This window comes from Homalodisca vitripennis, chromosome 5 (assembly GCF_021130785.1).
Source record: "Homalodisca vitripennis isolate AUS2020 chromosome 5, UT_GWSS_2.1, whole genome shotgun sequence".
Classification (NCBI taxonomy): domain Eukaryota; kingdom Metazoa; phylum Arthropoda; class Insecta; order Hemiptera; family Cicadellidae; genus Homalodisca; species Homalodisca vitripennis.
The window spans coordinates 16,129,840-16,201,928 of NC_060211.1; positions in this window are offsets into that span (position 1 = coordinate 16,129,840).

Genomic DNA, 72,089 nt, shown 5'->3' on the forward strand with positions numbered 1-72,089 from the left:
TCTGAAATATGCCTAATTAAAACCGTAGTATGTAATTTGGAAAGGGCAACTTTTTATAAAGTAGTACGAAAATTCGTAATTAATTACTACTGATTACCCAGCGGAATATATCGATAGATACGAAACAGCATTTAGACGGATAGTATAATAAAGGGAATGGTTGAAACAAACCAGAAAAATTATTCATCAACAATAAATCCCGGATTTAAGTTTTTATCTAGTCCAATAATGTTATAATACTACTTTAAATATTATAAAACCTAAAATTATTTTTAATTGATTCATAAAAATAATCTTAATTAAGTTTCCCTCTTAAGTATTTTTTTAAACATAAAACGTGTTCTTGTAATATATAAGTATAAGTATATCATGTATTAAGCCCTTGTACAGATATGGATGTAAGATAATTTCGGTGTTCAATTTATGTATCCTGCCTCACTGGTATAATAATAACATTATCCCTCATCACAAATAATACAGTATTAAAGATTACCTCCTAATTATTGATGGGTGCAACTCACTGACTAGAATCTTTATCAGTGGATTTACTGAAGTCTGAACAATTTATGAAATGCTATACGTGTTAGAAAATAATCTAACGCAAAATAACGCTTTGAAATGAAAGATAGTCTTTATTCTTCTATATTTATATTTTTCTAAATAGTAAGTATTAAATAACTACAACAATTGAAAATATATTTATCCAGTTTAAAATATTTAAAGAGAATTACATTTTAATGCTTTCGTGAATTAAAAAGAGAATAGAATTTAAATGTTTGTATATTTGTGTTTATATAAGCTACCATTTTTTTCAAACATTGAAGTGTGTTGCACTTGTTACTTTCGTTCATAATCGTATTGTAACTTTCGTTTGTATCGTACATTTTTATTAGAGATAATGTGTCGAAATAACAGGTTTTTTCAGTTCTTCCATATTTTGTACGTGCAAATGGTCTTTCAATCGTTGTTTGGCTAATATACAATTTACCACAGACGTTAGATTTAATTTAATAAATTTATAATTTGTTTTCGAATAAGAATTTGTCTTTAAGAATTCCTAATATTTGTCATAATCTATTAATTCCTTTGTGAATGACATTTTGTAAGATCTTTAAAAATATACTGTAACTGATTCTAAATATTTCTGTATTCTTTATAAATGAATATTTGTTTGTTGTTTCTGATGGGCAGTAATGCTGTCCTATACTTTCTTGGATTTCTTAAGTATTTTATCAAAAAGTTGTGTAACCATTAAAAAAGTAATATCGTTTATTTAGTTTACTTCTATTTTTCAGCTGTCCAATAGTGTGTGGTGAATTTAAAATTCCGTAAATCATGGAATTAAAAATAGCTATTTTTGTTAAGGTGGGTGGCTAGATTCGTTTTCAATAAATCTATTTATAGGCATAGTCTTCTGTAAATATATAATTCAACCCGCATTATGGTATAACCTGTACTGAAAAGAATATTCGCTGTTCTTAAGTCATAAAATAATATTGTTCACGGCTTATTATGACTGAAAAAAGTATTTTTTTAACGTTGTAATTTACTCAATACCCTGTTTATATCCTTATTCATAATTTTAGTCCCAGGCGCCGGTCGTAGTCTACAGTACGTGTAAACATCATTATCCCTACCCTTAACATGAGGCAGAGAGTGTTAATGGCTTCATTGTTTTATATACTATATTTGATCAATGTGACACATTGTAATACTTAATACATTAATCATAACAGTCAATATAATTTGAGACTGACCGACCATCAATCTCGATACATTTTCAACTTACTCTCATTTTAAAAAGTAATTAAATCCATTATATACAGCTGTTACAATCCACTTAAAGTTGCCTTTATTGAGGTTAATTGGTGCATTGTCTACAAACAAATCCATCCACATATTCTAATATTCTAGTATAAGTGGAGGACTTTGTATTACAACAATTCATGAAAATGTCCCTTCGCACTTTGTACAAAATTTAAAGTTAATGATATTAAACAAGAAATAAGTATGGAAATATTAAATAAAGTATTTACTGTATTCATGGTTTAAACGGGATTTTTTAACAAAATAAAAACTTAAACTGTAAATTTATATACTAGTAACTTTAATCCATATCATCTAGATAGTATAATTCAAAATTCACACTCTGACTACTGCACATAGAGTCCTACTGCGATTACATGGTTACTTTAGCCTATTACGGTTTAATTAAGAGGTATATTTCTGTAAGTATTTTACATAAAAAAATGTTTAAACGAAGCAGTTCATTTATTTTGAATCGGTCTATATATTTCTTCTTTATAAATACTTTCACCAAAGTTAAATATATACTACACAGGCGTGTAAAAAGCAAAGGTCTTGGTTTTGGAAACCCTCTAAGGTCGACAGAAGGAGGGAGTGCTGACAGATGAATGTTACCAAGCGTATGCGCTTTATCTCCATGTAACTGTCGTCAGACTCAATTAAACTGTTGCCAACTGTTAACTAGACAGACTATTGTCGCCCTGCCATCTTCCGCGTGACTGCCAAATTCTCTGCCTTTGTGCATTTGGCACTGAGATCATATCAATAAAGTATTGCACTTGGAAATTACTGGTTTTATCATTAGCTTAACTATATTTAAAAGCAGTAACAAGCCCATGGAGTGGACCTATGGTACTAAACTTTAAAATTGTATTGTTATTTTTCACTTGTTTGAGCTGTTCCGTTGGATAAACGTATCCTTCTTTTTCACATTTGAGAGAAAGTACTGAAGTTTGCTTGTTCAAAAGTTGGGCTGCCACCTGTTTGCAGCTGACAACATAATAACTTTGTTCACGCATATTCTTACATGGAACCATAACAGAAGAACAGAAACATTTAAATACATAATCCAGAGTTTCTGACCAAATTTACAGCAGTAGATTTTTCCATATTGCGTATAGATTGGCTCTGAATATTATCTACATTGCCTCGAGCTATCAGTTGCATAACATGGGAGTTTGAACGAGTTTTATGTTCCCTGTCCAAAGTAGGTCATACTTTAATATTGCTACCACATAAATATCTTAAAATATTTTGGCTATACTTCGTTGCACTGCATTTGGAAAAAACCACTGTTGATAATATGGAATGTTTCCTCACAAAGTAAATCCATAAGTCTAGGCCAAAATATTTCAAGGTGGTAAATGTTACCACAAGTTTTTGAAATGATGAAAATTGGTCATTAAGAAAATAAAGATGACGATGACCACTAGTCTTGGGTTGAACCACTAACGAGATTAAAAATTTTTTCATAATGGAGAATGGAACACTATCGTTGGCGATTTTATGTGAAATCTGACACGTCGTTTGTTTATATAACAAACTCTGGTTTCGGGAGGTGTATATTACAATATAATGGTTTTATATATTTAATATACTTTACTGTATATTAATGCTAATGTCTAATCCTTATCAACTCATACAGTTCTCCAACCCATCATTCTTTCCCCTTCAAGATAATTGAGATTTTCAAAATGTAATTCTCGTTTTCTTGCTACGACACAATTATTCATCATGCAATGTACATCTGTTCCTCATAAACTGCCGTATAATATATTTCTAAAATTCCTCTTTCCCTCAACCAACAATCACGAATATGTAGTTCTCGTATATGTATATAATCTTTTATTCTCCATCCGATCGATTTATAGATCATACCAACAGATTTATACCATCAAAAGGTGATTATGTCGATGTCAGTGACAAAAATGGCAAAAAATCGCTTCACAATTTTTGTCATAAATACATGTCAATTCATAGCGCTCTGTTAAAGTTTTAAGTACAAGGCTATTGTTTCCCTATTTACTATTGTACGAGAAATATCAACGGAGGCCTGGGTTAAAGCGCAGTGTTGCCAGCTATAACGAAAGAATAACTAGTTATGTATGTAAGTGAGTGTATCATAATTTAAATTGCTTGTAACAACGCTCAATGGTTTTCAATATTTGAATGCACTATTATTATTGTCTTTGAAAACAAAAACTCTCTTATCTCTATCAGTCCTTTAATATTATATGCGTTTTATCTTAGTTTCAATAATAACTCTACTAAAGTATTGCATTCTATTTAAAATGTAAATATAAATATATTGAAATGTAATCAGAATATTTTTACAAAACGCGTATAGCTTAGGAAGCAATTTAATGGTTACAGTAAAGCCCAGAATAAAAGGTAACAGTTGTAGTACAGTATTTATCACAATTTAAAAGAGACCATGGAGTGGTATATGTATAGATCATTATACAATGTAAATAAACTATTATAAACCTTGAAATTTAAATAACAATAAATTATGCTTTTCTTCTCAAAAAACGATAAAACCAATATCTTTGAAGTAATATTTTACGAACTATGAAATATTTACTTGGTTTGGTTTATTACTAAATATGAAGAATTCAAAACCATAAAAAGAGTAAAACATTGGTAAAAACGTGGAAAAAAAACACCGAATTAAAAATTTTATTTTATTTTCCAATCTTGAATATGTTAAATATTTTCTTATTTTCTGCCGTTTTGAGAATATAATAGATTGGATGGAGGTTTTCACTGAGAATGAGATATTTGGAACTTACCATTGTCACCTTTAAATGTTAGCAGCGGAAATCTCCACCTCCTCCCTCGACACCGACAATATCAGAATCTCCCCAGATTCATTGACCTGTTTTTGTTTTTCATTGGAGATTGTTAAAGTTTCGGCCACTTTTTAACATTTATACACGTGACCCGTCATTTAATTCACATACTTCGTTTCTATTCACGGTAGTTCTATCTGGAATAAAATTAAGTAAGCATAAAAAAATTTGCTCTAAATATGTTTATTTCATTATTCATTTTAACATTATTAGGTTTCTAAGGAGAAAATAAGTAGAAGATATTTTTTTTTTCAAAGAGTAATAATAATTATAACCGTAAAAATAGAATAAAAATCTTATTTATCCATTAAATTTAAAATATTAAATTTTGTATGATACACGTATTTAATTACAATATTCACTTTTAGCTTGATATAATGTAACTGGAATACATATATTTAAAAAACCTAAAAGATTAAATGCTGATTGCCCATATTTTTTATGATACCCTTCTATTATTTTAGAAACCAAATTAGGGGTTAACGTATCAAATTATTAAAAAATTTCTGAATTTCTAATTCCATAATTATTTTGTTTAAGGAAACTTAAGGATGTATAATTCGTACATGTTTTCAAAAATGTTTTATATTACACATGTTCTAAATTATTAATACATTAAAAGTAGTTCATGTATTTATTTCTATTGATGTTTAAATTTCGAATTTAAATAGAGACCTTATCTAATGTTTCCTTTAGATTGGTTTTATCAACAATAAACGTCATTAACCATTGCTATAAATTCTCCAAGGAAATTAGTCGTGCAGTAATCTCCCAGTTATGGTCGCGTTTGTCCAACAAGAAATTTTAAATTTCAAAAATGGTGCTTAATATTCAATAGTGAAGAAAAAAACAAATGTCAATGCCGACTCTTAACGAGATTCCATTATATATACCGGCATAGTTACCGATGGGTGTGTACAAAACGACAGGAACTATGTTGGTCATGAAAGGCTCATTTAGCTACTGCAAGAATCTCTTATTGCATTAAAATTCCTCCTAGAATTATTCTAGTATTATACACAATAGGTTTTGTTTGTAGCATAACAGATTTGTATACTTAATACTCAAAACTTGCTAAAATTATCAAATTTCGCTTAACTAAGAATTACTCAAGAGTAATATTACTAAATACACTTGTCAGTGTTCATTACGGACCTGACGATGCCGAATTGAAAACTCTCTTGTCCTTCCATCTCCGTATTTATGGAATATTCATAGATGCTTGAGAATTTTTGCATGGAATTCCCCTACTTCAAAAAAAGATTTTTGCTGTTAGGGTCAACAATTAAAAGGGGAAACCATGTATATGTCTGTTTATCTGTGCGCTACCTGTTTCGTTATGGTTATTATATAAAAAACCATGAGATATAATTAAAAATCCATAAACCACACGTGTTAAAATTAATGCCAGATATTAATTTTAATTAAAGATAGTGGTTACGGCGTTGTACTTTACGTGTCATAATAAATTCTGAACGTGACACAGCATTAGTTGTTCTTTTATTTTGGATGACGCTTTAAAAAATGTTAATTTTCTTAGAGAATAATTAATACCTCTCTCATGACTTGAATTCGTTAAAAAAAACTATCACTTGTATATATTTTAAATAAATAAATATGTGTGTGTGTGTGTGTGTGTGTTACTCAAAACAATAGCCTGTTTTTGACTAATTTCAACATTATTTGAAGTATAAAATTTTAATGAAACACTATGAATTATATATAATAACATGTATGATAAAATAATGCATTAGGATTGTGACATAAGAATATAATTAAAAACATAATTACGTGGAAAGTAAGAAACAGTGAAACGATGCGTAGAGTGACCAGTAACAACTATGGATACTGGGGAGCGAGTATACTTACTTGGCTTCTCAGAAGCAAGTTTATAATAAATTAGGGAAAATTATTTACGACCATTCTTATTGAAATAAGATCATTGAATCAAAATAAAGAGTATAATTAGAACTGAAACAAAAACCACCTATTTAGTTATTTTTCTATGATAATTCTTATACATTATTTTAAAGTTGCTAAGTTTCTTATATTTCGTTTAGTACAATTACGCATATTAGGCTAAGCGTTAGCGAAAGCTGCTACTTGAAAGATTTTAAATATTTATATTATATATGTCTATCAGCAAGATATCTCAAAATTGAACTGAACTATGGAGTTATTTAGCAGTAAGTACCAATCATATATAACCAACACTGGATTTCATGATGGTACATGTCCAAATGGTACCTATATTGGTTATGTTAAAATTTTATTATGGGTAAACCATTACATCATAATAAGTTGGCAGAATATATTCATTTTAAAAATATTAGTATAATAGTCTGTGGAAAATATATTCATATACCGTAAAAGGTAACACAATAAGGTGGATTATCCACGTTGGAATTCGACTTGACTTGCGTCGTGGGTGGATAAAGATGGATGTGGAGGTGGATGTTGATGGAAATCAATGAATTTGGCGAACAGTTATTGAAGCCTATGCTATTATTCCGACACTAGTTATCTTTCTTCTGCCGGGGGATGTAAAAACTCTTGTCTTTATAATGATTTTTTGTCTATTTTTCAGCAAGAAATCTCGAGATTAAAATGTGATTTCCTACCCATTATAGTACTAAAGGGAAATAATATTTATAAAACACGTGAAATAAAAAAATGTGTTACCTTTACAACCCAATTTTAAGTGGAGTATCATGAGCAGGGAACTTTGTTTTTTAATTTTGTCATGGGATTAAGTTTTATAAAGAATGAAAGGCAGTTCTAAAATTTCATCACAAATATTACTTTACTACTATCACGCATAGTTTAATAAAAAACGTATTATTTTTTCGTGATTTTTATTCTTTTCGTTGTATAATAAATTTCTTAGGAGGAATTAAGGACAAGCTAACGTTTATTTGGATAGATTGAACCTTAATCAATAAAGTCATAAATTACACCTAAATATTCGTAGTTTTCTGGATCCGGGTGAAAAAAAAACGCTAAATATTGACGAGAGTGAAACCTATAATCATCAACAATGTTTATTTCAATATCTATGAGCTGCCTCGGAAGATCTTAATTAGAAGAATCAAAGCATTTTCTATTAATTATTACAAATTATGAGAGAAATTTCATATCCTTCACCAGAACGTGAACAGTACTGTTGGATAGTATTAATCGGAACTGCAATATTCACTAACTACTTTTTGGCAACATAAATGTTCAAATAACAGTGTTGGTATAAACCTGTGGGTAGAGAGTTGTTTTCATTAAAAATCTTTTCAACTTTTCAGATCAAATTTGTATACATTTGTAGAAAAATGATCGATAAATTTCAGGACTTTTAAATAAATTACACAAACCGATCAGGGATGGCGGTTGCAAGGTGTTGAAGTTAAAATGTTTATTTTCATGGCAAGAGGGATATTGTTAAAAAGTTTTCGTTATCACTTTAACCATTACTAATTAGGTTTCTAATAATGAAACTGCCAAAAATTTGTGACTTAAACTTGAGTAGAGATTTATATGTAGGTTATGATACAGCTATATGCTCTAGTACATATTATGGGCTGCTATTTTAAACCAGTCTACAACAAAGAGACAAAGAGACATCCATCCTTAATAAACAGAGAGCGATAAGAAAATACCCTCTGCAAAATGGATTATATTGATTTTAGCATCTCTAGCCATCCATATATTTACTCTTTTTGCATGCATTGTCCATTGTTCCTAATTTTTTGTTAAATTTACAGTTAACAAACTCAGTCAATATATTCTGACGTTTGTTTCATTGTTTTTAATACCTTGTTTCCCACTACTAAGTTATTTACTAAACCTATTTATGGAAAATAATGCCTAAACACTTCATTATAATACATGTAAAAGTTTTTTTTTATTTTTGAGTTCAAAAGTACTTTTTAAATACTTTGGTAACGATTATTTCTTTTTAATTCCATTAACAAAAACCAAGCTGCATATCTTGACATTTTAAGTTGCATTCAATTTACTTTATCCAAAACACTCATTACAAGAGATTTTTACTAAGCCAAAATTGCACGTACAAGTGCCATATATTAAGTAAAAGATTCTGTCAAGATGTTTAACAATTATTCTTGTTACTTTACAGAGGTACTAGAAAGTATTAATTAATGATGGAAACTACTGAAATATAAGTAAGTACTAAAATAATCAAGGTACTACAAAAACTTGATTGCTATCCTAGGGAATTTAAAACATCGCTGATCCTCTTACATTCGTTATTCCAACCCACATTGAAATATATCTCGCGCTGTAAAAGTATAAGGGACTATGAGTAGAACCAGATATTGGGAGTTATTGATTCTATGAATTGCTAGAAATTTACCTAATATCATATCTTGCTCTTTACACCGAACAGCGTTATATATCAAACTCGCCTTCGGCTCGCTGGGGGCTACGCCCCCAGGCCCCCATAGTAAACGCTTGCAAATTCGGGGATAAGCGGAATTCGGTGACTGGTTAAGTCCGGACATTAAGTAAATGACAAGGGATTTAAAAATTGACCTTTTTCATAGATTTTTTTCCGGATTCGTAAAAACTTTTGACTTTGAGGGCATTATTTTGCGGTTAAACCGTTAGAGATACGACAAAAAGTGACTGGACCTTTCTTGTTGGAAATTTAATTTTGTCTTTCGATTGTGCCCTCAGATCTGATCTACGACCTATGGTTTAGCCAGAAATGAGCTCGGGAGAAAAGTCTGCACGGGTCAGCTATCTTGAATTGTTTAGTATAAACATAATAAAAAACCGACCTCAAGGCAGTATTTTAAGTCGAACAGGGGGTTTAATATCACCAGGAGACTATCTAGTCAAGGCGAGAAATTCCCTGGGTGGGTGATTAATGTTAAGGAGGTTAAAGACAAGAGGGGGTTTAATTTCGTCAGGATATTGTCTGGTCATATGAACAAATTCCCAGGGGGGGGTTAACGTTACCGGGGGATAAGTCTCCAGGGGGTTATCTGGTCATACCAGGATCTTCCCAGGGGGGGGGGTTAAGAGATTTGGTGACTGGTAAAATTCGGACATGAGGTCATGGCAGGAAATTCCCTGGGGGGTTTAATGTTACCAGGGGGGTTAACACATCAGGGGGTTGAATGTACAGGAGGTTATCAGGTCATACCAGGAAATCCCCGGGGGGGGGTTAATATTACCGGGGGTTAATGACACACTTGGGCCTTTTTTAGAGGGTATTGTGTCTGTGAACATAATAAATATTCCTCTGTCCCTATCTACTATTGACGCTTAGCTAACGCTCAGCCAACTCCCGAAGTCACTGAACCTTTTCTGTAGATCACGTGATTTCCTAAATCCCGTTTAAAATTTGTTTTGAGTTACGACCAACCGTTTAGCCGCTATCAAGCCCGGAATGTAAATTTTTTAGGCGAAAATGTCCAATATTTTCACTTAATCGCGTTTTGCGGTCAAACTAAGGGAAATATAGTAAAAAGTCACTAGACCTTTTTTGTAGGTCATCTTATTTCCTAAATAAAACGTTAGTCTTATTTTGACCTCCGACCAATGGTTTCGCCGCTATCGACCCCAAAAACAAAAGTTTCGCGTAAAAGTTACAACAAAATTGTACATAATCACGTTTTTTCGGCCAAACCAATCGAGATAGGGCAAAAGATTACTGGACCTTTTCTGTAGATCGCGCAATTTGCTAATTTGGTGGGTCAATCAGATTTGAGCTACGACCAACGGTTCGGCCGCTATCGGGCTTGAAACATTATTTTTATCGAAAAAATCTCTGGAATTTCAAATGTTCGAGCGTTTTTGTCGCTTAACCATGGAAGATAGAGCAAAATGTCATTAGACCTTTTTTGTAGTTCACTTCATTCCTGACCATGAATTTTCCGTCAGATCCGAGCTAGCTCCAACGGTTTCGCCCGCTATCGGGCTTACAAAAAATGCCTGCAGGGGTGAAGAATGCGCGATTTTTTGTGAATTTTTTTGAGGGGTTGAAAATGAAAAATTCTCACTTTTCGGGATTTTCCTGGTGGTTACACGTGGAAAGCTATCTGTGTACCAAATTTCAAGTCTCTAACTCATCTGGAAGTAGGTTAGAATTAGTATACGTGAGTGAGTGAGTCAGTCAGTTACACATGCGGTTGTATATATATTAGACTCGCCTTCGGCTCGCTGGGGGCTACGCCCCCAGGCCCCCAAAGTAAACGCTTGCAAATTCGGGGATAAGCGGAATTCGGTGACTGGTTAAGTCCGGACATTAAGTAAATGACAAGGGATTTAAAAATTGACCTTTTTCATAGATTTTTTTCCGGATTCGTAAAAACTTTTGACTTTGAGGGCATTTTGCGGTTAAACCGTTAGAGATACGACAAAAAGTGACTGGACCTTTCTTGTTGGAAATTTAATTTTGTCTTTCGATTGTGCCCTCAGATCTGATCTACGACCTATGGTTTAGCCAGAAATGAGCTCGGGAGAAAAGTCTGCACGGGTCAGCTATCTTGAATTGTTTAGTATAAACATAATAAAAACCGACCTCAAGGCAGTATTTTAAGTCGAACAGGGGGTTTAATATCACCAGGAGACTATCTAGTCAAGGCGAGAAATTCCCTGGGTGGGTGATTAATGTTAAGGAGGTTAAGACAAGAGGGGGTTTAATTTCGTCAGGATATTGTCTGGTCATATGAACAAATTCCCAGGGGGGGTTAACGTTACCGGGGGATAAGTCTCCAGGGGGTTATCTGGTCATACCAGGATCTTCCCAGGGGGGGGGGGGGGTTAAGAGATTTGGTGACTGGTAAAATTCGGACATGAGGTCATGGCAGGAAATTCCCTGGGGGGGTTTAATGTTACCAGGGGGGTTAACACATCAGGGGGTTGAATGTACAGGAGGTTATCAGGTCATACCAGGAAATCCCCGGGGGGGGGGTTAATATTACCGGGGGTTAATGACACACTTGGGCCTTTTTTAGAGGGTATTGTGTCTGTGAACATAATAAATATTCCTCTGTCCCTATCTACTATTGACGCTTAGCTAACGCTCAGCCAACTCCCGAAGTCACTGAACCTTTTCTGTAGATCACGTGATTTCCTAAATCCCGTTTAAAATTTGTTTTGAGTTACGACCAACCGTTTAGCCGCTATCAAGCCCGGAATGTAAATTTTTAGGCGAAAATGTCCAATATTTTCACTTAATCGCGTTTTGCGGTCAAACTAAGGGAAATATAGTAAAAAGTCACTGGACCTTTTTTGTAGGTCATCTTATTTCCTAAATAAAACGTTAGTCTTATTTTGACCTCCGACCAATGGTTTCGCCGCTATCGACCCCAAAAACAAAAGTTTCGCGTAAAAGTTACAACAAAATTGTACATAATCACGTTTTTCGGCCAAACCAATCGAGATAGGGCAAAAGATTACTGGACCTTTTCTGTAGATCGCGCAATTTGCTAATTTGATGGGTCAATCAGATTTGAGCTACGACCAACGGTTCGGCCGCTATCGGGCTTGAAACATTATTTTTATCGAAAAAATCTCTGGAATTTCAAATGTTCGAGCGTTTTGTCGCTTAACCATGGAAGATAGAGCAAAAAGTCATAAGACCTTTTTTGTAGTTCACTTCATTCCTGACCATGAATTTTCCGTCAGATCCGAGCTAGCTCCAACGGTTCGCCCGCTATCGGGCTTACAAGGCAAACCCATGCCTGCAGGGGTGAAGAATGCGCGATTTTTTGGGAATTTTTTTTGAGGGGTTGAAAATGAAAAATTTCTCACTTTTCGGGATTTTCTGGTGGTTACACGTGGAAAGCTATCTGTGTAACCAAATTTCAAGTCTCTAAACTCATCTGGAAGTAGGTTAGAATTAGTATACGTGAGTCAGTCAGTCAGTTACACATGCGGTTGTATATATATTAGACTCGCCTTCGGCTCGCTGGGGGCTACGCCCCCAGGCCCCCATTTGGGTGTTGGCCAATTTCGGGGATAAGAGGGATTTGATGATTGGTTAAAATTCGTACATGATGTAATGCCAGGAAATTCCATGGAGGGGGTTTTAATGTTACCAGGGGTTAAGACATCAGGGGGTTTAATTTACTCAGAAGGTTATCTGGTCATACCAGATACTTCCGGGGAGGGGTTAATGTTACCAGGGGTTAAGACATCAGTTAGTTTAATTTACTCAGGATGTTATCTGGTCATGCAAGAAAATTCCAGGGGGGTTAATGTTACCGGGGTTAAGACATTAGTTTGTTTAATTTACTCAGGATGTTATCTGGTCATGCAAGAAAATTCCAGGGGGGTTAATGTTACTGGGGGTTAAAACATCAGGGGGTTTAATTTACTCAGGATGTTATCTGGTCATACCAGATACTTCCCGGGGGGGGTTAATGTTACCGGGGGTTAAGACATCAGGGGGTTTAATTCACTCAGGATGTTATCTGGGCACGCAAGAAAATTCCAGGGGGGTTAATGTTACCGGGGGTTAAGACATCAGGGGGTTTAATGTACTTAGGAGGTTATCTGGTCAAACAAGAAAACTCCAGGGGGGGGTTAGTGTTACCGGGGGTTAAGACAACAGAGGGTTTAATTTACTCAGGAGGGTTTCTGGTCAGACCAGAAAATTCCAGGGGGGGTTAAGACATCAGGGGTTTAGTTTATCCTGGAGGTTATATGGTCATACCAGGAAATTTCCGGGGGGGGGGAATAATGTTATCTGGGTTAATAACACATGGGCCTATTTTAGAAGATGTTGTGTCTGTGAACATAGTAAAAATTCACTTTATCCCTATCTACTATTGACGCTTAGCTAACGTTCAGCCAATTTGTAATGTGGGGTATATTCACTCGTTAACTGGATTAGCGGTATTCAGGGAAAGTTTATGTCCGAGCATTAGATAAGGGATCTTGGAGTTAAAAGAATAAATATTTTATCGAATTATCCAGATTTAACCAAAGTTTTGAATTTAATGGCATTTTGCGGCTAAACCGTTAGAGATACAAGAAAAAGTGACTGGACCTTTCTTGTCGAAAATTTAATTTTCTCTTTGGATTATGCCATCAGATTTATGCTACGACCTATAATTTAGGCAGTACAGAGCTTAGGACAAAAGGCTGCACTGGGCAGTTTAAAAATATTACGCAACACTTAAATAATCAATACTTTTTAAAAACGCGTTATGCAGCCAAACCGTTGAGGATAGGGCAAAATGTTACTGAACATTTTTTGTAGATCACGCAATTTCTTAAATCCTTTTAAAAATTTGTTTTGAGCTACGACCAACCGTTTAGCCGCTATCGAGCCCGAAAGGTAAATTATTAGGCGAAAATTTCCAAATATTTTCACTTAACCACGTTTTGCGGCCAAACCAATGGAGATAGAGTAAAGAGTTACTGGCACATTTTTGTAGATTACCTCATTTCCTAACTCCAACGTCTGTCTTATTTCGACCTCCGTCCAATGGTTTCGCCGCTATCGAGCCCGAAAACAAAAGTTTCACGTAAAAATTACAAAACAATTGCACATAATCACGTTTTTTTCGGCCGAACCACTGGAGATACAGCAAAAAGTTACTGGACCTTTTCTGTAGATCGCGCAATTTGCTAATTTGATGGGTCAATCAGATTTGAGCTACGACCTACCGTTCGGCCACTATCAGGCTCGAAACTTTATTTTAAGCAAAAAAATCTCTGGAATGTCAAACATTCCCGCGTTTTGTCGCTTAAACCACACGAGATAGGACAAAAAGTCACTAGACCTTTCTTGTAGGTCACTTCATTCCTGACTAACGATTTTTTCATCAGATCGAAGCTAGCTCCAACGGTTTCACCCGCTATCAGGCTTACAAGAAATGCCTGCAGGGGTGAAGAATGCGCGATTTTTGAGGAATTTTTTTGAGGGGTTTAAAAGTAAAAAAGTCCGGTTTTCAGACTTTTCCTCCGGGTCATATTGTGAAAGGTACCTGCGTGCCAAATTTCAAGTTTCCAGCACTTCTAGAACTATGTTAGAATTTGTATCTATATGTCAGTCAGTCAGTTACACATGCGGCTGTATAAGTATTTAGATAACCGTTAGAGATACAAGAAAAAGTGACTGGACCTTTCTTGTTGAAAATTTAATTTTCTCTTTCGATTATGCCATCAGATTTAAGCTACGACCTATAATTTAGGCAGTACAGAGCTTAGGACAAAAGGCTGCACTGGGCAGTTTAAAAATATTACGTAACACTTAAATAATCAATACTTTAAAACGCGTTATGCAGCCAAACCGTTGAGGATAGGGCAAAATGTTACTGAACATTTTTTGTAGATCACGCAATTTCTTAAATCCTTTTAAAAAATTTGTTTTGAGCTACGACCAACCGTTTCTTAGCCGCTATCGAGCCCCGAAAGGTAAATTATTAGGCGAAAATTTCCAAATATTTTCACTTAACCACGTTTTGGCGGCCAAACCAATGGAGATAGAGTAAAGAGTTACTGGCACATTTTTGTAGATTACCTCATTTCCTAACTCCAACGTCTGTCTTATTTCGACCTCCGTCCAATGGTTTCGCCGCTATCGAGCCCGAAAACAAAAGTTTCACGTAAAAATTACAAAACAATTGCACATAATCACGTTTTTCGGCCGAACCACTGGAGATACAGCAAGAAGTTACTGGACCTTTTCTGTAGATCGCGCAATTTGCTAATTTGATGGGTCAATCAGATTTGAGCTACGACCTACCGTTCGGCCACTATCAGGCTCGAAACTTTATTTTAAGCAAAAAAAATCTCTGGAATGTCAAACATTCCCGCGTTTTGTCGCTTAACCACACGAGATAGGACAAAAAGTCACTAGACCTTTCTTGTAGGTCACTTCATTCCTGACTAACGATTTTTTCATCAGATCGAAGCTAGCTCCAACGGTTCACCCGCTATCAGGCTTACAAGAAATGCCTGCAGGGGTGAAGAATGCGCGATTTTTGAGGAATTTTTTTGAGGGGTTTAAAAGTAAAAAAGTCCGGTTTTCAGACTTTTCCTCCGGGTCATATTGTGAAAGGTACCTGCGTGTGCCAAATTTCAAGTTTCCAGCACTTCTAGAACTATGTTTAGAATTTGTATCTATATGTCAGTCAGTCAGTTACACATGCGGCTGTATAAGTATTTAGATTTTCCCATCATGTGAATTTTGTAACAACCTATTAGGCGAAAAGACAAATTTAAATGTGAATTTTGACTGAAATCATCAATAAACATTTATGAATAGTACATGGATTTCATAATACCGTGGTCCAAACCTTTCCTTTTTTTAAGTTTTTTGTTAAGTAAAAATAGTTTATATATTTTACAATAACATAAATAATAGAGTATTGATATCGTGAATATAGTTAAACAAATGGATATAAAAGTGTTATAAGAAAAATTTAAAGCTTTACATAGTAGATCTTCATATATACATATACAATTGGTAGCATATTCTGAGGATTGTCTTATAAATTGGTTAAATGTAATAGGTAAATTAATTGTTTTAAAATCATTACATAAAAATGAATAACGTTTTGAAAATCTTGTAAAGGTTGTAATTTATTCTATACAAAGTAAATTCAATTTAGTATCACTCAAAGATGAATTAGGGCGGGCTCTTAGAGGGGCTAAACCAATCAATGATACAAAGCCTTGTGGCAAAGAATTAATTTCCCTCCAGAACAAGTATTTTAAACAGATTTATTTCGTCTTATATTTAACCATTGATTTCTTTATCAAAAAAGGACTTGGTATGGTATTGAAATGAAGAAATGTGTTTTTATAAGGTCGTCATAAACAAGAGCTGATAGACAAAACATATTAGTTTGTGCATAACAAATAAGTCATATAACTATTTTCCGATTTACGAGTTTATATGATCCGCACATTTAAAATAGTTTACTTACAATAAGTTTTGTAACACATGTATTATAAATAAATTACATATACTAAGTATTATAAATTTTTAAGTGTAAACAAATGTTTAAATAGTTAGTGACATAGAATAAACCAAAACAATGAGCATGCAAAAATGTTTAATTGATTAAGTAAGAATAGATTTCTAAACATTAAGTTCATAATGCACTTTGGCACAACAATCGTCAATTTAATATCGTATGATCAACTTTCACACTGTACTTAATTAATTTATCCATCGATTGTTCTGCCGTCATTACTCTAGCAGTTACTCTTGTATTCGCATGCAATTTCTTTCTGAAAAACAGCATACATTCTGATAGTTTTACAATTAAGATTAAGGGACATTGTTTTAGAATACTGAAGTCGGAATTTGACGTGAAATTTGATTGAATAGTTCGATAGATTCAGTAAAAATTGAAATATTTTATAACAGAGCGAAGGAATCCTATATTTTTTCATTAGATTTTAGTAACAGATGATAGTGCTCAATGTATTCCAGGAACGGAATTCGGTATATTTTAGGTTCAAATTGAGTTCATGGTTAACAGCTTCAGATGTTCAGAGAAATTTAAATTGGATTTTATTTTTAGGCTTTTGCAAGTTTTTAAGCACTTCTGGTTCATGTTAATTATATTTCCGACGCCAAGGTTAAGTTTACTGAAGTTATAAAAACTATATATTTATAGCCTTTGTAATTTACTCCGGCAAAAATTAGCATACCTAGCTCGTTGAAATTCATTAATTTTGTGATGGTTTTCAATAGCTTGCACACTGAAACAGGGGTATCATGACTATCAGTGGGAAGCTATCACCTGATCTTCAGAGAACAACTCAAATTATTTTATTAGAATCAATTTAAAAAATAAACACATCACTATATATAAATAATATATAATTTTTACGCTGTTATTAAAAAACATATAGTAAGTATATCAAGTTATTGTAAAGACAAGGCAATACAATTCACATATAAAAATTACAATATAAATTCAAATATATTCATTTGTAAAATCAGCTTCAGTCATAGTATGGTGTTTGCTGATACAGACTTATTTAATGAATAAAGTAAATCTGTCCAAAAATTCAATAGAAAGATTACTTTTCAAGTATCGCATACCATTTAGTTACAAAACGTTTTATTTCTTTGTGATTGTATCGATGATCCTTCTGACAAGGAAGTAACTACAAGCTTACGTGTACTAAGTAAGTCATGAAATTTAACTACATATTCCAAGGTTTTGGGTAGAGGTGAAGCAAAACTGTAGTTGTGAGTAATTATGTTTTTAAAAGAACAAATCTCTAAGTAGTGGAGGGAGTAAAACCTGTTTACGGTTGAGCGATTTGTTGTAATTATCAAAAATGTATGTTTCAATTCCTATGAGCTTACTGGGAACATCTTAATTCGAATAATCAATGCTTTTTTCATTTAGGTACTAAAGTTTAGGAGAGGAGAGGGCAAGATTATCATATCCTCCATCAGAACGTGGAGAGTGCAGTTGGAAAAACCTTTATCGGCACTGCAAATATTCATTAACTAGCTCTTGGAAGCGCGAATGAATAAGATTTATCTTAGTATAAACCTGTAAATATAAAGTAGTTTTAATTTACAACTATTTCAACTTTTCAGTTCCAACTGCAGTTTTAAAGATTTTTTTAATATGCTCGATTAATTTAAAGACTTTTAAATAAATAAGATCAACCTATTGAGTGTTGTGGGTTTATGGTGTTGATCATGGCAAAGGGGAATATATTTTATAAAATTTTCATTATCTATTTAATCTTTATTATTTAGGTTTGTAATGTGGACACTGCCTAAAATTAGTGAGTTGATACTTGAGTAGAGGTTAATAAATGGATTATGATACAGACATATGCGATAATTCATATGGGCTGCAGGCTTTAACCAAAGTCAATAACAAATAGACATCTATACACAATAAAACGTGAGCCGTAAAACATATTCCTGGAAAATGGATTATATTGATTTGATCATCTCTAGCCATCCATATATTTACTCTATGTGCATTGTTTGTCGAATCCTGACTTTTTTATTTACAGTTACCAAACTCAGTCACTGTATTCGTATATTTGTTTCATTCTTTATAATACCATTTCCCACTACTGAGCTTTGATTTGTGGAATATATTACCTAAATACTTTAATTTATTAAATGTATAACTTTGAATTTTTATTTTGCGTAAGGCTGTCATTTTAAAATACATTGGTACAGTTTATTATATTCTTAATTCAATCTCTATAATCCATGCTTCAGCTAAAACCAGATCTTACAATTTTATGTTACAGTCGATTGATTCACTTTGTCTAACAAAATAATTGCAAATTAAAATTTAATATACAAGTGCAATTTGGTGTGGCAATAAAATACTGCAAATATTTTGAACAATTATTCCTTTTACGTTTCAGGGTAGTGTTTACTTAGAAACGTTATAATTTACGGAGGTATCATTAAGTAATAAAATATGCGTGACAATACATAAACGTTATTGCTACCCAATGATGAAACTGGGAAATTGCTGAGTCACTGACATACATTATTTTTTACCCCCATATATCTGTGAAAATGAACCATCTGCTGTAAAACATTAGGAAATTACGAATTTAAACTTATTCGGAATTCAGCGGAATTTTACCTAATATGATTTCCCTGGTTTTATTTGAATCCAAACCGTGTTACTTAGAAGACAATTCCACATTTACATTAAATTTTATCACTTAATATTTTACGTCACACCTCTTATACTGAGTGTATGCCATATAACTTGTAATTTTTACTTACTCATTGATTTGGTGATATTTAAAACTATTAGTTATTGAACTATACAAGAAAATATTACTAGTGCTTACACTCTTTAATACTCTTTTGATAACATTCTAAATTGTACTGCTAATGTAATTACTTTGGGAGAATTAATAAATAAATATTAGAATTATAGGATAAATATTTTTTGTATAACTTTTTTTGTATGAGAACTCTACTGGCTGATGTTCAGTAATATCTCTCCTACCTAGTAGTAGATTATGAGCAAAGTCCGGTTTGCCTACTTGTAGAGTCTTAAAATTTACGGTAAATTTCATAGTATAAAATTGGAAATGTAATTCTTTTAAATATATTATGTCAACGTAATTATATAACAATATTTTGCTGCTTGAGAGTCTTATTACGTGCGTAGTATAATCAATACAAATATTCAATTTAGTGTCACTCAAAGATGAATTAGGACGGGCTCTTAAAGAGACTAAACTAATCAATGAAACAAAGCCTTGTGGAAATCATTTCATTTTCCTCCAGAACAGACATTATAAACAGGTTTAGATTGTCTTTTATTTATCTAGTGCTTTGTTTAACATAAAGAATAGAATATTCTGAAATGTTTCAAAACTTTGTTATGAGGTCATCATTTATCAAGTATGAGCTATTCAATAAACAATTGAACGTCATCATTGAGCAACATATTATTGTTTGTATAGTTGATTATTGTAATTTTCCAATTGAACATTTTTATATTTCCACACATTAAAAATTGATTTATTGTTGTACATTCTTTAAGATACCAAACAGACATCTTACATGTTCTTAGCAACTTTAGAAATATCTGTGGTGTGAATCAATGTGAAGAAGAGAAATTCTGATAGTACGTAAAAAGATAAAACCATTTTTTTTTCTTTTTTTTTGTGGTAATATTTCATATTCGGTCTAATATTTTTGGAGGAGTTATCCATCGTTAGAACAATTCTACAAAATTGATAAATGCTTCTTTAGACACTCAATTAATGTTACGTGTTTCTAGTAGAGTGCTGTATATTTGGACCATGATTTTATTTGTATAATAACAATGTGTATAACAAAAATAATAGAACGTCTCATATTGTTTCACATAATAGGAGGGTTCACTCAGGCTGAGGGCGAAATATTAAGTCTAAAGCTTACTTCATTCATAAACTTTTCTGCGGAGGTATATATCACAAAAAAGAATTTTAGGTATACCCCTGGATTACAAAAGAAAATTAATGACAGCCACTGAGTAATAGGTTACTATCCTATCTTATAAAATTTCCTGTACATATGATGATCAGAATTTGAGCCCAAATACTTCTTTGAAGCAGTCGCAAGAACTATACTATATAGATGAAATTTCTCTGGAAAATTTAAACTAATGTAATAATTTCACCTCTAAATTGCCTAGAGGTAGAAACAACTGATGTATATTGTTCGTTAATATATGAATTTAACATGCCAGTACTGGTGTCACTGCAACTCGTGTGTGCCTATGTTTCCCATATTGTGGTTTTAGGGAGCTCCGACTGTAAGCGGTGGCTTATAAAGGCCTCTGGTCCTTGGGTTCATATGAGTTAAAACAATAGTTTCTCCATTTAACTCCAAGTAACTTTATAATAATATACACATATTTTTTTACTTTTACCTATCCGGTTATATTTAAAGACGTTGCACGTTTTTAAGTTGGGATTAATCATTTTAAATTGTAGGTTCTAACATTTTAATTCCCAATTTCAAGCAGAACACGCTATTCTCGTATTGATTTATTTTATTCATTATATTAATAATATTCCTAAACTTGCACTACACGTGTTATGTGGCTTGCTCGGAACCTGTGAGGATGATGTAAAACCGTCATTATTGCACCGGAGTTGGTGATATCCACAACTTCCGTGTACTAAAAAGAAACCAAAAAGTGTTTATATATCTAGCTATTACATGCAGTAACTTCTACATGGTTAAAACCGGATTCTCCAAACGGAAGTTTTAATACCAAACTAAACACTCATACTACTTAGTGAGAGCGGTGGAATTCAATTTTGATCATCGCCATCACTAACCACTTAACGGTGTCTCATAGTGGTTTAACTGAGAGTCTACATATGTCTGAAGATACTAAAATACGTCAAAACAACAGGTAAAATCTGCATCCTGAAATACAAAATGATTGTGACTCATCAAAACAGACTCAATCCAATATTAAAGGTCAGACCATGTCATAATTATGAGTTGGCTCATGAAACGTTACTTGCAATAAATTAAATGCTGGGAGAAAAGAAATTGAGGCTTTCGTTGTGAAGTTTAGATAAATAATTAAAAATTTGTAAAGGGTCTCAAGTATTCCTTCCGACTCAGTCGAAACAAGTAGGTATATTTTATAGCATCCAAAACATTAATAATTAAGCTGTTATAAAACTTAAATTCAATAAATATCTTGAAAATTGTTCAAGATGTTAAGAAAACGCTATAAACATTCTAGAAACACGTTTTATTTTATCTTGGTCTATGATTCACTGAGTTTTAAGTAGTTTTACTTAAGCAATCTTTATCATTGTAGCGAAATATTCTAATATACAATTATTCTTTTATATTCCGCAAAATAACTTTTAATGAGCGATTTTATTGGAACAACATGAAATAAGAACAGCTTATTTATTAATTATAAAACTAACATAGTTTATTTTCCTGAAAACATTTATTCTAATATATTTTGTAACATTACGTTGTAAATTGTAACAGTCTCTACTGGGTAAAACCGATTTACATATAAAGATATAAATATTTAAGATATAAAGCAGATTAGTTTAATTATATAAATGCAGTGAAATACATAGTAAAACACAAGCCGGTAAGGGATGAAGCAGACGAATTACGCTATTTTATAGCATTACAGCTCCGAAGTGTTACGGTTCATAAATGAGTTTCACAGTGGCTGTAAGGGTTGTTCCCGGGGTACCAAAGTATAAACCAGAACTAATAAGTTACTGTTGCTGTAAAGTAATCTTCAGTGACATTTCATGTTCTCTCTCAGATTTCAGTTACTATTACTGGAGTAACTCATGTTAAAGGCTGAGCGTTAACGAAGTCTGTATATCTGTCTGCTAGAAATTGTAGGTGACGTCTCATTCCTATAAACAATATCGTGTTCCATGTTGGTACCTATGACTCAATGTAATTTGACTGAGCATTATTATAAATTAAAATAAATCGTATCATAAACTGTATTTTTTCTATATCACATAAATAGGTAGGCATGGTTATAAGTACCGAAAATATCAACAATAAAACTTTTAATTTTATAGGCCATAAGGTTTCTTTAAAAATTTACCTGGACTTAGGCATATTAACAAGGCGATATATTGTAGTCCCAGAGCTTCCCAATACGAAATCAGCGGGAACGCTTTGAGCAGAGAACACTGGATAGTACTATTAATTAAATTTCTGTGGCTATTCAAAAACATGTAATAAATATGAGTAAAGGCATTTATTAACCCGCATATATAGTTTTTCACAACATGTCTAGTTGTTGAAACTGTAAGTATGTTTTACAGTACATCCCCCAACATTTCAACAAATGTTATTTTTAGTTAGGTTAAACCTTTTGTGTGATGGTAGTTTATGTAATGTCCCGTAACAATTTAAAATTATTTAAGAATTCATATCGTTTTAACAATGATATTTTTCAGGGAGTTTAAAAAGTAGCCCCTGCTGTAAAATATTAACTTTTAATTAAGCCAAGTAAAAATATTTAAGTCATACAACGGTCCATCAAGTTAAATAAAATGCACATGGCTCCGTTTTGCATGTAAAAATTATAGATAATGCTATTCGAAGGGACGAGTAGAGAGATTATAGATAGTTAACTGACTTAAATGTTTTTATTAGTTTTACCGTTTGCTACATTCATTCAAATTGCCATGCTTAGAAAATTAGTTTATTCTATGCTTTTGTTCAAAGGTCAATAGTACCACGTATTTTCAAATTGTTTCAACAAACGTATACCTGTCATAGTGTAACATTATTATAAGCTATGCCTCCTAATACGTTACAAAGCACATTTTAGCCGCTTAAGACAATTAGTCTTCCACATTTATTTAAGCTCCGTGGCTTCATATAACAGTTTCAGTGGGCGAATAACACAACATAATATTAAAATTTTACAATGTTATTGTTATATCTCCACCGTAGATCGTGTAAAAATGTCGGTCTGTAAATAATTTCAGACAGCGACCTACACCTGCAGTAATTATTAGTTCAATAATTAATTTAAAGAGGATTCTGCATCTTATAAAATAATATTTTGTAGATTATGCAATATAACAGATATGATATTAGCTTGAAAATACAGTATGGTTTACTGACCAGACAATAAAAATTTGATTAAACTTTAAAACGTTTATAAAGCGCTTTATGACACTAAACTCGTTCAAACTTCTCAGCCTAGAATTTGAATAATATTTTTCAACAAGAAATATCTGATGCTATTAACATTTTTATGAGTGACAAACTGTTGGGTGTAGGGCGTTAGTATCGTAAATTAACATTGACGTAACCCCTGATATTGCCCGTCTTTGATGTTTACACACACATAATGCTTTACAGTGCCTCATCCAGTCAATTAGTCCTTGACATACATGTTTACCGTCACAAAAGCGAACGACCACCTCCTTTTCTATTTTGTAATTAAATTTAAAAATTAAAATACTTACGATTTTAATAAATACCAATCCAGTCCAGATTTTGTTTCAATAGAATTTAAATGACGCTAAACAATATTGAAAGTTAAAAGACAGTTACAATAAGCTCAGAAGCAAAAAAGAATTCATACCGAACATCATATATACGATAAAATCTAACGTACAACATGATGTAATTTTGTCAAAAAATTTCGTATTATTACATTGAAATGCGAATTGAATTGCTTAAAATATCTTTAAATTTAATACAATGAAGCAAATATGTTGTAAAATATAAGCAAATTTTACCTATATTAAGATGAAAACTAGCTCTTGTGTGGACAAGTTACATAATCTGAACGAGATTAATCACGTAACCCTTGCTAGAGGGTGAGTGTGTTGGAGAGGGATGGTGAAAAATGTCTTCCAGTCGGCCTGAATCGTTTAGATTACACTTCCACAGTCAGGAGTTACGTCACAACGTTTTTAGTTTCACTTGTATTTAGAAATATAAATTTACCTTAAAGTATGTTTGTACATGTTGAAACAATAACATTTAGCAGATATACTTCTAGTATCTTCTTAAAATATTTGTGTTTCATACAAAAATACTTTTAGACAACATAAAGTTCTCGTTTCTCTATTAAGTACGTTCAATGCCAAATAATAAATTACAAACATGCTATTTTAGTTACTCTTTCTAAACGATTTTCTCTTGTAGACTTATTATTGTACGCTCCAATTCATAGAAAATTGTTCATATAATTATGAAAAGTAGAACTTTTAGTTTGTATTCATTTATAGTAAGAATTATAACAGATTTATATTTAAAAGTTTATCTACTTTGCGTTAATTCACTGGTGTGACCGTTTTACTCTACAAGTTTTATTAGATTAGGTGTTGAAGGATATGAAGGAAGCCCCTCATTCAGAATATAGGTGATCTTTTTCATTTTCTCTGAACATGTAAGTTGGACTTTTTGAGAGCTGGAATCAAAAGAGAGAAACTTGGACTCGGTTTTTTTAAAAAATACATCTGCTGCTTTATAGATACTGGGTCCAAACCCCTTTTTTAGTATACAAGTTCAGTTTTGTATAGCAAACTTGAGTAATACAAATATAAGAATAATACTTGTGCAGGAGCTTTTTTCGTTGAAAATCCTCAAATTTGTTACGCTAAAATTGCTAAAATAAAAATTTAGACGAGCATCAATATTCTTCTGTTAAGATGAACCTACTATGGTATATTTTAAATCTCCTAATTCTTTCTTAATTTAAGAGATGATTTAGTTTTAAGTGTTCTTGAGATTTCACGATTCATGAGAGATATGTTAGTGTTAGTGTTATGTTGTTGTTTGTGAACAGTAACTAGGTGAAACTACAGTAAGGAAATCGTACAAACATGTTTAATACACCATACCATACCACTTATTCTAAGGTGTCATTGTATTAAAATAATTTATTATGTTTTGAAATATAGCTATTAACAGTGCTATTGGAAAATACTTTTACTATGGTAATGAATTAATATTTAACCCAGATTTTAAATATTGGTGAGTATGTTCAAGACTGATTTATAATACATAATTTATTAAATTATACAAGACGCTAATTCATATTTATTTGACTCTTCGATTTGAACATAGGACTTCATTATTGAAATTAGTATCACGAATAACAAAAGATTCTTGGCTTTGATAGATATGGAACATGTTTATTTGCAATTGATCATGAATTCAGGAGGCAAAATTTGTAAAATCGTGTGTGGAAATAAGTGTTACGAGTAGTCAATTGACGGCGTTGCTTCAGAACAGAAAAGGAACATTGTACTCTAATTATAAATATGAAATGTCATTTGGTATTGCCATACAGATGATTCTTTTCAGTCTACATTCAATGGATGTAAAAATTATTTCGTAATAAAAAACGTTTTTCATACTTTACTATAATCTTGCTTGATGCTCTAGCTCATGATTATTACAATTTGTCTTGTTTACCTGTAAACGGTATACCCTGTTGGAAGAGTTTTTTATTTTTTTCTTCAATCCTCCTAGGTTATTATTCTCAAAATAAATGTTACGTCTGTTTTAATTAAATACAAAAGTTACGAGATAAGTGGAATAAGTATTGGAAGATTATGCTGTTTAAAAACTTTAGGAGGTCACTCACTTTTATTCAAGTTTGGTTTACTTAGGAAAGAAATTCTAGACAAGAAATAATATAGAAACAATAATGGTTTAGTTTAAAATTACCACCAGTCATTTTTTTATCCATTAGTAAAGGTTATAAATTGCTTTAACTGTGAGAAATAATTAGTGAGGAATGTTTAGGTACCAATAATTTAGGAGTTATTGGAGTAAACATGATCTATAAAACTCTTTACAAATAACAGTTGTTGAAAGTTACTAAACTATGTAGTAACAGCCACACAACGTTGCACGTAACAGACTTTACTGAAACTATATGCAAACTTTAATATGGAAAAGTTTACATCTGCCACTATGCCACAATATTGCAATTCCTTGTGATTGTACTAAGTTTGTTTCAAAATGTATTTATTGTACTATATTCTCTTTACCATCATAGTTATCCAGAAGACGAATATTACATTTTAGCTAAAAGTTATCATTATCCCATGGAATATCATACATCTTTCCATGTATATGAAAATAATCTGTATTTTTGTATTTAATATATGAAAGGATTTACATATAATATCCTGGTTATTCCGTAGGAAATTTTGTATTAAACCGAAGGTGAGTACTTAAATTATAATATATGTCAATAATAAAACATTCATGAAAGAAAGTGCTCAGCTTTGACAAAACTTGCGTTTCATACATATATCCTGAGAGTGTAGTAAATCAGGATCAGTGCGCATGGACCGACGTAGCAGCTGTGATGGAAATGTGTGTCTCGTTTTTGATTTAATTTAATTGGTTATAGTGTTTTGTTTTATATGACTTTCTTGGTACGGGTTTTATTTTACGTTAATACAAACCCAAAAAGGTGAGGTCGATGCTGGAATGAGATTGAGTAATGTAAAAGATTAATTGCAATTCTAACCTCACTGGACTAACAGACAAGCACGAGACGACTAGTATTCGTGTCTACGCTGTTTAATTCAAACTACACGCACCTTATATTCTAGTATCAACACGACTCATCTTTAAGTCATCTGTAGAAGCGGGGTAAAGACTCGTACTGATAACTTCGAGATCCTCGGATCGAATCCCAATTGGAACATTAACTTTTTGTTTTGCCAATTATAATTATTTATTATTTTAATCAACATTAATTGTTGTTGTTGCTAAATTAGACACTACTGTGAAATTTTTTAATTTCTTATTTTGAAAAATGGTAATGACAAGAAGTCAGTACCAATCCAGTGTTCTTGACGACAGCATGGAAGAGTTTGCTGATAAAACTGAGTTCAGCATTAAATTCTCTTGCCTCTAACAATCCTGATTTAGATTTACATGAGATATTCGTTAATATTGAACTGCTCATGCATAAGTTTGACTGTCTCAGTGCTGATTCAATAAGCCAGCGTGATGCCCTAGAGGCCTCTGAGAGTGACATACAATCATTAATATCGAAACTTGGGAGTGAAAAGAGTTAAGGGATAAAGAAATGAACAATTCATTCAAAATTCAGGACGATGTGAATGAAGAGGTAGTTACTCTTCAGTGTAAAATTAGCCACTTGGAGACAAGACTTCGGGACTGTATAGCACAATGTCGAAATGCTGAATCTGCTACAAACCTAGCTTTAAGTAACTTAAAACTTGAAAAGGAAAAGAATATGGACCTTATTGAACGAAATAAAACCTTGAGCGGTATTTTTACCGAAGCAAAAAATACACTGAGTGTCCTTGGTTGTAAGGTTTCATCCTTGGAGAGTAAGGGTAAACAATCGTGGAGTAAGGACAAGTGGACTGATGACGACACGCTCAATTGTAATTTTGAGACTTTGTCAACAAGTGTCAAGAATCAGGAGGAAATAGTTTTCCTGGGACCTTCTCAAACACACATGTTAAAACTAAGTAATCCAGATATCGTTGAAGCTAATTTTAAGCAACTTACATCATCTGTCTTAAAGTACATTTTTTGTTGTGTCAGTAACTCAACTAGCCCTAATGAAGACTCTGGCTGTCATTGGACACTTTTATTCTGTGACGTAAAAGCTTCTAAAGCTTACCATTTTGACTCGATGGCCGGATCAAATGCGCACTCCTGCTGTTAAGCTAGCGAAAACTATTAAAATCAATGCTAATGATGTAGTGGAAGTGCCTTGTTTTCAGCAAAACAAATTCATTTGAATGTGAACTAAATGTTCTGGTGAACGCTAAACAGATCTTGCAGTATTTTTGTCTTGACAATTCAGTTACTCTGACTTTTGAAAAATGGTTGGGATTACACGGGCATGCTCGTCCAATCTGCTTCGAGAAGACACAGATTAAAGTTCCTCTAAAAAAACGGTAAAATACAAAAATAGTAAAAGGCATGTTCAACAAAATCGTGAAGCTTTATCAAATAAACAAAATCATGAATGGACAACTGTAAAATCCAATCGTAAGCGCAGACACGGGCGGGTGTGTTTGGGTTCTCCTGATATCATTTGTAGAAACAAGTTCAATGTATTGAGCGTAACTGAGAAGGATCCTGTTATCTTTACTGATATGAATGTTTGTAAACAAACTGTTCAGTATAGGGCAATAAAGGATTTGCAATCTGATAAAACATATGGTTCTAAACGTAAGACACGTTTCAATACAAATAGACGTCAGGGTATTGATTTAAATTATTGTAAGCGTAAGCTTGTACACAAAGAAGCCGAGTCCGGTCCTGCGGGTACTTTATCCTCAGATGTTCGTGTCAGCAGCGGAGTAGCCGCAACACCTGTTATCCCTGTTACACGAAACCGAACTGACACTAGCGATAGCAAACCTAGTTCTAAGAATGTGTTAGTGTTAGGTGATTCAATGATTCGACACGCTATTCCAAGTACTCTTAGCGAAGAAGTGATCCTGAAATGTCGCCCAGGCCCAGGCGCTAGAATAACTGATTTAAAAGAAGTATTGTTGAGCTAAATGAATCACAGGTTTTCAGTTATACATATTCATGTGGGCACGAAAAATCTGAGGAGAGGTTACAGGGGAGGTCCAGGATACAACGGGGGCCACGGCAAGCGCGAGGCTCTTCACGACATTGCTGATTTTCTGTTTACGACTAAGAAACATTTTCCAAATTCAAAAGTTTTCGTAGACAGCATAATTATTCGATCCGACATTAGCTATAAAGCCCTCCATGACTTTAACGTTCAACTTGACTTGATGTGTAATAATTTTGGAGTCTTGTTTGTGGAGGCCAACTGGTGGGTGTCGAGGAGGCACCTCGCCCGGAATGGAAGACACCTTTACAGGGAGGGCGTCTCGCGGCTGAGTTCTCTGTTTGGAGCGCTGATCCCTGCGAGTCTCCGTGTGATGGGGGACTCGGTGGCGAGCTTCAGCCAAGAAATCGTAGTCTCGCCTCTGAGGGTGTGCCCGGACCCGGTCTCTCTTCCACTCCTGGAGGAGAGTTCGGGGTCGGGTTACGCGCCGGAGTCGGGAAACAAGCAGATCGAAGCTTGTGTTTTGCGCACTTAAATATGCGCTCTTTTAAACACGGGTTTCGAGGAGATATCATCATTTATAGATGACTTTTATTTGGATTTTTTTGGAGTATTAGAAACTTTGCTCAGTCTGAGCACCCCTTCTGACCATTTCGAGATACCTGGATACACGCTTTTGAGACTGACCGAATAGTAGGAGCCGGAGGAGGTGTGGCTCTTTACATTAAAGAAGGTTTGACTTTCGAGAGAAAGAATATACCTAGCGTGGATCCAGGTATAGAATTTATCTCTGTAGTCCTTAAAATAAGGGGTATTAAGCTCGCCGTTGCCATAGTGTACAGGCCGCCTAGTGTTAGTAGCACCTGCCTCGACTCCTTCTTTCAGGCACTGTTTGTGGACATCGCAGTTGAAGTGGACTCAGTCATATGCTTGGGTGATACTAACATCAATTTGTTGTCAAGTCACTGTCAAGAAGTCAAACATCTCCGTCGCCTGTTTAAAAATGACAAATAGCGTACAACACATAACGGAACCTACTCGAGTTACTGCCACATCATCCACACTGATAGATCATATAACAACAAATAAAGCGACTCACTCACCTTGAAACGTGTGGGGTGATTGATGCTTCGAGTATTTTAGATCACAGGAATATGAAAATTATACTGACCATAAACTCATTTACTGCAGTCTAATGTGTAGAAAAGAAAAAACCGTTGCCAAGTTTGTAACTTATAGAGATTTTTCAAAGTTTGACATTGAGGGTGCATTAGCCAGGCTGAGTAAAGTAAAATGGGAATGTACCTATGAAATGACGGAGGTGAGATGTATAAATAGTTTTATTGCTTCAAATTTGAGAAGTATTTTTGATTCTTTGGCACCCTTGGTGACAAAAATAATAACGAAGAAGAAAGCACAATGGAGAAATAAGGAAATTATTGACTTAACAAAATTGAAGAATAAGTTACGAAAAGAATTTGCAAAGACTAAACAAGAGCGTGATTGGATAGAATATAAAAATATTAGAAATAGATTAAACGGTGTTGTACGCAAAGAAAAAAAGAATTTCCTTGTTGAAAAACTGACTGACTGTAAGGATTCTAAGGGTTTTTTGGAAGTGCCTGAAGCAGAGTGAAATAGTGAAGAAAAAGAGCAAAAACCACCTCCCAGCAGATATAAATGTGAATGAAGTAAACTATTTCTCAAATATGGGATCGTTCTATGAAGCAGACGAAGAACTGATAAACAATTACTATCGACAGACACGTGGGGATTGTTTTTAGAAGAATATTAGAGGACGAAGTAAAGTCGGCTATAAATGAGATCACCTCCAGGGCAGTTGGAGTAGATGACATAAGTGTTTTAATGATAAAAGCCGTCAGTCCATATTATGCCATTGGTGCTATCACCCACCTAATGAACAAATCGTTGTCAACTGGTGAGTTTCCCAAAGAGTGGAAAACAAGTATAGTTCACCCTTTGTCAAAAAACCTAACCCGAAAGATGACAATGACCTAAGGCCAATATCTATACTACCAGCTATGTCGAAAGTCCTTGAAAAATTAGTAACTAGGCAAATTGTTGAATACGTAAACGCAGAACGATGCTTCCTAAACTGCAGTCAGGATTCAGAAGAAACCATAGCACCTGCACTGCGTTGATGAATATGTTTGCAGACTTGTTTGAGGCGAGGGATAGAGGCAGGTGTAGCTCTGTAGTTATGCTTGACTACTCTCAAGCCTTCGACTCCATAAGCCATGAATTACTGCTTGCGAAATTAAAATATCTGGGCTTTCAGGACGATGCACTTGCCTGGGTTGTCTTATTTAGAAAACAGAGAACAGGTTACTAAGATGGGTTCCGAAGTCTCACATCCCCTCGAGAAATCGAGAGGAGTGCCGCAGGGAAGTTGTCTGGGCCCTCTTTTGTTTACCCTTTATACAGCCGACCTACCCGATTGTGTGCGTCACTGCAACGTGCATGCGTATGCTGATGACTGCCAATTGCATCTGTCTTATGAGCTGAACTCAATCGACCAGGCTATTATGGCAGTCAATTCTGATCTTTTGAGAATAAGTCAATGGTCGATAAGGCACGTTCTCAAATTGAATGTTGACAAATGCACAGTAATCCATGTTGCACATCCCACCATGATCCAACGTGTCGTTGAGGCAGCTTAGCAACTCGTCAAACTTGGTGACGAGTTGCTAAGGGTGAGTGACGTTGTAATAATGCGGTTGAAAAAGAACAGTTTTTAAATAAATTAAAATAAATTAATTGGGAATTATATAGAATTTAAAAAAGGTGCCACTAATAAGTAAGTCCATACTCTTTATCCACATTGGATATAGCAAGAGAACAAAAAGTTAAAATAACTCTGGATATTTTTTTACCATACGATAAAATACAATACAATACAGCAATGTTTGATGTATATACTCCTGCATATTTAACTTCTTTTCAATAGCTTATGAAGGCAAACCTAAGTAAAATGCTTATGGTCAGTAAACATACAAACATTTCTTGTGATACATAATGCTTCATCATACCTTTTTTGAAAAGTTAAATAGACATTACCCTCCCCAGTGCTAATAATACACGATATAATACAGCATTTTATCTTTCTTTACGATATATTCGATTAATGCAGTTTTGAAATTTCTGGAAGGCGAACAATGTTATATGCAAATTAACTCTGCAGTGATTTAAAATAGAACATGAAATGCAATATTTTTTCCATTGCCAAGTGTAGAATCAAGCACGAGTAATACAGGGATGGTTAATTAAAATTTGATTTTTATTTATAGTAATATTAATCTTTATGGCTTCATTTTGACAGGAAGTGGATAGAAAAACTACGAGATAACAGTTGTACTGCCAGATATTATTAATGTCAATACACCACATGTTATAAAACTACTAAATTTATTCATTATTTATAAATTATATTGTTTCAACAACCATTTATTAATTTTTGACACTTTATTTAGAGTCAGAAAATAAATAATGCACTAAACTCACGGATCATAGTTACGCTTAGTTAGATAAGCAAGTAGCTAACTAATCGTTTGAAAATAAGAATTCCATTCCTTTGGAAACTGTATGATATTCTTTTTGTTAGTTAAAATTTTGTTGAAAATATGCAATATAATTATTATTTTTCCGCTAGATCTTGTTAGACATCTAATAAAACTCTATAATAATCGATGCAATTAAATTGGAAATAAATTGCATTCAATATGCAGTAACCACCTGGCTATTAACAACCTCATAATGAGGCCATTACGTGTACATATGTAATTTGCGTCTGTACTACAAGGCAAGTGTTTCTATTATGTGCGTTAATTGTTGTAGAGAGAGGAGCTGTTAACCTCATCGACGAAAACGCCATAAGCTTCCAATGAAGGAAGTGCAAAAGCAATTCGCTTTATACCTGTGAAGACAGGAACTTGCTCATCAAAGTAATGGACTATAGTTCCAAGTAGTTATGTATTTAATGATTAAATCCGATTTTGTTATCAATACACGACATGACACAGTATATGTAACCAAACCATAATTTTAACTTTAATTTTGTTACATTTAGTTATACTTTTTTAGAAGTTTACAACTTTGGGCAATATTAAAAAAGTATTCTGTTCAAATATATTATGCTATAGATCTCAGATTAATTGCAACTCAGTACATAGTAAGGCACAATAAAATTAGACCCGAAAAAATATATAAATATATATTTAATGACTATTTTAATAGACAAATATAATTTGATAGATACATTATAGAAACAATATATAATAGATAATCCGGTTCAATATTATTTTATCTGTTTAGAGAATTACATAATTATATTATTAAAATAGCATACAAAATCAATAACATCTTTATTGTAAAAAAACTAACAAAAAGGCTTACCATCGTAGAGCCACCATTGTGTATGGAGGCAACCGGACACTTTAGATAAGGAAACGAGTAAACCTTTCCGGCGGTTCTGCTTGCCGTTACCATACCCGTTACTTGCTGGTGGCGCTGCTGACGCTGTTCCTTTTATCTCTACAGTGAAATAATGAAATATGGCCGACGTAGAGAAAGACACGTTTATAGTATATTCCCCCATTATTTTTAAATTAAAATAAAACCTACATTTAAAATTTCTTTACTACATGGTAGTGAATTTATCTGTAACAGTTAAAATTATGTCAATGTATTTCCTTGTCTCTTTTACTTTTTAACTTTTTGTTTTTATACAAACATTACTCTAATTTTTCCTCTTAGCTGCTTATCAACTCCTTTGGAAAGAATAGTGGAATGGGATGAAGGGAGCGATTGTGACATTACCTACATCACGTGACACTTTAATAAATATTTACACAGAGGTCGATTGTTGTTATTTGAAAGCTTGCGAATTTTAAGGTGGGAAAATCAAACACGATGCGCACACGATAGTCGAATAACAGTTCTAGCGGCGGCCCTCAGAACTAATAGTAATATTACTCCGGACCACAGCACATGTCCTCGTCCATATAAATTATTGAAATACTGTGGAACTAGTACAATTAAAGCAGATAACATTTAGTATTATAACACTACAAGTGACGTCATTGTTACAACCAATGCCGTTACCAGCTATATGGTCTGTAAAAAATTTTTAAGATTAGCGGTAGCTGGTCATCATTATATGTTAAGCCCTTAAGTATAGAATTTCATGAGATAAACCAGAATTTATAGATATGGAATTACTTAATATTAAGGTGACATTAGGTTAAAAAAAAAAATAAAATTCCTTATTCTAATTATAATTTTAATTTAAATTGAAATATTATTACCCATTGTTTTAATTGAGCAATTCAACCGATCTGTCATTTTTTCCTTTTAAACAACACTTTAGTATATAATATTGACGTCATATATTTTATATCAGGGGTGAGCAAGTAACTGAAATATGATTTGATCGGCCAGCAAGTAGTCTATATGACTGGATAAATCTAGTTAAAGTAAGCTTGTACTGTTCCATACTTTCCTGCGTGTAAAAGTCTATTACGGCTATTCAACTAACTTTCATTTTCACTCTATTATTCAGAGACGATGACAGTAACCCCGCAGAGGTTCATGTAAGTTTACTGTATTAAACTGAAGCTACTAATGTATGCATTACCTTTAGTGCCCGTGCAGTGAACAACACTGACGAAGTTAAACATACATTATGCATGGCGTATTAGCACTAGATTGATGTGTCTGTATATTAAGTAAATTTGTGTACCTGAGTCCTATAAAAATCCATCTTATACAAATTCGTATTCAAAAGCTCATGACTTTTAATATTGTTATTTTATTATTTATATTGAGATTAATTTTAATATTGTAGTAATCTTCTTATATCCCAAATAAATGTTACCAAAATTTCACACAAAATAATGGATAAACTCTTTAAATATATAAGGCAGGTAATACATTTTTAGTCTTCATTTACAAGTTTGATAACATATTTTTGCTTGTGTCTACTTAATAGTTCGTTAAAAATTAGGCATTGCATTGCTTTCGGTAATCTAACTTTAAATTGCATTTTAGATTAATATTTTGGGGAGATATTTGTGGCACTAACATATAGGTGAAACAACATTGAAAAAAATGTTTTAATCAAATATTTTGAAATAGGTTATGTTATATAGGATTAATAATTAAAACAAACTATGAGAAAACTCATTCCGTCCCGTAAGTTTTTGTGTATGTAATATATTCTACAGACTACTAGCAAGAAGGTAACGTACCAATGAATGGCAAAAATACCCCTTTCCATCAAGTTTTAGAACAATTAAAATATATACTAATTTAGTTTTATATATGTTTATACTTTAATGATGCTATTTTTGGGCTCATTTAAAAATCTTCCGGTCCCCTTGAGTGAGGTAAGTCAAATAACAACTATTAAGTAATTAAAAATAACCATTAGGTAACTATTGTGCGTCTTTATATTTTTTCCTTTTTAAAGTACACTGATATCTAGAAACAAATTTAAAATTGTACACATTTACAAAAGAACAACTTCTTTTTAAAACAATGTGTGAAAATTATTGGTACTAGGTACTCATTTTTACACCTAATTTCTACAAACTTCTCATCCAATTTTACTAAATATTGAGACCGAAGTGACTTCCATTGATACTAATATCTTGTATTCTACTTACCAATGTACAGGTGCAATGCTTTTATCTAAATAATAATACTACACGATCAAATCTATCTAATCACTCGTTTGCCAAAACGCCTATAATACCTTTGCAAATAATACGCTAATAATCAGTAAAACGTCTATATCCAATATTGGACATATATGTTCCATTCTATCAATTATGGAAATGTCTCAAACAGATTCCGCTTTAAATCGTTAGAGAATCAATGTAACAATGCAGCCTTTCCTGGAAGAAAAATAATTAATAAAGCAACTTTATGCAGAGTTGAAAGGATTAAATTAACTCTTTTAATGGAATCTGTTATCAGGATAATCTTCAACTTTCTTCTAAATTATTAATGAATGAAAGTAAAATTTAGATTTAATCGGAATGGAATAAAGGTTTTATTTCAAAATAATATATATATGTACTTATTAGTTTCTATCTTTTCATAAAAAAACAAGAATTTATTCTGACATGACTCATTCGAGACTATTTCTCACATGATATGAAAGTGACATTTTCAAAGCTTCCCGACGTTTAAAATATAATTATTTATTAATTTTATTATGATTGTCCTATTTTATTATTTAAATCGTCGCAATATCTACAGTACAAGTGAAACATTCAAAATAAAGTGATATTGATATGTTTACTTGATTTAATTTCTTGACTCACATTGAAATATAAGTAATTTAAACAAGTGAACTAAGGTATCATAGGATATTAAAACCAATATCATTAATTTTATTGACGATTTTATAAGTAGATAACTCTCCTAATATGCAAAAAATAGTATAGTAACTTTACAGTATAGAATTAAATTTGTACTATGAAATATAAAAAGAATAAGCATAGTATTGTTTTAGTATAGACTATAGCCGTGGAAATTTATGACGGATAGAGTTGTAATACATCGTACATGATCTATAATAAATCTGAAGAGAACATCAAGTTGTGATGAACAAGATTGATCACGTGACACGATGATGGGGGAACAAGAAAAAGGGGGTGATCAATATTTTGTGGCAAGAGAAGATTATAAGTTAGTCCAATGTATAAAAAACTTATTCTCTTATAACACAGAATTAACTCAATTTTGAAATTTTGCTAAAAATCTGAGTATTTAATAGTGAAAAAATTAACACACAAGTTTTAGTAGATATTGAACGGCTATCATTCTGGAAGTCATTATTTGTTTTTTTTATATAGCAAAACCAATCGATAAAATTATTTATAAAGAACAAATATTAAAAATTTAAACAAACTAGCAAAATAAACATTTGAATAGAAATAACGCAATCAATAATTTATATTTAAATTATATTTATCTAAGTTTTTATGTTATATTAATTTATATTTAAATTTATATTTTTTAAACCATTGTTATGGAGATCGTATCTATAAAATGTTTATTCTGGTAAACTTGTAAATGTTAGTTATGTCGTATAAATTATTAGAATGGTGTAGGCATTTTCTAATTTTTTTTAAAGGCTAATGAAAAGTATCTACATTAAAAATGAGTAAATATTCTTGTTACTTTCACTTATTTTGAATGCACAGTACCAATAATTTAAGAATAAAGGACAGAGTTAACTGTATGAAATAAAACAATAGTATGAAATAGAATGTATTAACGTAGCGGCATTGATTGTATCAATTAAAATCAAATTCAATTTCAAAGAAGCAATTTAATTTATATTGAAATGAATAAAACAAATTCGTTTGGAACTAATAGCCGAGAGTAGAATTACTGAGTAATTTAATTCCGTTGTTTCCAGTACAATTATTACCAATGGCTAGGTGTGTAAACATTGTTACTGTTGTATTCTATTATTTCAGTAATATAGATGCATTAAATTTTCAAATAACAATATTTGCTCTTTGCCTCTTTTAAGGGTACAATGTTATACGTGAACAAGAATTAATGAAATTGAATTGTAATCTAAAGCTGCAATAAAAAATAAGACATAAATATAAATCCTAAGCAATTTTTTTATTTAATGAAAATTTGTCACAATGCACATTTTTTAGCTGTTTTGTGTTTTCATTAAATTAGGATTCATTAGAACCTATGTTCGTATCAAACAAACTAACATTATGAGCTACCTATTCTATAACAGTTACCATTATATTCACGTTAAAAACCAATGTGAAAAGTTTTGATAATGTGAAAAGCTAGAACGTTCTTATTATCATTGATATACAGATAAATTAAGTCTTAAATGTACTGACAATATCTTGTCTAAATTTTTTAAGACCAAATAAATAATTTAAAAAATAAACCTGAAAAATCAATATTAGTAGTTATAAGGGCAATCAAAGTTCATGACACAGGCCTACACTAAACCAACAATATTTTACGAACAGCGCACAATGTTTTATAATAATCACAATTTTTTTTAGTGCCATCCAGAACTGTTTTATTAAAGCAGCAAATCTAAGAAAACGTCCAATAAGGTATATATTATTACATAAAAATTCATATACCACTAATAAAAAAGTAAGAGTACGCCACGCAAGGTTTTGTAACAGGGCTCGCTAAGGTTCCATGCAATATTTCAAAACTATATGTCAGTTAATTCTCGACATAGACTGCGGTAACATATAAAAGAAGATAAAATTTAAAATTACTTCATTGAAGTAATGTTTTTGAGAAATAAAGCTTCATGCAAAATTTTAAGACGTAAACGAAAAATTTCTTGTCATATCTTTGCCACATAACGCGTTAAATACTTTATCATTGATTTGAAGTTTATATCAGTGTTTAAAATATAAACGTCTACATACTAAGTAATTATAAAATGATGCATGACTTGGGATATTTAGGTTACAAGTGTTAATATGCCCCATGTTTCAATCTCTTATGAGTGTATTAAGTTAATAAAAAAATGTATTCATTCTTACATTTTCTCATTGCAGTTATGGTTATTCATACGATTAATGTACAAATATTCGCTAATGCTCTGGCAAATCTCGTAAAGTGATAGTCACCATAATTTATAGCTCATTGTTGTATAGCTAATATATAAGGTAACCCTCATTCGCAATTTAAATTATATTGATCAGTTAGTTTTAAAGATCATATGAACAAAAAGGCTGATACTCAGACTAACAAACATACAGAAATACAATTATTCAAGCATTGCGAGTAATAAGGTTTCTCTAAAGTTCAGACAATTGGGTTATAATTCTTAGCAACCTAAATATACGTGTAATGATAAATTGTTTTAGGCCATCAAAGATGAGGTGTACGGTTCGAGTTCATTTATTTAAACTCCACAACTTATTTCTTACTTTATCAACAGAAAGCAAACTTTAACAAATATAGCATATTTTTTATTCTTCTTGACGATTATTTCCAATAATTAAAAAAATAATACACATATTTAATGACGAAAAGATTGTATAGTAGAATACATTTTTAATATGTTATAGATTCACTGACCTCATAAAGTTCAAAACAACATTTCTTTCTACTCATAAAAATATTTCACTCCAAAATAAATGTTTCACGTATCTGCTTGAATTAGATGCATTTTCAAACATTTGAAATATACAAAAGATTGGAATAACTTTGAATCCCGTGTACTACAATCTATATTACTCATTCAATTGCAAGAGCGGCAAACAAACTTCCAAAGAACTCAAAGATAAAAGTCAATCCGATAATATAAATCTCTACACCCAATGACTTACAATGAATCCTAACAAACGTTACTGTTCTTTATCATGGACAGCATGTGGGGGTACATTAAGCCGCATATTGCACAGGAGACCCATTAGTCCGGTAAAATAAGGATGCAACCTCGGAATGAAAGATAATAAGCTAAAAATTTGCATACGTCTTTATTTTGATGGTTATAAAAACTTACCTCAAAAGTCTCATATAATCACGTGTACGCGTCTTTAGATATTTAAGGTCAAAGTTCACGAAAATCAGTTTTTTGCAAATATCTCGTTTCCCTTACGCTAAATGACTTTGAAGGTGTTAGAGAAATTGTAGAACGAAAAATTCTCTACAACTTTTGTCTGAAGGGATTTTATGTACGTTCAACCCTTTTTGAGATACAGCGCAAAGAGTAGGGGACCGCTTACCTGTATATACAATAATGCGAGGCCAGCCAGTAGAATACAATAAATAAATGAGTTATATTGTTAATTATTCACTTATTATTATTATTATTACTTAATACTATTATTATTGTTAGCATTATTATCATTAATATTAAATTTTTATTATTATTTATTATTTAATATATCATATTTATAGATATTAATTATAAATTACATATTCTCTATGTAATACTTATTTTATTTTTACCAAACATACAATATTAAAAGAAATACTTTTCGTCCATATTACTATATTACTATGAATATTATGTCTCGTAATACAAATCTCTTGTAACGACGTTTGCTGTTTCTGGGAAGATGTATCAGATGTTCCATTGTTGACCGGTTTGTTTGTTTGTTTGACTTTCTACACACCGTAACGAATGAGTTTGGAATGTCTATGTATAAGTACAGTAGTGGTGGTGAGATATTTACTTGATGATGGGAATGGTAGTGTATTTCTCTGTGTTAGTATTTCAATACCGATAAAAATGTATTTTATCACTTAGTTGAAAACGACATCTTAGCATTAACAGACGTACGATTTTGAGTGTATCTTTTAATTGCAATGGCTGATTGTTGTTTTTATTTGTAATAAATTAATATCAGAAAGTGCTTCTGTGAGTGTTGTGCGTGGCTTACAAACATTAAAAACTGCAAGTATTGACAGAAATGACGGTCATATAAATTATTTAAATACTTTGACTTCTGTGATGGTGCATGTTGACTGTCGAAAAGTATATATAAGTAAAAATTCAATTGCTGCATCGAAGCGACGTGTAGATGACGATGAAACTACAACTTCAGAAAGTCCATCTCGTAAAAAACGAGAAGAGTTATTTGATTTTAAAACATCTTGCTTGTTTTGTGGTCAAGTAGCTGATGAAGTCGCAGAAAAAAAAAGAAAAGAAAAGTATAAACGCACGATCAGTAAAGTAAGTACTCTTGATTTTAAAAATAACGTTTTGACGAAGGCTGAAGAAAGAGACGACTTGCTTGTTAGGAAAATTAGTCAAAAATCGGTATACTTTTTGAACATGACTTGGTAGCTGCTGAGGCTAAATATCATGCTATTTGCTACTCTCACTTTTTAAATAGAATACCAACTGATAAAAAGCATCACAAAGATGATAACATTACACAGGCCATGAAAGAGATTTTTTTGTATATAGAAAATAATAATGATTCACAATTTACATTAAAAGAGTTGAAAGATATTCCTACCGAGTACGTACCGGATGATAAGACTATCATTTCTAAATTGAGGGAGAAGTATTTGACTGATATAATAATTACAACTAAGGTTGGGTCATTCACTATTATATCTTTTCGTGACACACAGTCAAATATTTTATCCAAAGCTTGGTACGAAAATAAAAAAAGCTCACCCGAAGAAGAACGATTACGAATAGTAGAAGCTGCTGCGGCGATTATTAGAGAAGATATTCGATCATCTGTAGTTGAAACGAAGTCATATCCACCTCCAAATCAAATGCTAGACGATGTTAATGGAGAAATACCAAACAGTTTATTATTTTTTTTGCAAGAAGTTATTATGAAAAATAAAAAAGGAAAAACTGATCATTTGAAAACAAAATGCACATCAATAAGTCATGCTATAATGGCTTCACTACGAGAACGATCATTTTCATCACAGCTACTATTAGGTCTGTCTGTATTTCTTCATAGGAGATACGGATCTAAAAGACTATTAGATGTTTTGTCTAGCTTGGGATTTTGTGCTTCATATAATAATACCGTACAGTATGAAATTTCAGCAGTTTATCATCCGCAGCCTCGTATTTTATCATCAGAGTCAGGCTCTCTTGTACAGTATGTTGGGGATAATGCAGATATAAATGTCAATAGTCTTGATGGTAATAATACATTTCATGTAATGGGAATGATAAAAATAGTTACTCCAAAACATGCTATAATTTACGATGAACGTATAAAAAAGTGTACAACTAAACCAACTGGTAAAGATTTGGCAGAATTATCAGATGTACCTCTTTTAACATATGAAAAGCCAGTTGTATCTGGATTCAGCAAGATTCAGGTTGAAAATCTACATGATGAACTCGTACAAACTCAACAACACTTAAATGCAATAGATTTTTTGTGGTTGTATGGAAAAAAGGGAAAATACCTCACCGTTACCAGGATGGAATGGATATCTTGAACAACTCACAAAAAATAATAAGAATTTTTCAACTTCTCGGATTTTGTTTCTTCCATTTATTGATCATCCTCCAAGTAAATTAAAATACAATTTTTACCACATTGCAGTCCCGCTTTAAATATTGCCAAGACGGATAGACAAAAAACGTGTGTAATAACGTTCGATCAACCCCTGTACTCCAAAGCACGTGAAATGGTTGCTGCTGCAGATACAAACTCAAAACCTATCCAAAATAGCTGTGAAATTAGGAGGCTTTCATATGCTCATGTCTTTTCTTGGATGCATAGGATAATACATAATGGACGGAAGTGGACTCAAAGAAGTTTTAAGTAAAATATATGCTCCAAATTCTGTTGAAAAAATGTTAAGTGGTGAAGCTTATTCAAGAAGTATTAGAGGCCATACGCTGTTACGACTTGCATTATCAAAAATCATTTTTCAAGACATGAAGATTAAAAGCTGTGTTTTAGATGAGTTAGTTAAACAGATAACTAGACACGATGTTTCCTATGAAAATGTTGAAGGGTGTGCAAATAATTCAAATTCAATAATTTCTCAATTTCATAATAAATTGATTGAGTTAAAAACTCAAGGTCCTACAGCTCAATTATGGATACAGTATTTCGAGATGGTTTCAATAGCTCTGGACTTTGTTCGTGCTGAAAGGCTGGGACTTTTTAAAGAACATCTTGATGCAGTGCGAAAAATGCTTCCATATTTTCACGCAAGTGGTCGTTTTTTTATATGCAAAATCAGCCCATTTATATCTTCAAGATATGATAAAATTAGAAGAAACAATGGATGAACAGACTTTTGAGAATTTTAAGAACGGATTCTTTACGGTTAAACGAACAGAAAAATTTAATTCTGGTACATGGACAGACATGGTAATAGAGCAAAGTCTTATGAAATCTATGAAGACAGAAGGAGGAATATCTCGGGGACGGAGTACAGAAGAAAGTGTTTTTATGTAAATGGGTATACGCTATGTACGCTACGAATACAATCTGCGAGGAAATTGAAAAATTTTGTAACATTTCTTTGGATTCTTCAGAACAACACGTTGATACTAGAGATTCACGAGTTAAAAGAGATAATAGCGATGTAAGTAAACTTCTCGATTGGTTTACTCTTCATAATCCTTTTCAAAGCACAGAACAGGTGATATCTATAGCTTCTGGAATAGTGGGCAATGATCAAATTAATTGTCATAGAGCGTATGATATCGGCATCCAATCAATGGTGAAAATGACTGGTTTGAACTTTAATGAGATAAAACTGAAACGTGTTGACAAAGTACAACCTCTTTCAATAGTTAACAAATCTGTCAAAATAAACGATTGTAAAGTTCCCATCGACCCATTACTACTCTTCCAGAGAATAACTGTAAACAAAAATTCCAAAATAATCTAAAAGAATATCTACAATACGAGTTAAGCCCGTATCCAACATCCTTATTTGATAATAATGGCATGAGGAAAAAAAACAACAAAATCAGCACTATATAAAAACATGACTTCTGTTGATATTGAACTAGACGAAACCACTACAACATATCATCGATGGTGGATTTCTCTTGCATCGCGTTGTATGGAATAAAGATGATACTATCTCTGATATTTTGAATAAATACGTCAAATATTTACAAAACACATTATGGGTCAAGTATCGTTGTTGTATTTGATGGTTACTCAGACTACACTAAGAACATTAAAGCAATGGAACAATTAAGAAGAACTGCTGGTGTTTCAAAATCTTACGAACTCCGCTTTGATGAAACAATGAAGGTGCCAATCAGCCAAGAAAAATTTTTATCGAATTCATCTAATAAAAAAATATTTATAGACATGCTTATCAAGAAATTAAAAACTGTTAATATCACTACAAAAACAGGCCAGAGATGATGCTGATGTTCTCATTGTAGAAACTGCTATTGCAGAGTCAGAACTTAAAAAAAAAACGTCTGTCATTGTAGGCGAAGATATTGATTTGCTAGTTATCTTGAGAGGACGTGCTCAATCACATCAACAAGAAATTCTTTTCAAAAAAATGGGTAAGGGTAATGTGGAGACAAAACTGTATTCATCGAAAAGTTTTGATAAATACCCTCATTCCAAGAAACACATATTATTTTTACACGCATTTAGTGGATGTGATACGACTTCTGCACTTTATAAAAAAGGTAAAATATCGTTTATTAAAATGTTCGAAAAACATCACGATTTAAATCAATCAGCTGAACTATTTAAACAAAAAAACTGCTCGGTACAAGAATTATTTGAAAATGGAGTACGTATTTTCTTAGCAACGTATAATGCTCCGAAATCAGAAGACGATATAGACTCTTTTCGATACACCCAGTTCATCAAATCAACAAGACTCAACAAACCAGTGCAGTTATCTAGTCTTCCTCCTTCAAGTACAGCAGCTCGTCAGCATATCCTTCGTGTCTATTATCAGACCCAAATTTGGTTGGGAAATGATTTAGAACCCCAGGAATTTCGGCTGGGTACTGCAAAATGAACTCCTGGAACCAGTAACAACATTATTACCACCAGCACCAGAAGAATTGCTGAATACAATATTTTGCAATTGCAAGAAAGGTTGTGGTTCTAATTGCGGATGCAGGAAATCAGGATTGCGATGCACTTTAATTTGTGGGCAGTGTAATGGACAATCATGCCTCAACGCTTCATCAACTTCAGATGGTTTCAATGAAGAAAGTGAATATGCACCTGATATTCTTGAATCTTTCTATTCTGATAATTTAGTAAACGAGAATGATGATAATGAATCCGATATTGAACAGCCAGAGGAAGAAGAAGAAGAAGAAGAAGACGACGATGAACAAGAAGAAAATTAAAACAAAAATATTAATCATTAATAATGAAAAAAATATTTTATATTTGTAATTTTTAATAAATTGATTATTGGATCAATAAATAAATATATAATTAAACTTTATTTGAAATATTTCTTTTAATATTGTATGTTTGGTAAAAATAAAATAAGTATTACATAGAGAATATGTCATTTATAATTAATATCTATAAATATGATATATTAAATAATAAATAATAATACAAATTTAATAATAATGATAATAATGCTAACAATAATAATAGTATTAAGTAAAAATAATAATAATAATAAGTGAATAATTAACAATATAACTCATTTGTTTATTGTATTCTACTGGCTGGCCTCGCATTATTGTATATACAGGTAAGCGGTCCCCTACTCTTTGCGCTGTATCTCAAAAAGGGTTGAACGTACATAAAATCCCTTCAGACAAAAGTTGTAGAGAATTTTCCGTTCTACAATTTCTCTAACCACCTTCAAAGTCATTTAGCGTAAGGGAAACGAGATATTTGCAAAAAACTGATTTTCGTGAACTTTGACCTTAAATATCTAAAGACGCGTACACGTGATTATATGAGACTTTTGAGGTAAGTTTTTATACCATCAAAATAAAGACGTATGCAAATTTTTAGCTTATTATCTTTCATTCCGAGGTTGCATCCTTATTTTGCCTTATTTTACTGAGGTACATTGTTTGAGCTGCACTAAATGGTTCATTTCCCGCATGTGGAGTGTAATGTTGGTTATTATTGTGAAATGTTGAAAGCATTTTCTCTTTGTAACTAGAGAGTGTAACTATTCTATCGGAATTTACATGTTCAGAACACAAATACCAAATATAAAAATGTTGTTGTCGCTTAGGGTTGCAATGTAGCGCGTACTTCAACTTGATCGAGCGTAGCTATTAATTGGATGGGAGACCACTGAGCGATGCTGTTCTTGCAAGCAACCCGACTGCCTGACCTTTGGTGGATTGGAAGTCACCTTTAAGCCGTTAGTCTCCAGTTTATTTCCAAAATTAAAGCAATCTCATTTAAACACTCGATTACAATTAAATAATGAGAACTATGTATAACCTATAACATTTTTATAAAGTTAATCTTTCTCAAAAAAAATATAAAATATGAGTGTTTTGTTTTTATATTATGGCCGAAAAACTATGAAACTATTAGACTACATTTTCTGCATAATTTTCACAATGGCAGTTTATCATTCAATCCGTGATTGTGCTAGAATTAATCAATATCTCTCGTCCCACACTTTTGAGTTTTATAAGTATATACTTCACCACATGACAAGGTACTTTAAATTTCTCAATATATCTTTCAACAGCAAATATCTCAGATGAAGTGTCGTATTCACATAATTTGAACAAGTGCATATACAGCGTAGTTCATGTAATGACATTCTATCTAAATTTTTGATGGAAAATTTAAAATGCGTTTTCATTCATTTATATTATTCATGTACTGAATGGGAGCTGAATTCTTAATCTGTATGGCTTGTAATAACTTAATGAAATTAACGGTAATAACCAGATGAACATTACACATAACACAGAAGTGTTTTATTAACCATATTATTTCAAAGGCATGAAATAAATCAAATTTAATTAACACGCTCTCATAACAGTATCAAATTGGCCGAATTTCGACTTTTTAACCCGTACGTGTACACTCTGCTTGAACAAAACTACACCACTCACTATAATTAATTATAGGACCTTTAAAATTACCCACCCATGGAAAACTGTTGGTATTACCATACATTAGCAAAGACACTGAAACATGAAAAAGATGTTCTGTCCGTGACCGAATAAAATAACCATTGATAATGTTATATTAATCAGGAGATATTAGGCCCTAAAACACAAACAATAAAGCAGGCTTCAATATCTTGCTATTACGTATCTATGGGTAATTTGTGATTTGGTGTGCAAGCATTAATTTATCCGTTCGTGGTGGCTTTAGATTAATCGTTTATGTTTTAGTATCTTTTGATAAGTTATTTTTTATTGATGGGGAAAATACTAATGCATCGTCAGCGAATTCTACTAGTGTGTAGGACTCGGACCCACTATAAATCCTACTGGACTCTTGGGACAGCCTTCCGCATTATTTCAGTTAAAGGGTACCAAATTAGCCAGCAGATGCCTCTTACAATATCAGGCCATCGGTTGGGCCACGGTGGGGCTGTTTGATTGGTTTATAAGTGTTGAGAGCTAGTCATTTAGAGCTAGTCAACATCTCTAGACATTTAAAGCTAGTCCTTCAATAATTTGAATAAGTTTGTCATTAAATTAATAAAACGAGTTAAGTAAGGTATATATTTTATTCGATATGTATCAACATAATTTTGACAGCAAAATAAACCATGATTTTTATTTTATTATAAACCAGTTTCACATATAAAATAAAAATCGTATAATAATAGTTTATACCTTATTTTCTTGATACTCTTTTCAGTAGCTGCTATACAACTGCACTACCTCACATCCTTTAAATAAACAATAGAGTATTTCCATAACAACGCCATAAATTCTCACAGTTTTGTGGAGTATTCGTAATATATTCAAATATTTTCCCAATGTGATTAAAACAGTGTAAATAATAAATGCTGTACGTAATATTTTACGAATGAAATTTCGTCCAATGTTAGTATTTAAAAAATAATAATACAAACTTATAGTACGATTGGAGATCTTCTACTGACTAAATTTTTCTACTTGGACCCATCTGAGGAAGAGATTACAGATTTGGAAACACGATTTTCTTTTATCACTATTCGAGATTAATGTCCAAGAATTTCGTTTCTTTCACACAATATGAAATCGACAATTACAAAGATGGTAACTTTTTGTATTTGGGAGTAGAGCCTGTACATTTATCAAATTACCTTTTAAAATGAATATTATTTTAATAATTTTGATTTTAAGTATACATTTGAAATATGCAATGCAAATGTTTTTTATAGTTAAATCATGCAAGTGGATATTTGCTTCACAAGTCACAATAGAGCGGATAGTATTCAACGCTATGGCTTCCACCTGAGTATAAAACGTCCGGTAATATCTCCACTTATCTAGATACCTCCGGTCAGTGGCTGCGTGCAGGTACTTGACTCTGTTACAGCACTTCTCAATATTGACCTACTTTACATTGACTTCTACCCACAGCCATCTTTCGATTCATTTGTATTATCTATACAAAATTATAAACTTATATGAACAATGATGTTGCTTACATCCGATACTACTTTTATTTATATTATATTCCTTAATATATAGATTTTAGTCAAACAAATATTCAAGTCCATTAGTTGGAAATTTATGTAAAGCAGAGGTAAAAAAATAAAACTGTAATGAAAAATGTAATGTAATATATTTAGTTTTCTGTTCTAATGCATATTTGGATAGTTGGATAATTCATATTGGATGAATAAATTTCCATTAATGATACTTTGTATAGTTATCGTTTCTATGTTAGTTATCAAATAAGTTAAATCAATATATAGTGCCACTTATATCTAAACACATTAATCAAGGAGGGTTTATAAAATGTTTAATCATAAATTCTTGTCCTAATAAACATAATAAAAGCACCATCTTTTTATTAATCAAATTCTCACTTAAAATTTAATTTAGTTTATAACATACACAAATTATTTACTAAACTACTGATATACATAGAAAAATTTACAAGTATTAATAATTATTATTGTGAATAATTAATAATTATTATTAAATATCCTGTGAGTTCTGAGAACGATAACTACCAATACATTATTGTTAAAATATTCCATAAAAAGGTTTTAAAGATATTTATGACTATGCTGATCGTGTCGTCAAACAATTAGCATACACTACATAATGACAATCAGTGTATTGGTGGGACAGGATTAACCAATTAACAGTATTGGGTGGTTGTACTGCAGCAATAACAACATTGCATACATAACAATTCCAATTCTATGTATACAATGTTGCATTCATATTACATGCATACAATGTTGCATTCATATTACATGCATACAATGTTGCATTCATATTACATGCATACAATGTTGCATTCATATTACATGCATACAATGTTGCATTCATATTACATGCATACAATGTTGCATTCATATTAAAAGCATACAATGTTGCATTCATATTACAAGCATACATTGTTGCATTCATATTAAATGCATACAATGCTGCATTCATATTACATGCATACAATTTTGCATTCATATTACATGCATACAATGTTGCATTCATATTACATTTTTCTTTTGTTTCGTAAAAAAAATGTTATCATCTCAAAGATGTTTCTTTACTAATTTAACCTCATTGGCTAATTTTAAAATGTTTTTTTAATACTGTATCATTCTAAAACCAATATATTTTAATATGATGATAATATTAGGATCAAGAAATAGCGGTAAGTTATAAATAAACAGTCATATCATATTTGTATTCCTATTTTTATCATATTTTTTATTGTTCCCAATGTAGTGAACCCGGGCTATCACTCTAGAGCTTGTCATAATTATATTATAGAACAAATTTACCTTCACTGGTATATGGATATACAAAATATTATAAAACAATACATACCACCATTACCTCTATATATACTATACATAAAATTGCTACAATGAGTTCGATGATGGTCCATGTCCTTTCTATGAGATTTTGCTGAGCGCTAATGAATAATTTTACATTTGTCTTATGAGTAAGCCATGATAGTAACAAATGAAATAGGAGAATAAATATATTTTTAAACAAACTTAGTACACCCATAACAGATTCGAACATGTAACATATTTTACACATGTAATCTAATTATTCTAAAACATACATAATTTACAGTAACTTGGTGTGTGGACTTTTATCATTTAAACTTTAATATGAAACGTAATTTAATGAATAAATATATGAATGGAATCATGTATTAGGATAATTAAAAAAAAGATTTCACCGTAGATTTTTTAATTTTGTTGTGAACATTTTATTTCTACATATACAAAAATAGAGATAGTCTGAACGTCATTGAAGAGTAGACGTACACAATCCTCTTTTGTGAAGTGGGGGTGTAAAAGTTTTGTATGTATTTTATAAAAGATGGTCTCTGGCTGTCAATCTGTCTAAAAATATCAGGAGAACGATGTGAGCTATACACACAAAACTATGCATGAGACCTCAGCTAAATCTCTTACTATGTACTCATATTGTACGCGTAGGACTGTTACTAATAGTATAATAAAAAGCATATTATGATAACGCAAAAATACTTGATGAGATTGATTTTTTGTATATTTTCTATGGTAACTTTTAAAATGAAAAACTATAAAAACGTCTGTATTTAAAAAATACAGCAGTTTAGGATAAGTAGGATGATATTTTAATTTTTCATTCAGGATGAAATTCTCCATAGAGAACAGTTTTAATCAGTTCAACAAACTGATTAAATCTGATAAAATTTGTTATAATATAAAATAAGGTAACGTATACTCAATATATAAACTTCTATTGAGATACAATTTATATTATTCTAACAAAGTTCAAATTTTTTAGACAATCGGTCGGTTTAAGAAGGGGTTACTTTGATACAAATAAAAATATGATTATAAATATCTTAAAAATATGCTAAAATAACAATGCTTTTAAATAAACAGGTATATTTATATAGTAATAAAGTATAATATTAAAAATCTCAAAAACTATACGAGTATAATTTTATATATATATATATATATATATATATATATATTATATATATATATATATATATACATATGAAGGTGTATGCAATCTGTGTAAAGATTATATATGAATATATTACTAATCAGCTTGTCCCGAGCTCACCTGATCTTTTTTCATAAATAAAGCTCAAAATACCTGTAGTCGTGTTCTGATTATTCCGTATTACGCTATTTAGAAAGCAGTACTTGTTCATTTTTTATGTGTCCCTCTTTTGGGGATCATTACTTTTATTCAATCTTTAAAAACAAATATCAGTAAAGTTGTGTGGGAGAGCTTTTCCTTAAAAAGAGCTCAATAAACATCGTATCTCAAGATAAGGCTAAAATGTTTTATGTTCATAATAGACATTATAGCCCACCCTTGCTCTGGACGGACATTTCAAGCGTTATCGAATATGTTTCCACATTTCAGCGAAAGAGACACATTTCATGAGTAATGAATAAAAGTTTTTTTTAAGGACTTTTACCTTTTTTATTTTTAAACTTATTATAATAATAATATTAGTGAGCATGTACTTGATTTGACATGTTACTCTATATGTAGGATATTTAGAAACAAATTCTTGGGATGTTTGGATTATTGACTTGTTTAGAGAAAATACACTTTTATTTTGTAAAAAAATTCCTTTAGTTATTAAACAACCAAAAATATTTTTAAAATAAGGTTTGGTTTCTACTGATATTGTTACTATGTGTCACTGTATAACTAATGAAAGCAGCATGAATATTCAGTGTTGGTAATAATACTGGTTTTAAGATTTCCGAGTTTATGTTTACCACCAGTTTAGATGTTAAAATCTCACAAACACTGGTTACAATATAATAATATTACTTTCTGCTTGTATTTGTCTAAGAAACTATTTTTGAGTCGAATATAGAGAAAGCATAAAATATTTTAAAAGACATGATTAAATGACGTTATGATCATAGATAAAGATGCTCCATGTACGTAGTGCACATGCAAATCAATAAATTGGACTCTGGTGAGTCCAAAAAGGTCAATTAATGTACCAGTAGCAGTTTTTCATTCACAAATATTCCTATTTCTTACTACCCTCTTACGATTTCAATTAGTTTTTCCTTTATTTTTCTGTTAGAGGCAATGTGAGAAATTAAAGTAAAATAATAAGGAAATATTTAATTTATTTCCTCCATAAATGTTCAAAAGTAATAAAAAAGTATCGAACTAAGAAGTAAACGCTGCACTATTTCTAGTAGTGTTGAAAATGTAACCAAAGTTACTTCGAAAAAATAACAAAAAATAATAACTGACATTTCTATGCAATAGAAGTGTTTACATAGATGACGTATTTGCCTCGCCTTCTGCACTGGGCTTGCCTGTGTAGTCCCCCTCGGATTTTAAATATAATTCTTTATATATAGAAATTTAAAACACTAATATAACTATTGATTAGACATTTCCAAACACTTAATTATTCAATAGAAAAATTAAGCACGGATTGTCTTTTGAAGAGAGACTAAGTAGCTAAATATAACCCGCCTATGGAAATCGTAAAAAAACTATTCATAGAACAAATTGCATATGTTTTACATTTGATGTTGCCTAATTATTACATGAAAAAGGAGTAAAACAGTAATTATTGTCAAATACTTTTAGTTCAGTATTGTGAATAAGTATTTTTTATTATTTAAGCGACATCTTATTAAAAATTAGTATCCATATAGTGGGATAATTGCGAGAACCAGTATTTTTCTGGAATTCTGAAAAACGTACCAACCATCGCAAGAGATAACTGGGAACTAGAGTGAAAGTGGCCTATCTCGTAAAAATGTGGAGGCTCAGATTTGATTCAAAAATATCTAGAATAGTCAAAGCGCTGGTTTAAAAAGATTCGAATTATCTGAAAGAGATCACACTATTTATGAAGATGTCTCAAACCCAAAATGAGAATGGATGAGATTGATTTTGTTATCTGAAAAAATATTTTATGTTTCTGTTGTTTTCAGATAGGTAGTGAGATTTCGTTTATAGTTCTATTTTTTCATAATGAGTGTGCATCTTGGCCGTAGTTGCCTTAAAATTGTATTATTTATTAAGATGTAACCCATCTAATTTAATTATTAAATCATAATTTATATTTTACATCCACTGCATAATATAAAAACTTTCTTTGCATTTTTAATATTTATATGTTGAGTCTTTTATATTACGAGAACCTTGTTTGGTAATGTTATGTAATTCCTATTGTCCACTCCTTTTGAATACATACGACGGAATTTGATTTGATCGCATGAATGTTCTTTAGTTGATACTGAGTATTACACATATAGGCCATTACCTGTGAAAATTTTTAAACCAATATTAGAGTGCTAGCTTTATTAATTTATTTTTACATTTTGGTCAGTTAAATACAAAAAGTAGCTACGAAACCACAACACCTTTAGAAACCACAGTTGCAGCCAGTATTAAAACTTTAGATGATTTGTGGGCATCATAAATCTTAGCTTCGTACCGTGAAACGTAGGACTAATAACTGCTTCTTGGTGTCCGTCCAGGTCGCCGCCTTGATCGTTTAACTTACATTTTTCAATATGTTCAAAAGTTTCCAAAACACATATTAAAATATTTATTCTTGTTTGGGTTGCACAAAGTTATTTGTAATATTCTTTAAACCAATTTTTATTCTATCTTGGTTATTTCATTAGTAGAGAGAGTTTTATTCAGACTGTGGATACTTAGAATTGCTTCGAATCTCATTGCAATAATTTCAAATTCTTCACTTGGTAAAACTGCTGTGTGTTAGTTTTGAGAAATTTCCTCCAAAAACACGATACATTTAGAAGTTTGATAACCACCTATAGTTTAGAAATCAAAATTGTTTAAATACCCTTAAAAGGATTTCCTTTCTTCTAAATATTTTTGTACTGAATATATCATGTTTGTATTAATTCTGATCGTATAGGTTTTCTGACACTACGAGAGGTTTTTTAAGAGCGATCCGTGTATACTTACTCACATTACTAATATTCGAGTTATAATCTAGTGCACATATGTTGCTATTGCCAAATGTTTAAAAGGTTATATGATTCACTATGACTTTATTTTTGTGGGGGGAATGAGCAGTTTTTTCGTTACATATCTTTGGTTACAACTGATATAGACACAAAAAGAAAAACCCATGGCCAATCCAGTCAGATCCCATGAAGAGTGACATGTTACCATGAATTGAAATAGGTTTATTCGCATAATCATACATAGAGTAAAAATTTAGGCAAAAATAATGTGGGTCTTTGCGCCAATTCCCCCCCCCCCCCCACCCCCCCCAAGAGCTTTCAAAGAAAAAAGTCTGGTAAGATAACAGATAAGTAAATATACCCATCCCCAAAGTGTAATGTATGTGCTAAGAATGTGAAAATATATTTTGTATCGTAAAATAACTCAAAATATATTTTAACGACCATAAATATTGTTAAAAACTTAACTATATAAAACGTTTTAGGATAAATCTAAATCTAAGGAAAACTAGTTCAAATGAGGCGACGCAACGTGATTGTATTCTAAGAACCAGGCTGGCCCCAAAAGGAAAATAATAGCGCCCCTAAGGCTACTAATTAGCCCATCTAGGGGTTCCATCACAATAATTATAACTATTAAAAATAAAATGAGTTCAGGATCATTAGTTTTATAATTAAAAAAACTCTACCGGATAAAAAAAACAAATAATAAAAAAAATAAAAGATGTGCTTTTATGCCAAACCTTATACATTTCAATGTACTAATCTACAAACTGAACTAATAAAATAGCTCAAAAACAAAACAAAATACTATACCTTTTTATATTTACCAAAAATAGAACTATTTACAATAATCAAGTGTGACATACAACAAATAAAATACTTTCTGTTCATAACGAAATGCCTAAATCAATCATTTTCACACACACACAGAAAATAGACCGTACTATTTTACTAACTTTAAAATTATTGTAAGTGTTATGGAAACGTAATACTTATACACTAAATATTTAGTCAAACGTGCTCTGTGAGCACCTGACATTGTACGCTTTGAAAACTTTATTAAAAATAAAGTTATTTGTAAACTCTGTAAACTTATACAGATACATTCCTAACATACATACCGCATACATACATACATACAATAGGGTATAAATAGAGTTACAGCTAGGAGATATTATCTTTAAAAATATCGTGGTTGAAAAATCTAAAACTGAGAAAGTTATTTATGCAGATCCCAAAAATTAAATAAATAGGAAGATATAATGTTAAAATTTTCCCAACAATTTTGTTTCAGGTACATAACATAACTGAATAAAATTAATAATTAAACTATTCAGTTTGGATTATAAAACTACATTTATTAGAAAAATAAACTAAATTTAAATGTTAATAAATAATTGAAGCTACAAATAAAACGTTTTTTTCTTAACTGGCAAATAATCTACAATTTAACACTCGCGGTATTGAATTTTTCAGTTCTGTATTAAAAGGTAAAATGGGTGGGGAAACTATGTATTGCGCTAACAATCAGGAAAAATAATTTATAAAAACCTGTTTTTAATATTCACGAATATATGATTATTTTATAAACTAATAATACTTATTATCGTTTGTGTTGTATATTTTTTGTTTTATCTATTGGTTAATAAATAAACGCAGACAATATGTAAAATTATTGTTTATCGATTACACAGAAATTTAACAGTTATTAAAAACTCTTGTTTTTTTATCATTTACTCCATATTTATTAAAATAATTGTTAGTAAAAGTGAGTGAAACGTGTCCTAACACTTTACCACGTAAAATGTTTTAGTGCTTTATAAGTTCAATCACGTGACCATTTGTAACTTAACAGCAGGAAGAGTTTCGGAGGCAGGGTTAGAAATGTGTTCCGGATAGCCCTGGCTTTAGATAAGAGGCTGAAACAGAGAGGAAGTACCGTACAAAAGGTTTAATGTCTTCAACATATCTTACCTTTCTCCACAGGTTCCGCAAAGGATTACTATTCCGGTAAGAGTGAATACACACACACACACAATGGCAAGCTGTTACAATCAGAAAGCTGTTTCTTACCTATATAAGTATATATATATATATATATATATATATATATATATATATATATAAACTTAACAAAAGAATGTATGTCTATTCACTTTTCCTGAGTAATATTTCATCACAATTCTGTGATATTTTTAAAAGCATGTATAATACAAATGTAAACAAGTAGGAGACTAATTTATAAAAATATGCTATTTAAAATGGTTAATAAAGCATGTCACTTTTTCTAAACACAGATAAAAATAAAGATACAAGATAATGTACAAATTATTTTAAAAAAGCCTAATTAATTATACCTCGGATTTAATCAGATTGGAAATTTTGTTTTAAAGCTAATACATTGGGTTCTTCATATATTCTTAACAATAATTTTGTCTACTCTTTATTTTCATAATTTTAAAACTCCTTGTTGACAATTAGAGAGAAAGCATTTTCAAACATGTGATTATATTGAGCTTTTTTTAATTGAAACAAATATACAAAGAACGTAACAATCTTTGTATAATACAAACATTTTGATATGTAGTGTTTCATATGTAAAAATTTTTTTACAGTTCTCCGATCAAAATGATTGGTAAGATAGTTGTTTTTCTTTTAGCCGTGTTCTTATACAATAAAAACAAACGTTGTTTTTATTACATAGTTATCTCATATACTTAAATTTTTTTAAGTACCTCCTAAGGTCTTACAATTATAAGTTATTAGGTACTATTAAAACAACAAATACTTTGTGGTTAATAGCTATAACTGTTAGAATGATAGACTTCTAACACACTCATAACCATCTCAAATCTAGTATAAAACTTAAAACAATTTACTGATTTTTAATTTTTGCGTTGGAAACGTAAAATTTGTTAAGAACATTCAAACTGACCTCTGTTTGGATGCCGCACATTTAGAAATCCTCATGATAATGTCCTATAGTTAAAAGGACATATGAAAGTAATCACTTACAAGTTATATCCCTACAACAATAGAGACTAACAATATCGGCAGCACATAACGATAAACAATATTACATACCAAAGCAGATGTTGGCAGTGTTTCCTGAAAACAAGGAAGTGTGTTATCCTTTCCTTTATAAAAGCTTAATATAAGAATGATTAATATTTTTCGTTTAATATTTTTGTTTTTCCATTTATTTACAATTGTGATATATATGGTATTTAATTAAAAGAATTATCCGATATATATATATATATATATATATATATATACGAGTATATATGAAACAAGGAAGGATGTAGGATGTAGGAAGGATGTTATCCTTTCCTTTATAAAAGCTTAATATAAGAATGATTAATGTTTTTCGTTTAATATTTTTGTTTTTCCATTTCTTTTCAATTGTGATATATATGATATTTAATTAAAAGAATTATCCAATATACATACGAGTATATATGAAACAAGGAAGGATGTAGAGTTATTAATTTTGTATCACCTCTCTTATCTTTTTACGAATACTATAGGTAGGATCGATATTTAATATGTAAGATGGAGCAGAAATTAGAACAAAAAAGTGTTGAATATATATTTGTTGACATCTTGCAGTATATTATTGCACATAATCATACTACACTGATCAGATCATAATTTTAAGATGGCTTAGATTATAGTTCTAAGTGGAGAATACAAAAATACAAAATTGATGAAAATATTGAACGGAACAACATAAAATTCCACAAACAGACTTCTACACAACTCGAAATGCAGTGTACTGAACATGATTTACCTATAGATAGTATAACGAAAAACCTATTTTGTTGGAAAATAACTGTTAAAAAGACAATCCTGAACTGTGTTATCAACAATTTACTTTGTTCTTTTTGTAGTTTACACATAGTAACATTTCCCGGATAAATACACATATTAAAAATACGTGTTGTTATCTCAGTACTGTTTATTACGTCCTAACGCTACATTGCAACAGCTACGCGCTGTGAAAAGCCTTTTTAGCCCAACAATCAAATGATATTATTTCTTACGAGTACTAACTGTATGTGTTGATATTGTTAACTTGTGTTTTTTGTAATGTGTTTTCGTCAGATATTAGAGTTTATTAATCTAAGGGATCGTAACTTTTGCGTTCCCTGATGTAATATCGAAAATCCTTATTACTGTAGTAAACGTTATTTTGTTTTGGTATAGCTAAAAGTTTGTAATTCCATGAAACAAGTGTAAAAACAGAATTTTTTACAGTATTAATATGTGTTTTTTTTAATAGAATCTCATTTATGTTTAGTCTGTGAGATTTCAGAAGTTCCGTATAAACTGATAGCGTTTAGAACCTCCTCATGCGATATAAATCTTGAGTATAGTACTTTATACGGAACATATTCACTATTCATAGTACTTAACTTTTCTTTTGACGGTGGCTTATATTGAAGGAAAGTTACATATTAAATGTAATGTAATCTCACGTACCGTTTTATCGTGAAAGTTATTGAAAGGAAGTTGTATTAAAGTAACGCTCTCATTCTATTGTTGATGTCTTCCGCAAACTTTGTCTGCTACAGCGCAGAGTCTGAAGTCAAACAGAAGTTATGAATAGAAGGAAACTTTGATTGCTCACAGGCATTGAAATAGTTACTTTTTATTCTCATATGAAAGTTTGTAAGCAAAGTGGCTGTGATTTGGATAAACTAAAGTAGATTCCTATTGTATTTAGTTTTTCCATTTCGATGAGTTAGTTTACTTATTGGGAAAGAATGGTTATTCTTCCTTCAAATTTACTAACAGTAACCAAATGGATCAGGAGTATTGTTGAAGTCAAAACCCCCTAGATACTGCTGTGACATAGTATGCGTGTCAGAAAGTTCCCGTAGAAAAGAACATTCAGTGAGTAGATAATTTAATGTCAAAATAGACGAATAGTTTTCTGATCAGTGTCGATGAAACATTAGTGTCATTAAACATCTTAAAGGCTGAATTGGCTAGAGGTATTACAATTATGGATTTTAACTAAATATATATTATATATATATATATATATAATATTGCTGATATAGGTGATCATGAACATTAACATAATGTATTTAGCTTTGATTGTTTTGGATTAGTTGAGAAAGGCTCTTTATTAGATTGTTTTTCTTATGTACATTGAAAATATCAATACATTTCGATAAGCGTAAACATAGTGGAAATCAGCTTTTAGATGCTTACAAATAAAAGAATTAATGGAAACAATAAAAAATTCTTTTTACATTAAAACTTATTCTGATAATGATAACTGGCTGAACTTTAATAAATCCTACAACTCTAGGATGTACCATAATTATTTTTCTGTTTGTCTACTAGATATCGCTGGAACAAACTAATCTGTATAATTAAGGGCGATGATTGCTCCTTCCATAGTTCGTCTAGTTTCAACGGTGTTGCCTTAAAATTAGGCTGAGTGTTAGCAAACATTTTAACTTTTATCTCATGGGTAACCATAATATCATAACCAGGTAGGTATTATATTATCGTAACATATGCAAGATATTATATACCTACGTGCAAGATATCTCGAAACATTTTTCTTTTTTAATATCTGAAAATGAACTTGTACAGGAAAGAAAGAGTCCTATGATGGTGAATGTCCCTTAATAGGATTGGGATGAGCGTGATTGCTGTCCTATCAATTAATAAACTGGCACAATTTATAAGTTTTCTACTGAGTGGGGTTTTTTGTAATAAACCATTTAGTACGACTGTAAATCTGTATGTAGGCACCTCATCAATGGAATTAGCCATTGACTTCAAACGTTGCTTATTCCGTGACTCACGGTGAGGTTTAATAATAACTTATAGCCCTAAAGATTTTTAACCAAGAACCACGTAGCTCAATAAATTTTGTTACTTTTAGAGTTTTTCACAGAATTAATCAAGCAGAAAGGTTTTAACTAATCTATAATACATGTTAAAGTAATGTAAATCTAATTATGTATCAACAATGTATGCAGGTTTTGGAATGTGTGTCTATACTTTGTGTATATTGTAGTATTTTCTTCAGTTGAATATGCTCTATTAGTGATTTTTCTTCCTTATCTGAAAAATTCATGTACGTCCTCAACGTTTCAATAAATTCTGAGGTAATTTTTCAAAATATTTATTTGTAACATTTTGTCTTACAGTTTTATTATAAGCTAATTTTGACAAAAACCATTTTAATATATATTTAATAATATACTATATTTTATATTACAAATATTTAATATTTAATAAAAAAAGAACAACTATTTGATTTATTAAAAAGCGCCATTCAGTATATTACTTTTGTAATATATCACTTAGAGCTTTTCTGAGCTAAGAATTATCATAACATATGAAAATGAATATAACTTATCCAATAACAAATTAAAGTAATTAATTTTAATTGGTAAGTTATTTCTAAATTTTATTCTTTTACAATGTTATCACTTTCTTTGTATAGTAATAAGAGTATTGCTCTGAAACACATATACAATAACATACTATCTAGCTCGACCTACTTTTTTGAATTTCAGTATTTCAAACTTAAAGAACTTACTCGTATAAATAAAACTGTACTATAATACTGTTAGCATCTACATGTTTCAAATACATTCAATTGCAATTCTGTAAATTAAGTTCGTATAAACGCAATCTATCATAAATTAAACAGTTATTATAATAGAGACTCTGTCATTAATCGTATAGCAATTGATAATACGTGAGCTACACATTAAACCAATTACTGTACGTCATTTCTGACCTGTTTGGTAAATCCCCTACAAGTCTGTTGATGAAACGTCTACTAGTAGCAGAATATCTTTTTCTTTGTAATCATATCAAATTAGATATCTATCAAAGTACATTATTGACTTGAAGAGCTGTGATCTGGGCTGTATTCATCTCTCTTTGCTCTATTAATTTAAAATCCTAACTTAATTCCATATGTGGCATTAATATTTGGAATTTAAAACTCGAGATAGAAATTTTTATGAAGCCCAATAAGAATATGTAAATACTTAAAATATTTTAAAAGTGAGAGAATGCCCAATAAATTATCGGATGAAAACTACCTTTATTTGCTACCTTTTCCTAACTTGTAGACTAACTTTGATAACTGTTACCTATTGTTATAACCCATACATTGTTATACTGAAATAAACGTCACTTTCTGTTGTCTCACTGTTATTAGTGGTTTTCTACTTACGGATTTTGAGTAAGTAGTCTTAAAGAAAAAAGATAATTCTAATTTTAGTATTTAATAATACTTTAAAAGCTTCCTCAAAATAACCTTGGAACGTTGGTCAGTGAAATTACTGAATTGTTAAAAACCCATAAAATATCCCATTAGTCTATTCAAGAGTGGAAAATAATTTCAAAAAGGTATTATATGGAGATAATGTTTTTCTTATTGTCTCAAGCTTCCACCGCCATTAAAAGTTATTCATTAAAAGATAAAATGAATAACTAAAACCTTAGAGTGTGCTCAATTATATTTAATTCAATTTCATAAACTGATAACATTGATAAGTACATTAATATTAATCGATTACACTGGAATTTATATTAAACAAATTTTTGAATTAATTGCAACGTTGGGGTTACAATGAGAGCTTACTTAGAGTGTTAGTTAAGTAATCGAATTTAGTCTAAACGTAAATTAATTTAAAGCGATAAATTGAGACATTTACTGAGTTTGTTTTAATCACTTCAACATTTGGCATTCCCGCAAAACAGACAGACGGAGGGTGTTGACAGATAAATATTACTACGCCTATACGCTATATGTTCGTATCGGTAGTTTGACTCTTCAGTGTTGCCAACTGTTACCGGGAGAGATCCTTGTACCTCTGCTATCTTCAACGTGACTGCCAATCTCTATTATTATGGCGAAAATGTCTAATCGAGTAAATGTAACATTTGAAAAATCCTTCTACCTTCACAAGCATAGGAAAAAGTAACAGGATTAGCAAAACCCATCGAGTTGACTAATTAATAACATTAACGATTTCAACGAGTTTAGAATGGCAATTATTTAGCAATACCTTGTGTAAACATAAACAATGGGAGTAAAGTGATTTTGTTACCTATTGCCTTTTTATTTCTTCCACTAAAGTAGAAATCTGTGCAAGTTAAAACCGTCTCTTACTTTAAGTACCTTTTAAATGTAACTTGAAGTCTTCGCAGGTCATAAAACTTTGTTGAACCAGTTACTACGGTTGTATTCGTTTTTATATATAGGGTTAACAAGGATTTCAAGGCCTATATTTTGCCTCTGAAGGACTTTTCCAATTTGAATTAAATGGTCAATACTTTACTACCTATACAGAATATCCAGGATATTCTAGTCATTTCGAATTGCATAAGCACACAACCTGGTTTTACTTCAAGTCGATAACGACAATTTTTAAGTGTAAGGGGGGGTCGGGAAGCCGTATCTTAGCGATGTTAATTTGCTGATATTTAAGGAACATTTATTTTTATAATATTACAGATAACATGGTAATTCTTTTTTTATATTATTTTGCATACCATTTTACAACTTTTGACACAGGGATTTCTTAATTATTCAAAAATAACATTTTAACAAAAAAAAAATACCCTAAAAACCATTTTTTTAACTTTAATCAAAAAATAAAAATCTTAAAATTAAAATATCTTAAAAGCTTGTGCTAAGTCTTGAACATCATCACCACCTACAAAATACAAAATATCATAAATTTATCTTTTACAGGTACTGAGAAAATGTTCCTTTAGTGGGAAAAAAACTAACTTTCGGGAAATCAAAGATAAACGTTACACTTACAATCATACTACCTTTTAGTGCATTCCAGCCCCATAGGATGGATTGTCAGGGTCTTCTGCAGCCTCATATTGGTCTTCTAATCTCCTTTTACCCAGAGCTAGCTTCTTCCTGCACTTTTTTCCCTATTTCATCAACAGCTTTATTACCTTTCTTGATTCGCATATTGTCTAAATCTTGAAGGGTTTTTTACACAATTATCTCCAGGAACAATCCTTGGTTTTTCAAACACTTCACACCTTACAATAGTACCCTCATTGAAGCATGCTACTGTTTCATGAACTCCAAGTTCCAAAGTAGAGAAGCATGACATATGTACGTTTTTCGTACCCGAGCCCATATCATATTGTTGACAGACTCGCTTGGGTTTTGAGTACCCCCATGTAACCATCGCCTCAACAGATCAGGGTTAGAGAGGTCCTTTGAAAATAGGTTTGATTACCTCCACAATAACCTGAGGTAGATGAAAGTGGTCATTATGACAGTACCTTTCATTTTTCTCCTATGCCATACTATATAAAGTTGCAGCGTTGAAGAACTTAAAAAATTGTCTGGATCGTGGTTGCAGTACTTAAACAAAATAATTAATAAAAAGAAACTACTCTTCAGTTGCATAAATTTGTCTTAAATTAAAGGGTCATGAAATTTACATTAATATATGCAATCAAAATTTAAAAAAGTATTTTTTTCCCTCCCGACCACCCTTTTAACTATATAAAATATAATTTTAAAAATAAACGCATGCTTTTTATTTTAAATACTTTTGACATTATCACATTTCACGCTCCACCAAAAACAGTGTAGTTGATCATCTATTTTATTATTGGTAAACATTTCTCTATCATTCATGGAAAACCAGTTTTTGTGCTCACTTGGTGCAATTTGGCTCTCAACTTCTAGACTAATATAGTTAACGTAGATTCTGATGTAGTGTCGATTCTAACAATGACAGTCAATATAAAGTCCACATTATGTGTAAAATATTTAAGGGTTTTTACAATTTATCCCTCTATAATAAAAAGTAATTTATCTTGATAGAAATAATAAAAGTACATTTTATTACTAGTCTGGAAAGTGAACTAATGCGGGGTGAGATTGCATTTACGCGGGAGGGGAAGCCGAGATTGAAAATGCTTTCATCCGCAATAAAACTTTCTAGAAGAGTACTGTAGAAAATAATGTTAAAATATTAATTTTAACTAACTTGGTTTTAGGGAGGTTATGGTATAGTAAAATATTTAGTCTATATTTAGTAAAAATTACGGTATATTAAATTAATGTTGATTCATTATTATCTTGTAAATTTCTCTAGTTCCCTGATTGGTATCCTTCACTTAAACATTCAGGTTTTTGAATAACAATATGTTTGTTCTGCTAGGACACCGAATTTCTTATTTAGTAATGTACTTAAATTTACCATAATCTGCCAGTGATATATTTCCTACATTCCCAATACCACCTCCAACCAAATATAACCAATAACTGTTTACTAATAGGGATGTCTGCATGCATTCTTCATCTGCTCCTGTTAATTTACATATCACACCATCATATATATGGGATATAAAGATACTGATGTTTCTATAAGTGACAAAACTGAAATTATTGAGTTACATCGTTCTTTGTCATGGAGCAATTATAATGATTATTTATTAACTACATACATTCGGTAAGAAATAGGTTCAATGATACAAACATTTGTAATAACGTAGTACTCTAACTCTCTGTTAGACAACAACCTTTACCAAAATCCTATATACGAAATAAAATGTTGTGTCTATAATGTTCTAGCATTTATATGCACAGAATTTTGCTCTACATGCATATTGTAAAGAGGTAGAGTAACTTATCTTTTTTATTAGCGTCCAATTTTCACGGTTTCTAATCAGTGATTGATTTTACTCCCTTAATAAATTCCTAGTATATGTGAATAACTGAACTAAAATAATTGGATTACGCTAGAAAAATTATTAAGTAAGTATTCTATAAATGGATAGGAATTGCAAGAGGATTTTTTATTGAAGTTAAATGTTTCAATATTTGAGTTAACAATGTTGCCCATTCAAGCAAATATCCGCGGACCTAGCAAAATTTAAATTGTTTGTATTACAAACTTCATGTTTCGTACTGCTTTGAATCTACCATTGTTAGCTTTATTGTTTGGTAACTAATGGTTTGAACCCGTTGTTACTAAACTAACAGTTTGAATCGGTTGTTTGAAAACACGTTAACGTCTAGTTCTAACAGCTTTGTGATATCAATTCTCAATAGACACCAACCTTGGCCAATAATATTGAATTCTGTACCGGTGGGTGGTAGGATACAGTGTGTTGATCTCAATACAGATTTAGGAGGATGGTTCTCTTTTGCTTCTAGTACTCCAGTAAAGGTAATTTTACAAAACTCCTTAAATAGAGAGGAACATATACTATAACTAATTCATTGAATTGCAAAAAATACAATGACTATAACAATGCCTCACATAAAAATATTTAAAAACTTGTAAGTAAATTAATCATAAAAAATAAAACTTTAATATCTAAGTATTATAAGTATGGCACCCGACCAAGCCTACTTTATATTGACCGTGTAAATAATAACTTAAATGTTCTGTAATATATACCCAATGGTTGCCTAACCTTTAATCCACCATGTTTTCCTATGCAGTTTGTTCCCTGCTTAAAAAACATTAATTCACTTTTTGGTTCCTTTGTTTAAAAATGATTTTACCTAAACGTTGCATTGCATTCAAATTCAAATATATGCATCACAATAAAATAACAGAATATTTTGAACAAACTTTATTGTATAGACTCATAACATTACCCATAAATTTATTGGTACAATTTAAACGAACCTATTTAGTGGAACACATCTATAACATTATAGTATGCACGAGTATATTAAATTAATAAAATATTTAAGCTCATTTCGTCCACACGTCAGTAAAATGTATGTTCTTATTTTTCCAGTAGATGTACAAAGTATCTTTGTTTTGATTTAAATATTCACATGTCAGTTTTAAGCTTCATCAGAAGATTCATTGGTACAGTATTTTTTAAGGAAACACATTTAATCACAGAATTAGAAATGATTTATATGTGAAGGTGGGCTTGATATCTTGACTGAAATGAAGTACTTATATCTCCCTCATCTTCACATCTCAGTGTTGGCAACAGAAGACTCCACGCCTCTTCTCCTTGACAACGACACTAACAGAGCTACACGTCAAATGTATTGATATATATTGATATATATTTGTGTTTGCCAGAGGAAGTTTTTAAAGTTTCGCCCACTTTTTAACATTATATTGACCATTCATTGAAATAACAGCCATAGTTTGTGTTCCACATTTTTGTGCTAAATCCTAAATCTACTTGGATGTAGGCCCCTAATGAATAAAGAAACAAACGAGAGTTAAAATATTTCTTTGTAACTAGCGCTTGCTTCGCTAATCATTTTTACTTTACGTTGCAAATAGAATGAACAGAAAATTTTTGTTTGTATAATAGTAAATAACAGTTTTGAATTCCGTAAATTTACGTTGAAACGTAGATGGCCCTTCTCAGTTCACATTTCAGAATTGTTTTGATTTTAATTAATAACTGTTAGTTTGCATAATGTAACTAGGATAACGATATTATAAAAATGTCGGTCAATTATCGTCGATTCTCATATATATATGATGAGTCTCCGGATATTTAATAATATAACCAGCATTTATGTAATTAGGTTTTCAGTACAACTACACCAATAGTAACATTTAAAGACTCAATTTTCATCTTCCAGGCTATATTTCATCTGTCGTGACGGTATCACTGCATATCCAGAATAAATTAAAACCCTGTCTTAAGAATATTGTACAATTTGAGTTACTTCTGTCAGCTATTTAAACAACATATTCATCTAGATGTTCAAATTTAGGCGAAATATACTTAACCAGTTTTAACCATTTTCCTTTTGGTTTGTCTAAAGAAGCACACAATTTTTTTAAAATTACTTTAAACCATGTAAATAAAAAAGTTTTTGGAAGATCAAACTAAGCTATCACATTTATTTGATGTTCAAATTACAATTATAGCTATTTCTTTTACTTTTGTTATGATATCCGGGATTTTTAAAGCCTTGACCAATCGAGGATGATTGCCATAGACCGAAAGATCAATAACAGCTATAATTAAGTCTATAAAACAATAAATATCTTTTATATTAATCTATTTATGTTAGATGCTATAGCCATATTATTACACTAAAAATGGCTAAATACCGAAACACATTCCTGAAATAAAAAAAAACTTTTTGTACGTTTTTTATTATTAAAACATAACTAAAAAATTTGGAATTAACCCATTGGCGACGGATGACGTATATTGCCCGTCATCATGTATACAGCGCGTAAAGACGGATGACGGACAGTGTCCGTCATGAATTTTGGGATTTGTTCAATCGATATAATTCTCGGTTATTTGTATGGTTATTCCGTTCACCAACAAGCGATCGATAGTTGAATCGTATTATTCGGTATCTAACATCCGAATACAAGAAACTGAATGCAAAAACCGAACATAAACCTGAATACCGTAACTGTTTGCAAATAGAACAGCGATCAGTCGAGCAACATGGCGTCTCGCGATGAAGTGTTTTCTTTCTCCGTTCGTCGGAGTTATCTGCGTATGTGGATAATGTACTGAATGAAAGTGATAGTGGATAGTGGTGATTTAGATGGCGAAATACTGTGAATATCAATGACGATAATGATGAAATCAGTGACAATGACGGGCGAAGTGATAGTAGTGATGACGATGACGACAATGACAATAGGCCTAACCTCCAAACTTGGACCTGGACAAATGACACAAACACAGTAAGGCAAAATCAACTTTACTGGGAAATTCAGGTATAAATCCAATTGTTTCCAGGCAATTGAATGCTGATTGTACAGAGCTAGATGTATTGAATCAATTTCTAACCAATGAGTTCTGGGATAAAGTTGTAAGTGAAACTAACAAGTATGCTAGGGAGAAAATTCTTGGTGGAGGTGATGTTAGGCCTAATAATAATTGGACTGATGTAACCAAGGATGAAATATAGGCTTACTTTAGCCTTGTTGTTTTGATGTCACAAAACCCAAAACAAAAAGTAACTGACTATTGGTCTCGCAGACAAATAATTTCATTGTCCTATCTATAGTGAGGTTATGTCACGCGACAGATTCAAATCTATTTCTAGATTACTTACACTTTTCATCCTCACTTCTGCAAACTGACAAACTAAGGGAAAATCCGACCAGTTGTTGAATTACTTTTGTCATCATTCAAAAGGGTATTCAAACCTGGAAAGTTTTGTTGTATTGACGAAAGTTTGATGTCCTTCCGAGGAAGGTTAGCCTACATCCAATTCAACCCTTCAAAAAGGGCTAGGTTTTGGAATTAAGATTTATAAGGTATGTGATTCTGTAACAGGGTACTGCTACAATTTCAAGATATACACTGGGAAGGAAATTTACCAATGACACTACAATGCTAGTTAGTGAACAAGTTGTTTTGACAATGACAGAAGACTTAGTTGGTGAAGGTCGACTTATGTTTATGGACAATTGGTATTCATCGCCAAACCTTTTTTTGGAGCTCCTAAACAGAGATAACTTATTGCATTGGTACATTGAGAGCCAATTAGAAAAAATGTTCCCAAGGAAATAAAAAAAGAAAAACTGAAGAAAGGAGAAATAACATTTCGCTCAAGTAATAACATGTTGTGTCTGAAATGGAAAGATAGAAGGATGTGACAATGCTTTCAACATACCACGAGAGACCAGATTTCCAAGAAGTAACTTCTCAGCGAGAAAGTAGAAAACAAAATCCAGTAGTAAGCCTCAAAACCAAATGTTGTTGTAGATTACAACAAGTATATGTGTGGGGTAGACAAGCAGGACCAAAAACTTTCTCCTTTCCAGTAATGCGTAGGAGTGCCAAAGGGTACAAAAAAATATTTTTTTACCTTTTTGATATTGCATTATGTAATGCTAGTATTGTACACAACTTGGTCACTAAAAAGAAAATTTCATCTTTCAGAATTTAGGCTAAAACATTGTTGACAGTTACTATCAACAGTTCAGCTTCCTGATAGGCCTACAGGAGGGAGGCCTTCACTAGACCAACCAATGAGGCTACAATGTAAAACAATGGGGACATTTCATTGAAAAAATTCCTCCAACAAACAAAGCTAGACCATCCAAAAGATGTAAAGTGTGTTATGATCACGGAAGGCGATCAGAAACAATTTACCAATGTAAAAAAATGTAAAGTTCCTTTACATTTGGAGAACTGTTTTGAAATTTTTCATACAGTAAATAAATACTAAAAAAAGTAAAAATGTATTTGTAATTATTTGTAAATATATACCACACATGAATTCCACAACAAAAACTTTTTACAGGTAAGTTATACCACCATAACTGAAAAAAACTATTAAACGTTTTTTAAACAAAAAAAAACTCAGTCCTGGGTTGTCACAATAGCGTTAAAATCTCAGTCTCCAATGGGTTAATAGCGAAACAAAGCAAATACAATTATATCTTAAATAGTTGTTTAAAATTAATTTTTTAGTAAGAAGAAATGTACAGAATTTTTTGGTAAATAAATAAATAGTCACTAATTACTTTTTAATATGCAAATTATTCCAAAAAAGTATATCTGGATACTTGAATAAAGGATGATACATGAATTAAGATACAGCCATAGGCACTAATTTGTACAGGCTGCTAACACATAAATCAAAGTAAACAATAAATCAACATCCATCCCTGATAACTCGATAGCCGTTTTAAAACAACCCCTGCGAAACAGATTATTTCAATTTGAGCATCTCTATCTGTAAATATATGTTACATTCCTTGTATCATATGTCGCATCCTAACTTTTTAGTTTATTTGCAGTTAACAATAAAGGGGGCATATTTAGATATTTCTTCCATTGATATTTGATATGGTGTTCCCATTTCAAAGTATAATAGGTTGTATTAAAAAAAAACAATAATAATTCTTTTTTTAATACGAACATTGAAAGTTTTCTTTGCGTCCTCACAAGATATAAGTATTGTTATTATTTCAACCTGTTTTTCTAGATTCATCTTATAGCAAATTTTTAAATTTTAAGTTCCAGAAGACATGCACTTTGTCTGAAAAACCTCCTTAAAAGTGTTTATTAAGAAGTCAAAGTGTCATGTAGAAATTTTATTAACTGAAAAAATTTAACTAAAAGATTGTATCCTACAATTTAAAATTTTTCTAGCTAGGAGTCAATTAATTACGGTTAAAAATAATAAGTACTATTATTTATGAACCCTTATTTATCAAAGGCAAAAAATATAAAGACATTATGAATGAATACTTATATGTGGAATAAAAAATTTTTACCTAATATCCCTTACTGTTATTTACACCTAACAGCTTAAATAAATATGAAAGAAATATTCCATCCCGAATTAAAAATATTGAACAACGTATGGTCTGAAGAGTCAATGGACACATTCTTCGTTTGACAACGAAATGCTGATCAACGAAACCCAACCTGTCTCTCTGTACGTACAACGTGCCTAACGAGTATACCTAGAGGTTAAAAATTTGGTGTGAAACTCTACATATGTTATCTATACATCGCTATTGAAAATTGAACAAATCGGTCCTTTAAGAGGTATGAGTTATCCAAGCCACGAAGTTACTTGTCATCAAATTGTTCACTCAGGGTATCCATGTTGGCAACGAGAAAAACACAAAATAAACAAGTTAGTAAACAGAGTGTGTATTATGAGGATAAACCATATGATAATTTTGTTTAGATTATCAACGCATATAATGAAGTTACTGAGATTAAGTTTTAGGTTTCATACAACTCTTGATTGCGATGTTATTTTCGTAAGGAGCATTTTTTAATGTGTTATGATGTATGAGGTTACTGGTGAACAATTCAATGGACGGAACATGGATCACACATAAATGATTCCAATATCTTCTATAAATCTCTTTGTGCATTTTATGTCTATATGTTATTTCAAATAATTTATCGAATTCCGACTAACATTCGAAAGACTTATAATAACAGTCTTATAATGTGGAACATAGGACCAAACTTTATACCACTTTAATAACATGCATATGTATAATTTTACTTAGAAAAAACTCGTATAAATATGCAAGTGTTAGAATATACCAAAGGAGATGGCTTAATGAAGGGAACAGGTATGTCTTAAATTTTGGTTTTTTATAATTTTCAATGTAATATTAAGACATATATAAATCTCCTTAACGCTATAATAAAGTTTTACAAACTAAAACATTGTAACGTAGATAATTTCACCAAAATAAAGTAAATCCGATTTTGTATCACTCAATGATGAATTAGGGCAGAACCTTAGAGGGACTAAACTAATCAATGAAACAAAGCCTTTCAACAAAGATTTAATTTCCCTCCAGGACAGACATATTACACAGGTTTAGCTCTTAAATTTATTCAGTGACTTGTTGAAGCACAAAGAGACAGGATTACCGAAATGATCAAAGCTGTTTTATAATATTGTCATTTGATATAAAACTAAGCTGATAAACAAAAAAATATTGGGTTTTGAATTATTAATTGAATCTTTTCACGTTTGTGACATTTTATTTTTATGAAGTTTTCCTCACACATTTGTTTAACAATTTCTTAAAAGATGCGATACAAATAAATAAAATTAACTAAATATAGAATTTTTATAATACTAAAAATATATTCTAGATATCATTACTATTCTTAGTATACTTAGTTTGTTTAAAAATTTAGTTACCGGGCGAAAATTGCTTTCGATTGTGGCTTACTAATGATCTTATATTTACTTAACTATTGATCCCAATACAATTTCTAGAGTCCTTCCTTCGACAAAGAGTATTCAGGTCTAGAAACTTTCTACCAATATTTATTGCACGGATAAACACACAAAGGGACGTGTACAGGCATGAACTTAAAAAGGGACTGTAGGGTTTTCAATATACATTTTTTTTATAGTCACGTTTTCTGCCAAGTGTAATGATTTTCATGAGGTTTACATTATTAAATGTTTTTGTGTTGTGATAGGTGTAATACTTCGGATAGATAACACACGACATATGAAGGGTTTCTGATAACAGTCAATGTAAAACGGAAATGGCTGTTGCAAGTACGTCAAATTCGAGTTAATTATATCTAAAAACAATAATAGGACTGACTAATAAATCAAGAAAACCTTTTAGGAATTCCTAGAAAATCATCACTAAAATTTATCAGTTATAAATAACTCTGGGAGCGTTTATTCTTCAGCACCTTAGTGACGGTTCCTCTCATCATTCAACTACACCACAACATTCCAACGATCAACACATCTATAAGCCAACTCCAATTAGGTGGTGATGTAAACATGAATAATTAGTATAGGGAATCATGGAAGTTTCACAGTCTTTTATCGCAGTAAAGCATGGAGTAAATAGTAATTTAATGAATGAAGAAACGCTTACAACTTAATAATATATATTTTAGAATAAAATCAAAGACC